General features: G+C 37.8%; 1 protein-coding gene across 2 annotated transcripts; it reads right to left on the bottom strand.

Moving 5' to 3' along the window:
* Window positions 1-7,606: 7,606 nt before the first annotated feature.
* LOC125855284 (uncharacterized) lies at window positions 7,607-54,666 on the bottom strand. 2 transcript variants are annotated; one of them, XM_049534996.1, is made up of 11 exons: window positions 54,281-54,666; window positions 47,620-47,693; window positions 44,494-44,602; window positions 38,142-38,209; window positions 37,080-37,157; window positions 31,998-32,062; window positions 20,126-20,192; window positions 19,811-19,993; window positions 17,793-17,849; window positions 17,232-17,327; window positions 7,607-8,039 (listed from the first exon to the last, which is right to left on the bottom strand). In XM_049534996.1, exons 1-11 carry the CDS (start codon window positions 54,435-54,437, stop codon window positions 7,905-7,907), a joined length of 1,089 nt encoding a protein of 362 aa, XP_049390953.1. In that variant the 5' UTR covers window positions 54,438-54,666; the 3' UTR covers window positions 7,607-7,904. The 2 variants fall into 2 exon arrangements, with proteins under 2 accessions (XP_049390953.1, XP_049390952.1); XM_049534995.1 differs by having other exon boundaries at window positions 47,617-47,693; window positions 54,281-54,665.
* Window positions 54,667-72,089: the final 17,423 nt, after the last annotated feature.

The following is a 72,089-nucleotide window of genomic DNA, read 5'->3' on the forward strand; positions in this document are numbered from 1 at the left end:
GGAGGGAAGTCAAGCAAGCTCCGCCTAGAGGTTCAAACTCCAACGCTCCTAAGCAAAACTGCTTCTATGCTCTCCAAACCCGAGTTGACTAAGAGAGCTCCCCAGATATAGTGACAGGTATGTTTAGAGTCTTTCCTTGTAGATCCCGGTGCTACTTTGTCCTCTGTGACACCTTATGTGTCCATGAAGTTTTATATGCTCCCCTAAGTGTTATTAGAACCTTTTTCGGTCTCTACCCCGGTTGGTGATTATGTGGTGTCTAAGATGTTTTGTTTTGTTGTTCCATAGAGTTACTCTTGTTGACTTGGTAGAGCTTGACATGTTAGACTTTGATGTGATTCTTCGTATGGATTGGTTGCATGCATATTATGCCTATATCAATTATAGACTCGGGTGGTTAGATTCTAATTTCCAAATGAGCCTATCCTAGATTGGAAAGGGGGAAATTAAATGGCTAGAGGTCAATTTGTCTCTTGTCTTAAATCTAGGAAGATGATCTCCAAAGGGTGTATTTACCATCTTGTTAGGGTAAGAGATATGGATTCCCAAACCCGTTCTCTGGAGTCGATTTCGGTAGTTAATGAATTCCCAAAAGTTTTTCCCGATGATTTACCCGATATTTCTCCCGAGCGGGAAATAGATTTTTGTATTGACCTTTTACCAGATACGCAACCTATCTCAATTCATCCTTATAGAATGGCTCCAGCAGAGTTAAAAGAGTTTAAAGAGCAACTAAAGGATTTGTTAGATAAGGGTTTCATCCGAACGAGTATTTCTCCATGGGGTGCTCCCGTGTTGTTTGTTAGAAAGAAGGATGGATCCCTTAGAATGTGCATTGATTATTGTCAATTGAATAAAGTGACCATTAAGAACAAGTATCCTCTTCCAAGAATTGATGACTTGTTTGATCAACTTCGAGGGACTAGTTATTTCTCCAAGATTGATCTTCGTTCGGGTTATCACCAATTGAGGGTGAGAGGGGTTAATATTCCCAAGACGGCTTTTCGAGCTCGGTATGGTCATTATGAATTCCTAGTGATGTTGTTTGGTTTGACTAATGCTCCGGTGGCATTTATGGACTTGATGAATAGGGTGTTTGGACAATACCTTGATATGTTTGTGATTGTATTTATCGATGATATTTTGATCTATTCAAGGAGTGAGAATGAACATGTGGACCATTTGAGAATTGTGTTGCAAGTTCAGAAGGACCAAAAAATTTTTGCAAAGTTTAGTTAATGTGAATTTTGGTTAAGGTCCATAGCTTTCCTTAGTCATATTGTGTTAAGCAAGGGGATTGAGGTAGATCCTAAGAAGACGGATGCGGTCAAGAGTTGGCCTAGACCTCTAACTCCTTCCGACATTAGAATCTTTTTGGGTTTGGCCGGTTACTATAGAAGGTTTGTGGAGGGATTTTCTTCCATTCCTTCTCCTTTGACAACTTTGACTCAAAAGAAGGCTAAGTTTGTGTGGTCGAAAGATCGTGAAAAAAGTTTCCAGAGTTGAAAGACAGACTTACCTCCGCTATGGTGTTGACCTTACCGAAAGGTACGGATGGTTTTGTTGTGTATTGTGATGCCTCTAGATTTGGGTTGGGATGTGTGCTTATGCAAAATGGTAAGGTAACTTAAGATCCATGAGAAGAATTATCCTACCCATGACCTTGAGTTAGCGGCGGTTGTGTTTGCCTTAAAACAATATGGAGGCATTATTTGTCATGGTCATGTGGATGTTTTCACCGATCATAAGAGTCTCCAATATGAGTTTAGTCAAAAGGACTTGAATCTTCACCAAAGAAAGTGGCTAGAACTCTTGAAGGATTATGATATGAGTGTATTTTATCACCCTCGGTAAAGCTAATGTGGTAGTGGATGCTCTTAGTAGATTGTCCATGGGTATTGTGGCTCATGTAGAGGATGAAAAGAAATAATTGGTTTGTGATGTGCATAGGTTGGCCCGACTGGGTGTTCAACTAGTGGATTCCACCACGGGTGGTGTCACGGTCCATAATGGTTCCAAATCGTCCTTTGTGATGGATGTGAAGTCTACACAAGGTCTCAATCCTATATTAGTTGAGTTGAAAGAGGTGGTACGTAAGAAGTCCATTGAGGTTTTCTCCCAAGGGGGAGATGGGGTACTTAGGTACTAAGGTCCGTTATGTGTTTCGAATGTTGATGGTTTGAGGGAACAAATTTTAGAGGAAGCTGATAGTTCTCGGTATTCTATTCACCCGGGAGCCAACCTAACGGTTGTCCAGTAAGAAAGGCTACTTCACTAATCTTCTTCACCATAGGAGGTGATACGAGAAAGGTGTTAAGACACCAAGATGTATCATGATCTACGGGAAGTCTATTGGTGGAATGGGATGAAGAAAGATATTGCGGGATTTATGGCCAAATGTCCTAATTGTCAACGAGTTAAGGTTGAGCATCAAAGGCCGGGAGGCTTATCCCAAGACATAGGTATTCCCACTTGGAAGTGGGAAGATGTAAACATGGACTTTATTTCTGGTTTACCCCGCACCCGGAGATAACATGATTCTATTTCGGTCATTGTAGATTGGATGACAAAATCAGCTCACTTTATTCCCGTCAAGGTTTCTTTTTCGGTACAAGACTATGCCAAGATATACATAAGAGAGATAGTGAAGTTTCATGGGGTTCCTTTATCTATTATTTCCGATCGTGGTACCCAATTCACTTCACACTTTTGGAAGTCATTCCAAAAAGGTCTTGGCACTAAGGTTAAGCTTAGCGCGGCTTTTCATCCCCAAACTGATGGGCAAGCGGAGCGTACCATCCAAACATTAGAAGATACTAAGGGCATGTGTTATAAACTTCAAGGGTAATTGGGATGATCACTTGCCATTAATAGAGTTTGCCTACTATAATAGTTATCACTCAAGTATCGGTATGGCTCCTTTTGAAGCCTTTTATGGTAGGAGATGTAGGTCTCCAGTTGGTTGGTTTGAGGTGGGTGAAGTTTCTTTGATGGGTTGTTAGATATAGTTCCTTCTTCATTGTGATGCATTCATTATGTTTGAGATGGAGTTGATGTTTCCTCCTTTGAATGGTGCATTGTTTTGATGTTTCATACATGATGGGCTGCTAGTCTTTACTTCTGTAAGGTGTCTAGATCATCATGCGAGGACGAATGTTCCCAAGGGGGAGATATTGTAACACCCCGGAAACTAGTAGGCTAAACTAGAGCTAAAACGTGAGGGTTAGAGTCAAAGATGTTAACAAGGGCCAAGGGAGAGGACTAAGGCAGTCCACTCTCCCCTAGACACTCCCCTAGTGACCACGACTCGTGGTAGGGACTACGGCACACGGTGTGGTTCGTGGTGGACTAGGTAGTAAGCTCCCCAAAATCTGCCCAAAAGTAAGCTCCTCTTCACGAGCCACTTCACGGCTCGTTGTGAAGACCACAGCTCATGGGAAGGCTCGTGGAGGAGATTTGTCTGTGTGAGGATGGAAAATAAGTGTCAAGCCACTACCTCATGGCCCACGAGAGGGACCACGGCTCGTGGCAAGCACCACAGCTCGTGGAGCCCCTCGTGAAGTTGCCTTGGGCTTGTGGGCTAAAGGCACAAGTTGCCTAGCCACTGCCTCAAATCCACGAAGGGGAACACGGCTCGTGGAGCCCTTCGTGGCACCTGGGCAGCTCACTTAAAGTGAGGGGTGTTTTGGGAAATTCTGGTTTGAGACAATTAAAGTGAGGTCGTTTTGGGTGAGTTTAGGGTCACTATATAAGTCATTTTTAAGTCAAATTCACCTAAATTAAGTCATATTTTCCAAACACCCAAATAATTCCCAAAGTCCATCTCTTCTCCAAATATTCTCTCTCTAGAACTTCAAGGAAGAAGAAGAAGAAGAAGGAGGAATTGGAGCTAGGGTTCAAGGAGCAAGGTCTTCTACTCAAATTCATTGGGTTTCATTGCTAAGGTGTGGTACTCTTCATCCATGGATAGAATTCATCCATGGAGCCCCTTCAAAACCCCAATTTCAAAGATAGAAATCCCTAAACGCTAGGGTTTGATTCCAAAGTCATGGGTTCCTTTAAAAATATGATTCTAATGCTTGAATTACTTTATATTATGATTGAATTGATGATTTATTATGGTTTTTATGTTGAAATCCCTAAGAACCCATGAAATCCCCATATTTCCAAATTATGATCTTGTGATGTGGGTGTGTTGATGAAAGAAGGATATTATGAGATTATGCTTGTAGTAGTTGAGTTACTTGAATTATGTTAATATCCATGTCTAATGTAGTGAATTCTAGATGTGTTGATTTGATATGATCTTTGATCCTTAAAAGGGAAAATTATGATATTATGCATGTTTATGAAGTCTTTGTGTATGCTTTAAGAACACTTTGAGAGTGAAGTGTCTATGATTATGATCTAGTCGTTGTGTTGTTGAAAGGTAATTCTCAAATACACACTTATACATGAATATGATATGATGTGAAAGGTTTTCTCACAATATGATGATTCTAAGGTTGAAAGGCTTTCTCACCTATTGAATCTATAGGTAGACTTGGACAATGAAAGGTTATTCTCACGCACAATCTAAGCGCTATCCTATGAATTATGTTCGATTGAGTGGTAAGACATTCTTCCATAAATATGAAATCAAGTCAAGACTTAATAAGTACTCCGTGGGAATTAATGCTTAGCACCGAGTGGATATCGATATGTGATGGAATCCCTCATGTTAGTTGAGGTCGTGTTTCTAAGAGCAATCTTTTGGGATGGAAGCCCTCACGATAGTAGAGGCCGGATTTCTAGTAGCAATCCCCTTTATCCCATAAACTATGTCCCCCCATAGGTTATTTAGCTATTGGATCCACCTAAGCTAAAAGTATGGTTCTACCTTAGGCAAGTAGGACAACCCCTTTCGGTGTGGGTAACACCAAATTTCATGTTAAGTTCACATGGTCTATGTCAGTTAAGGTTTATTCCCACAACAACAATATGAACAAGAATATGAATTATGAACTATGGTTACTCAAGAAGCTTTACTTAGCATGGGTGAGATTTATGAGGTCTTATTCATGCATTCCACAAGTATGCTTTGAGGGTATTTATGAAGTGTTTCTCCTATGATATGATGATCAATGTATTGACTATGCTTATGACTTATGCTTTTTCACTATCTCCATAATGATGTTTTAACTTAGTAAATTGCATGCTTTAAAATGAAATGTCCCTTTTAGCATGTTTTCAATGTTTTTATCCATGGCTATCATACTACGTGCATTTTTGTACTAAGCCCTACTTTTCCTACATTTTCCCAAGTGTAGGGTCCGGTTCTCAAGGTGATCATCGTTGTGGCTAAAGCTTGGACTTGCTTATTCTCTTAGCTTGTTGGTGAGACCCCATGATTCGAGGCCAGATACTATCTCATTGTAGTTCATTCCTTGTATTCCCTTTTTGGACTATATTGTATGGGCTATGTCCCTTTATCATTTCGAATATTGTAATAGATGGCTATGTTGAGACTTAGAGTCTAGACTTCCGCTTTTGCTTTTATGAAAATTTTAGACTTGAAATGCCTTTTTACTCTTATTGTTCTATATTGCTTATGTTATGATATCATAAGTGGCTTGTAGAGTCCTTTGGGGTTCTATACGCCATGTTACATCTAGGGGGTACCCCTGGGTCGTGACAGTTTCACATTTCAATGTTAAAAAAGTGTATGGGCGATCCTTCACTTATTATACCTACAGAAGATATTGGTATTAATGATAGCTTATCTTACAAGGAGATTCTCGTTCAGATTCTAGACAATCAAGTTCGCAAATTGAGAACCAAGGAGGTAGCATCATTCAAGGTCTTATGGAGAAATCAGTTTGTTGAGAAAGCTACTTGAGAGGCTGAGGAGGATATGAAGAAGAGATACCCACATCTCTTTGAGTCTGGAGAAATTCCAAATTAAGGTACTAATCATTTTTCTTGGCACGTATTTTAGTTGAAATGTTGTGTTACTTTGCATATCGAGTGTTTGAGTTGGGTGTTGATTTTACCACCCATAGTCTACTTAGAGTAATCTCATTCGAGGACGATTGTTCCCAAGGGGGAAATATTGTAACACCTCGGTATTTGAAAGAGCTAGAATTAGAATGAACTATTTTTTGAAAGAGTAAATTTGGAAATTTTGGCAAGTCATGCTAACTACAAGTTTTGGGTCGACTTCAAACGATAATAACTTTCAGTACAAGATGAGTTAGGTGGCCCATAAGATATTACATGAAAGGATATACATTGTTGATGTTTGAAAATGGACAAGGCAAGGATTGATGTTTCAAAGAATGGCCAAAAATACAAAAAGAAGTGTAGACTATATTGTTGATCGTCAAACGAGAAAGGTGGATCACCTAATGAGCATGACCGTGTAAAGATTGTAGAAATAAATACTTCAAATAAAAATTGTAGAAATAGATACTTAAAATAAAAAAAGTCACATCAAGTGATTTCTTATACATACATACTACTTCTAACAAAATTGATATTTGAACATTACCGTCCAGCATAAAACAACATTACCAATTTAAATATACAATTTTTTAAAGATGGTTAATAGGATCCTGCTTCACGAATAACATTCTTTTCATTGATTAATCATAATTATTTAATAAAACAAAATGAGATTTTTTGTTTGAATTATAGGTCCACCAAATATCCCTCTAGTAAATTCCAGCGCCATAGGTTTAATTAATCTCATCAACTTATAGGAAGACATATTCTCATCCAGATGCCTTCTCCAAAGAGTATTTTAGCCTCTATTTTTACTAGAATAACATTCATATCATGTTCATTCAATCAAGAAGTATAGAATCGCTTTTGAATCTTCACATAATACATATCATTTACATTCGACTCTCAATATTTTGTCGATGATTTGTTTGAATAGACTTAAAAGTTGGTCAAACCAAATTTTAAGCCAATTTTTGACAAACATTAAAATAACTTCAAATAAGTCCAAAATTACTTAAAATAGGTTAGAAAGTATCTGACAAAGTTTAAAATACGTTAAAAAGCAAAAGTAGACCTCTCCCTACTTTGACTTAAAAGTCATTTTAACTTTTTAATTATAACTATTTTTTAAAACCAATCGAAACAGGCAGTAATTATTTTTTGCATTTTACTCAACACCACCTAAAACACAATAATGACTTGTTTTTATGTGGTTACACTACATCCTATTCAAATGAGTCGACGCTTAATGTGTGAGCAAGTTGGTAAGGGCCTATGATCTTGAGAATGGATCGAGGAAATCCCAATGCTCCATCATCCATTTTTCATGTTGAACTGTCTAGCTTTGCCATTGAGGATGCCGAGACGACAAGATTAGGCTCTTGAAAGGACATTCAATTTTTCTTTCTTTCTCCGGAAATTAGGAAAGTTAAAAGGGATATCTAGGAAAGGACAATAAAGAAACTCGAGTTGAACATCACATCCCCGGAAAAGCTTATTTTTGTAGGAACTTTCCAACAAACAGATTGTTGCTAATTTTTCACAGCTAAGAATGCTTTATTGAAAGCTTTAAAAGAGCAGAAGAAAGGGGCGCATGAGCATTGAACAATGGAAAGAAGGTAGGAATAATAGGATCGCTCAAACTTGAAAATTAAAAGAAATGAGCAAAGAGATTAAACGGATTCATTCAACATACGCTTGGTAAATCAAGGAAAACAACATTCTCCCCTACAAGATGGTTCTGGGTAATCTATTGTCACTTGGTACCAAGTTAGTGGTAACAAATTGAAAATGCTTCCTTCCCTGCAACAAAAATAGAAATAGTGGCAAGAATAGAACAAAAGAGTGAATCAGACGGATCGTTTCTTGATTCAATATGTGCAGCCAAAACCTTCATGCTGTGATTTAATATACAGAAATCTTCAAGTTTTAACTGAATCTGAGTTGCTGGAAGCTATTGAATGTGCTTTCCTTTCTGCTTGAAGCGATCTACACAATGCTTCAAGCTTCTCTTTCTGGTTCCTTGTTTTCTCCAACTGTTTCTTCAAGAATTCACGCTGCAGAGAAAACAACATATTTTAAGGTTCCTATTGAGAAAAACAAGTCCTATTACGCAAACATAACTTGAGCATCAAGCGATAAAACAACATAGACAGTCTTTATTTATAAGAAGAAGCTTTGGAGAAACTAAAGTATCATTCAAGTTATCCAATGCACAAAGTGCTACAACAAATATCGACCTGGGCAACAACGACAAGTTTCATGGTTTCGATGCCACACAACCCACATAAGATAGACAGAAGATAGATGTCAGAAGCATATTACAAAAGAGAAAAAGGTCATGATATTTGTTATTATTTTATGATGATATGCAAATGGGTTGGCTGGTGGTGGCAGAGCTGACTGGGCTTTGCTCGCGTCAGTGGTCCAAGTCTCACGGTGGTGTTGGTTTGATCAACACCTCTGAAAATAGAGATTTTTCCGGACAGCCAAGAAAAATATTTGGGGCCTTAAAGAGACTTTGATACCATGTGTACCAGAACAGAAACATAGACATGTCCAGAAAAAGTTAAGGATATCAATACAAATCAATACCTAATTGAAATAGGAGTAAATCAATCTACCTACTATATTTACATATGCTATAGAATATTCACAGGATTCTAACAAAGATATTCACAAGAGACCTTATCCTATTTGAGTGATATTATCATAGCAAAATATGGGGAAGACAACAGTTGGATGACTAATGAAGTGCACTCTCCTTATGGAGTTGGTCTGCGTGGTCTATAAGAGCATTGTGGCCTTCTATGAGGAATCACACCTCCATAAAGGTGAACAATGGGTACAGAACATCATTTTGGGAAGATAACTGTTAAGTAGGGGGTGTCTGGAAGATATATATATCCTGGTATTTATGTACTGTCTATGCAACATCAGATGATAGTAGCATATGCATGGTCCTCACAGGGGTGGAACATACAACTCAGAAGGAATTTCAATGACTGGAAAGTGGATACATTGACTGAGCTTTTAAAACTGCTAGAAGATTTCAAAGGTTAACAGGAGGGTGCAGATTGTCTATGCTGGAAAGAAGACAGTAGGGAACTCACTGAAGTTAGCGTAGCTTACATTAACAGATAGCTCTTTCGAAAGCGAAGATACCCTTCAAGGTTTCTTGTATTAGCACATGAAGCTGTTTTGACCCAAGATAATCTAGCAGGAGAAGGATCCCCCTTTGTTCAAGATGGTTTTCTTTGTGGGAAAGAAATTAAGACAGTCAGCCACCTATTCTTACATTGCAAGGTTACAGATCAGCTATGGAGGATGTCTACCAAGCTCAGAGTCATAGCATAGACAATGCCCCGGAAGATAACTGAGGTTCTTTTTTGCTGGGTTGTGGCAGGAACGGGAATTGCAGACAAGAATAGATGGAGGAGGGAAGGTCCAAAATATTGCTTGAATTTGATGCTCCCAGGCACAGTAACCAAGGACCTTCTCTCTCCTACTTCCTAGGATAGCAGAAGGCTCACGCTGGTGTAGACCACCATCAACAGACCTTTCTTTCTCAGCCAATCAATACTCACCCACTGTGAGAATTGCTTCAACCTTTTTTCTTTTTTCGTTCGCTCCACAGATCAGGTATTTACTATGGCAGACAACAGAATCTATTTTAACGCAGGCTTCAAGTCCTTCGACATCACAAGATGGAGTTCTGGCAAGACAACCTGGTTTGACTGGGTAGAGAGAAGTAGAAAAAGAATGCGAAGGATAACACTGAGCAGAAAGATAATGGAATGGATTTGTTATATCCTCAAGGAAGCCTCCAACGACAATAAGAATCTGGTTAGAAGATGGAGGACAAAAGAACAAATTTCAGAATTTTACGGCACCAGAAAGTACAACATACATGGAAGGTACATGAGTCTTTTGGCCCTCATAGGAGAAACCAGAGAAGTTATTATTGTTCCTGAACTTGGCATTAATGCGGGATGGAGAGACATAGCATTCAAGATTGAAGGCTTCATTAACACCACTCCACAATGTATAGTCAAACAGCATTCAAAGCCAACCATTTCGTATGCTAGGGTAGTTGAGAGAAGTAAATGGCAACAACAAAGTCACAAAGAAGCCAGTGCTAGCATAGAAGGCCCACTGGGGAGAAGTATTACGGGATTATTAGGAGGATCTGAGAGACCCACTCTGATTGATGTAAGAAAATGGGCCTCCTCGACCTGGAAGAAAGTATTTGGAGTTTACATCTATGAGATGGCAGGGCACATCTTCCTTTTTGAATTCCCAAACAAGCACATGGCAGAGCAAATTCTGCAAGGAGAATGGAATTGGAAGAACATGAAGGTGAAACTGGAATGGTGGAACCCACTAGTTGGCTCGTAGCATCACAGCAAAGACAGGAAAAGATCTGGATCAGAGCAATAGGAGTACCCCTGCACTTGTGGTCCAAAGAAGTCTTTAAAGAAATAGGCGATAAATGTGGAGGATGGTACAGAACGGAGGAAACAGAATTGAGAAACCATCTCAGATGGGCCCGTATTGAGGTTAAGAATGAAGGGCAGAAAATACCCAGAGAGGTCGCCATAACCAAACAAGGATACACCTTCAGGATTCCGATCTGGATCGAGGAAGTTATGACCTTTGAGAAGGCATCGGAAAAAAACATGGAAAATCAAATTTCCATGGCGGAGACTGTGAAAACTGGGGAAACCCTAGATGAGGGCTTTGCACGGAGGTCTGCTGCATGTCCAATGAAGAGGACGGGTAGTACCCAGAGATTAAAAGCATCTTTTGAAGTCATCAAGCAAGTAGCCAGATTGACAGTTGTTGATTGGATGGCACACGTGAGGAGTAGAAATAATTCAAATTTAATTCCATGTGAGGAACACGTGAGGTCTCCAAGGAAGGAGATGAATAATTTGAGTCATGGGCCGGCCCAAAACCAAAAACCACTCCAACAAAAATTAAATACCTCACAAGCCCAACCCAATCTAGAACAACAAATTGAGGAATTCTGGGATCAGTAAGGCTGCATCAGTAATCTGCCTGTTTTTTAAGAAAGCATTTTGTTCTCCTGATACTAGCTTCCCCATGACTGTCTTCAGCCTCTCCGCTAGGACTTTAGCAATAATCTTGTAGACACTACCTATGGGACTTATGGGTCTGAAGTCTTTGAGTTCTATTGCACCTTTCTTCTTTGGGATAAGGGCAATAAAAGAGGCATTGCAAGACTTTACCATGTGACATTGTTGATGGAAATGAGAGATAGCCCCCATTAAGTCAGGTTCGATTATCTCCCATGCTTTTTGGTAGAATGCCATAGTAAATCCATCAGGGGGGCTTTTGCCCGGTGCACAAGACATCAAAGCAGCTCACACCTCTTCCTCTTCAAATGGTCTTTCTAACCAAGCTTTCTCTATCAGTGATATGCTGGCTAAACCATCAAAAGATACTCCGGGCCTCCAATTCTCATTTTCAGTGTACATGTCTTGGTAGAAACTGAGAATTTCAGTTTTGATCTCCTCACTCTCTTCACTAATTTCTGGTTTAATGGAGGGCCCTTGGGTTACTTGTGGGGACTTCAATGTATGCAGGTTCCCCACAGAGAAGAGAAACTGTCAAAGGAGATCTACAACCATTGTAGAATTCTCAGACTTCATAGAAGACCTGGAGCTTATTGACTTGCCACTTGAAGGAGGAACACACACTTGGTTCAGGGGAGATACAAACAATGTTGCATCAAGGATAGGTAGAATCCTATTCACAACCAAGTGGAGTGAACATTTTAGTAAAATGAAGCAGGTTGCTCTACAAAGACTAACATCAGACCATGTGCCTATAGCTTTACACTGTGGACCATGGGATCTGAACAAATCTTATTTCAAGTTTGAAAATTGGTGGCTGAACACAGAGGGATTTATAGATGTCTTGGTGGAATTCTTTTGCATATACCCACCAGACTACATTTTAGCATGCAAATTGAAAGCACTGAAGGGTAAGCTCAAGGAGTGGAGTAAGGAAGAAAAAGGAAATTTGCTTTTGCAAAGATCCATCCTGTTAAACAAGATGGCAACTCTGGACTCCATTATTGATAATAGAGCACTAACAGAGGAAGAGGCTGCATTAAAGGTAACTACTTTCCTGGAGTATGAAGAACTACTCAGGAACGAAGAGACTGCATGGATGCAAAGATTCAGAGTTTTGTGGCTAAAAGAAGGTGACAATAACACTAAGTTCTTTCACAATTCAGCCAATGCACATAAAAGGAGTAACTGTATTGACCAACTGGAAGTACAAGGTGAGACAGTGAAGGAGCCAGACAAAGTGAAAAAGGAGATCATACAGTTCTATAAGAAGTTGTACACAGAAACAGAGAGATGGAGACCAGCAGGAAACATGATAAATTGTCCTACAATCTCAGAAGCAGAAAAAGTACAATTACAAGCCAAATTTGAGGAGGAGGAGGTGCTCAGCTGCCTGAAAAAGTGTGCTATAGATAAGGCCCCTGGACCTGATGGATACACAATGGGCTTTTTCATCATATACTGGGAAGTTCTAAAACATGACATTATGAATGCCTTCCACAACTTCTATGAACTTGAGATATTTGAAAAGAGCTTCAATGCAACATATATTGCACTGATTCCCAAAAAGAAAGGGGCAAAGGAGTTAAATGATTTTAGACCAAATAGCTTGGTAGGCAGTTTCTACAAGCTTTTGTCTAAAGTGTTGACTGAAAGGATCAAAAAGGTGATGGATAAATTGGTAGACTCACAGCAAATGGCTTTCATTCAGGGCAGACAAATTATGGATGCAGTATTGATAGCTAATGAAGCAGTAGACTCAAGAATATCACAAAAGATGCCTGGAATCCTATGCAAATTGGATATAGAAAAAGTTTATGATCATGTGAATTGGGGGTTTCTAATCAACACACTCAAGAGAATGGGATTTGGGGAGAAGTGGATCAAGTGGATCAGATTCTGCATCTCAACTGTAAAATTCTCAGTAGTGATAAATGGATCACCGGAAGGTTTTTTTGCAGCCCAAAGGGGAATAAGACAAGGGGACCCTCTGTCCCCTTTTCTGTTCATCCTAGCCATGGAGGGTCTCAATAATATGATTAAGACAGCAAAGGTCAATGGCTGGTTTTCTGGTTTTGAAGTGGCTAAAAACAGTGGAGAAAGTCTAGAGGTGACACATCTACAATACGCAGATGATACATTGATTTTCTGTGGTGCAAAAGAGGAACAATTAAGATACTTGAGAGTGATCCTAGTACTCTTTGAAGGCATGTCAGTTGCACATTAATTGGGAGAAGAGTCACATTTATCCCATATACAATGTACCAAACATTAACCTCTAGGCCTCAATTCTGGGAGGAGAAGTCGGAACCCTACCCTCTATATATCTAGGGATGCCATTGGGGGCCCAATTAAGGTCCAAGGGAATTTGGGACAATGTCCTGGAAAGATGTGAGAGGAAATTATCAAGATGGAAATCCCAATACTTGTCTGGGGTAGACTCACTTTGATTAATGTTGTGTTAGATGCTCTCCCAACCTACATGCTTACCCTTTTCCCCATCCAACCAGGGGTAGTACAGAGGCTAGACCAGATCAGGAGAAGCTTCTTTTGGCAAGGAAATAATACCAAGAAAGGTTATCACTTAGTCAAGTGGAATGAACTAATCTCAAGCAAGAAACAGGGGGGCCTTGGTATCAAAAATCTGAAGAACCAAAGTAAAGCTTTGAAAATGAAGTGGTTATGGAGATATACCCATGAGACACACTCTCTATGGAAAAGGGTGATTACATCAAAGTATGGAGAATTGGATGGGTGGATGACTGAAGAAGCAAACAATCCTTATGGGTCACTGTTTGGAGATCTATCAGAAACTAGTGGACTATTTTACGTAACCAAACTACCATTAGTGTAGGTGATGGTAATAAAACCACCTTCTGGAAAGATAGGTGGTTAGGTAATTGGAGTCTTGCAGAGAAGTTCCCTGATCTGTTTGATTTAGCTATCCATCAGGACAGAACAATAGCTGACATGTGGGCACTCCAAGGCTGGGACTTAAATTTTAGAAGAAACTTGAATGATTGGGAAATTCCTAGACTGATTGAGTTCTTCAAAATCCTTGAAGCTTTTCAAGGTCTGAAGAATGGGGTGGACAGACTATGGTGGAATGGGCACAACAAAGGGGCATACAAAGTAAGTTCAGGGTACAAACTTCTGAACTCGACAGTGGCACAGAACTCCATATGGCCATGGAAACAAATCTGGAGAACCAAAGCACCTTTGAAGGTGGCATGTTTCTCATGGCTGCTAGCAAAAGAAGTTGTCTTGACACATGAAAACCTAAGAAAGAGGAACATTATCTTAGTCATGCACTGTTGTTTATGTGGTGAGGCAGCTGAGATAGTGGGACATTTGTTTTTGCATTGTAGAATCACTGACCAACTATGGAAGATTTTCATTAATCTCACAGGCATACAATGGACAATGCCTAGCAAGATTGTTGACACTCTATCTAGTTGGGAAGAAACTGGGAAGGGAGCAAAAAACAGGAGCTACTAGAGAACCATACCATTTTGTATATGGTGGACCATCTGGAAGGAGAGAAATGCTAGGTGTTTCGAAGATAGGAGTACACAGTACAAAAAATCAAAACAGATTGTATTTTGCTTGTGTTTTTGGTGTACAAGGAACTCCCCTATAGATGCAGAGAATATCCTAGATGTGTTAGAATCATGCTAGGAATGGGAGTCCTTTGATATATTGCTATACTTTGACTTGTTGTAAAGGGGTTTAGCTCTACCTAAGTGCTGAGTTATAATACAAATGTTACTTATTCAAAAAAAAAGAATAGATGGAGGATTGTCTCGGCTTGTATATGGTGGGCAATCTGGAAAGAAAGAAATTCCAGATCTTTTGAAGACACTAGCAGTTCAGTACAGAGAATCAAATTGATTTGCATTAGACTTCTCTATTTTTGGTGTAGACAAACCTTCATAGAAGATACTGAGTCGTTTCTGAGAAGTTTTGATCAGTTTTTCTTCCTTATGCCTTGTAAAAATGGTTTCAGCACATAGGTTGTGCTGTTTTGGTCAATATACAAATGTTACTTTATAAAATAAGAAAAGGAAAAGGGCCTAAAATACCCTCGAAGTATTGAAAATAGTACACAACTACCCCTCATCCACCTATTGGCTCCAAAATACCCTCCTCATCTACCTATTGGCTCACAAATACCCTTCCCATCCACCTTTGGGTCCAATTTTAGCCACTTCATTAATGGAGCACCATTTAAAATAATTAAATAATCTTTTTAATTACGTGGCGCTCAACCATTGGTTGCAATTTAATTATTTAATATAATTTTAAACCCACACATTACCCACCCATTTTTAACTAAACTCGCCCCAATACTTATTAATCCCGCCATAAAATATAATTTTAAACCCACCCATTACCCGCTCGATCGAACCCATGGGTTCTTTTTGTATTGGGTCGGGCGGGTTTAATAAGTATTAAAATGTACCATAGTGTGACCATTATATTAATCTAAAATAATCAGATCACAAAGAAAATCCAAGATTCTTTTAGAGGGACAAATTGTATAGATACTGAGTTAGAAATTTATATTAAAAATTTGAAATGTAAATCTAAAGCTATTGAGTTTAGTTGAATTCACCTCTGACTTCGTTCACCACAAAAAAAAGAAGAAGATATTTACTGACAATAGATTTTTTTTAGTGGAAATTGAGTTAATGTTATTGCATTCAAAGTTGCTAAAGTCTTTAGCGTTATTTATATAAAATGTTGGCTATGAATATACATATATATTATTGCCGTAAAAAATATAATATAACGAAAATTTTATTATTATCGTTAAATTCTTCATATGTCGTAGTGATTGCCTGTTTGATTTATATGACTACAATTGTATCACCATTACAAAAAAATTATTCCAGATAATCAACAAATGTGAACTGTACATACATTATGTTAGCAACTCGTATTTGACTCCACAGGAACCAAAAAATATATTTTGTCATGTATATAATGTATGTTTTTATAATTTATATTAATTAATAAAGCTTAAGCTTATTTATTGAATTTGCTCTTCTAGGAGATTTCTTGACGCTCATTCATGACATTAGAAAGATGTTTCTAATGTCATGACATCAAAAATACATTTTGATGTTCATTCATGACTTGAAGCTCAATATTTTAGGGTGGGTTTAATAAGTATTGGGGCGGGTTTAGTTAAAATGGGTGGGTAATGGGTAGGTTTAAAATTATATTAAATAATCAAATTGCAACCAATGGTTGAGCGCCACGTAATTAAAAGGATTATTTAATTATTTTAAATGGTGCTCTGTTAATGAAGTGGCTAAAATTGGACCCAAAGGTGGATGGGGAGGGTATTTGTGAGCCAATGGATGGATGGGAAGGGTATTTTGGAGCCAATAGGTGGATGAGGGGTAGTTGTGTACCATTTTCAATATTTCGAGGGTATTTTAGGCCCTTTTCCGAGTAAGAAATTAAAGAAGGCAATACAATATAACTGATTAGAGTCATTAAGTACCTTCTTTTTTTTTGGGGGGTAGGGGGGGGGGGGGGGGNGGGGGGGGGGGGGGGGGGGGGGGCAGCACTCAAAGGTAGAAGTACTATCCATGGATACAATTAAATTAGATATCTTCAGAACATCAATTCAGAACTTAATTTCAAAGCATATGGAGTAAAATCAGATATATGCAGAACAACAACTCAGACCTCAACTCAACAACTCAGACCTTAATGACTCCCTGTCGTCTTTACTTTTGGTTCGATATCCTGATCATGACTTTCCTATAAAACTTTTCCATGTTTCAGAATGTTACTTTAGTTATTAAAGTATTTTGATTAAAACATGTGTATTTTAGGAAACTTATCATAGATTGCTTTATTTGGAGCATTAAAGTTAAGGAATATTGAGTTTGATAACCAGAATTGTGACATAGAAAGACAACAACAGCTTATTTTCTTAAGTTGGTATAAAACTTAATATTCATAGGAAATCTGGTCTATCCTGCATGTCTTATGTTCTTTGCAGTTCAGTGTATCTGTCTGCGGCACCTGTTTTGCGGCATCACGAGTAAACAATTAAAAAGAGAATATGCAACTAAAGAGAAATTGAATAATTTCCTTCCATCAAAGAGCTAAATTGATTAGAGACAGGATTACCTCCTCAGCAAGTTCTATAAGAGAAACATCAGACTTGTCACATTTGGCCTTCAAGAAAGCATTCTCCTTCTTGAGTTCTTTTATTGATTTTGCCATCTAAAATCAGAACCATGTAACATCAAAAAGGATAACATTGTGAGTGTAGGTCTAAAAGAAATAGTACTTGACTTGTTAGAATAACCACAGCATGAAGGCGAACTACTCCTTCTGCCACAATAAACCTAACCCCCTTTCCCCTTTGGTCCATCTCAAAATATTTGATCTCTTTTCCAAAATGGAAAATTTCCCTTCCTTCAACATTTCAGACTAATATAAACTAATACAAACTAATACTACTTTACATAATCTCAACTTTGATTTAACATGTTACCTGATGATTCCACTTCTTCATTTTTTATTTTTAACCAATATTTTGATCACTTCACTACGGAACTTGAACACTACTAATCGATTGAAACAATAGTCTAATTGTGCACGCTAACCTACATCTAGTTTACCAGGACAGAGTACAGAACACTGGGAAATTGGAAAAAGAAGTTTAACAGATAAATGGAAGTAAACCTTCTCAATATCTTGCTTAAACGTTTCAAAAACCTCATTGCTCTTCAGCAAAGCTTCCTGCAAGAATAGCACAGAAGAATTATTTTTTAAGTTTTATGTTCCAACTTTTCATGACACTAAAACCACAAGCAGCTAGTTTAGAAACATAACATGAGATAAAACAAAAGATCCTTCCCATCCTGATTTTGAATTATTGCTTTGTCCCATTATTGCAGTAATTTGATACCTCTAAGAAGAACCATGTAAATAAGCATTACAACAAAGCTCCTGCTTTATCTTGCACTAGGCAAGTGCATATTACCTTGCTCTGACCTTGTGTTTGAAATGGTGAAAAGAGGAAGCCTAAGGGGACTGGAACTAAACAAGTGTTTTTTCCTTTGGGTGGGTAGCGGGGAGGGGAGGTGTGATAATGGTATTTCACCATAATTTGGTTAATAAGTAAAATAGCAGGTCACTGAAACTCGTGGAATGAAAGACTCGACGAATGCACACAACAGGATTCAGGTTTGACAAATGAACATTAAAGGGAAAACTTTAAAATGCAATTTTCACACAAGTTTTCTCCTAAAATAAACAAGAGCAAATAGTTTTTAATCCCCAAAGATGATTGTCATTCGTAGATTCAACTTGCTTTTGCTTTGATACGTCATCTGTTCATAGGACAGACAGCAGAACTCTACAGTCATACACTGTGACAGACTGGAATCATACCACTACTTTTAGTCCATGCTAAGCCATAGTAAGCCCCCAACATCCATTCATTAGAACCAAAGTTTTGTGAGGGAAGAGTAAAAACCCATTAGCAAATCCAACAGAAAAAAGGAATTCAGCAAAGAGGCATAGGGATGGGAAAGGGACAGCATGGAGATCCTTGAGGTTTGTGGCAAAGGCACAGCCTATTGTGCTACCATCTAGCCTCACTTAAGTGGCTTCAAGATGAATGTGGAAATAGTAAAAAAAAAATCTTCTTCAGGTTTATTACCTATGATCAATTGGCTATCAGAAGTCAAGAAGGCATTTCATTCAAAATTTTCTATTATTTTCTTGTCTATAATAATATTACCAAATCGGGTTAGTTTTTTCATGCATTTCAACTCCTCTAAACAAGTCTAAAATGCTTGATAGAAAAGGACAACCATTTCCCAATAAGTTGCTCCCTTTGTCCCAATTTATTTGGCATAGTTTGATAGGATGCAGTGTTGTAAGAAAGTAAGAAAGACTTCTGACATATAAACTACATATTTTATTAAATGGCAGAACTACCATTATACTGAACAATTTGTTTTGTATCCTGTGGGGACAACAAGAAGCCATGTCAATTGCAATGGGAATGTAAAAATTATCTAGTCTCAAAGTAGAGAAAGAACTGATCTTTCTCCAACAGATAAAAGAGGAAAAGTTCCCAGTAGTACAGGGAGAGTACTAAACAAAACAGAAAGGAAAAAGTCCCGAAGTGAAAGCTACCTAAAATCCTTAACTTTCAACTCCACCAAAACAAAGGAAGCAATGATCCTGGGCATACCATCCAATCACATTAGACAAAATAAAGGACCACTTCTCTGATCCAAATATCAGTAGTGCTATTCACTAACGTGTGCAGTTCTCTGGTATCATATCTACTCTTATACTAAAAGGTTGTGAATTCCACTTGAGAGGTAAGATAACTAGGAATGAAAACTTGTGGTGATGACATAAAGAAGATATTAGATTGCTTCAAGTTTCTTGAACTTCTTTATATTTTGTCACCTATACAATTCACCAAGATCAATATCTAAAGCTAATGATCTAAGCAATTCAACCAGAGATATGTGATCATTCGCCTTATCAAAAACCTCTTTATAGAGAGGCAAAATCTTTGAGGCAGTACAAATTATCTTGAAGAATTCCTATACCAATAGAAACTGCAAACCAATATCACAAGCACAAACTTCGTGAAAGTTATCTCACAACTGTATGTTTGGTGTAGTGACTTTCAGTTTGACACATCATAGTATTGTAAGTAAGACTAACAGGCTAACCTGGAACTGCTGGAACTTTTCTCCATCAGCTGTCAATTGCAACCGCAAGTTCTTCTCCGTTGCCAGTAATTGTGACACTTGGTCAGCATAAATTTTCATTTGGGACTGTTCCTGCTGTGATTTCTCCTCGTGTTGCTTAATTTTCAAATCAGCAAGCTGAAGTTCAAGACTCTTTTGCTTCATCTGCAAAGAGAAAGATATTCATCAGGCCCTTGATCAAAAAGGAAAAGCCTTGGAGAAAAATATTAAAATCCACAAAGATGTTTTATGATCTCAATAATACTAGGAAATTGAATAAGAGCAAATGTGAATCACCTTGTTTGCAAATTGCTGTTCAGAGAGAGTATACTGATCTGCAAGTTGATTCAACTTGCTCTTTAACCTGCAGTTATTAAAGGAAAACAAAAGTATTCAAAAGCTAATCTTAAAATGAACTTGCACTAAAATGACCCCAATTTCATGTTCAAGCAATTCATAAAAAATGGTTAATTTCCACAACTAATCCCAACTAACAGCAAAATTCTTGCCAGAAAGTATCACAGGCCAGTCCAAAGGAGGGTGGCGATGGAATATATATGAATAAAGCAGGATAAAAGCACCTTGTTTTGACAGGGAAATCTCATTAGACTTGAGAAGCCAATTCATGACAGAACATCCACTCTTTAAGAAAAAAAGAAACCCTTGCTGTGAATTTTTAACAAGATATGATTTACTACAAATAATGCCCAATCGAATGCACTAATTGACACTCTTGAGCATCAATAATTTACCCAATAAAAAGATCTCAAGGAAGCAAAATCATTTTTCACTCCTACAAATGCTCTTCCCTAACTTCCCCTCCCAAATTCTCACATAGAGGCAAAAGGGGTTACATCCCATGCTTACATCTGCCTACCTGCATCACGTTTTTAACTATAGCCAACATCGACCATGGGAACAAACAGACCCATATCACTCTCGAAGTCCAACTAAAAGTTGTCTGAAACTTGTATCCTCTATTTAAAGTAACCTGCATTGTAAGATACCACCGAGAACAATTTTCTCCCACTAGCTTTCCATTACCAAGTGTAATATTCTGACAGTGTGATGTTTTGCTTACAGAGTAATTTCAAAAAAAATTGAACTGCATCTATCACCACTTCTTGAGCCTTAATTCAAATAAGCAGTGATATCGTGTTCTACAGACATGAAATATCATCATATTGTTCTTAAACATGTCACATATAGTTGGAAAAGAAACTCTGAAGATATCATTACCACACCACACGTGCTTTTGAAAACTGTTAGAATCCTAGGAACAGTCTATAGCATATGTGTAAATATAGGTAGCTTGATTTACTCCTAGATTTACTCTAGCTTGATTTGATATTAATTTGTATTGATTTCCTTCCCTTTTTAGGACATGTATACTTAGCTATTTAAACTCAATAGCTTGTGGGAATAATCAAACCGAGTTCTCTCTCAAACTCCTGTCTTCTCACATGGTATCAGAGCTTTCTTTAGTGAGAAAACAAGAATTATAAGAGAACAAAATTGCTGAGAATTCTTTTTCCAGCAAAACCTCCACTGTTTCGCGACTCCAACACTCTCTAGGGGTATTGTGCATATACAAGTGTACCATACGATCGGAATCCTCGCGGCTTATGCTGTTTTTTCAGCCACTTTTCTGGAATTTTTTTTCCAGTAACTTTTTCTGACAAGACAGCAAGCAGTTTTCCAGTTTCCCAAATCTGTTCTTCAGGTTTTTTCCCCAGAATTTACTTTACTTTTTAACACTAACAGATCTATTTTTCATGTCTCTCAGATACGATATGTTTAGCAGTAAATCTGTGAGTTCCAGCAACCCAAATCATGGCATCACTACAAACCTTTGACAGGTAGTGCAAACTATTTATCTTGGTCCTCCTCTGTTCAGTTATAGTCTGTGTTGTGAAAGTGACAAAAAGCGCACTTAAAGCGAAAAGCGAGTTGAGGCGCAAGCACTGCACTTTTATGCTCTGAAGCAAAGCGCTGCTGAAAAAGCGAGCGCTTCAGTAGGCAAAGCGAGAAGCGCGCTTAAAGCAAAGGCGACAAAAAGCTCGCTTAAATGAGATAAGAACATTATCAAATACCAAGACAAAAAAACTTTTGAAAAGCTCTCAGGCACTTATCCCAAGACAATTTCCTAGGGACCCTTCCGGTCCTTAGGAAGCCATAATCCGGTGAACTTCCTTTGCCGGAAAACCTAATTCTTTTTTTTTCTTCCTTAATTCTTTCTTTCCCATGGATAACAGAATATATTTCACACTTAGGGTCAAATCATACGATATAACTGAGTCTAGAAACACGAAAGGAAACTGGTTTGAGTGGGTGGAGAGTGCAAAACTACACATGAGGAGAATGAAGCTGAGCAGGGATGCTTTATTATGGATATGCAAAAGGCTAGGGGAGGCTTCTGGCATTAAAGGCAAATCATTTAATACTTGGAGATGCAAGGACATTTCTACCTACATTTATTGTTCATTGAAGTTCAATAAATACGGTAGGTTCATCTCAATCATTGTGGTTAATGGCCATGAACGTTCGGTGATTATTTTGCCAAAAAGCATCTTTAATGAGGGTTGGGGTGGCCTATCAAAAAAATTTGAAAGCTTCATCATTAAGGAGGTAGGACATGTCACTGAGAAACAGCGGAATACTGCGTTTATGAGGCTCAGGATAGAGGAAAGTTATAAGGAGGTCATTCAAAAGAGCATATGGGAGGCCATATCTGATAGGAGAGCAGAAAATCAGAAGGAGACACTCCGTGAAGAAGAAGGGGTCCTTAGCAGATGTTTGGTGGGAAGCTTCCCAGAGGATGACGAAATTCCCTCACGGAACGAAGTCAGAAGGTGGGCTATTCAAACGTGGAAAGGCATCCATAAAGTCAACATTTACGACATGAATGGTATTCAGTTTCTTTTTGAGTTCCAGTCAAGAAAGGAATCAGAGCATATTGTTATGGGGAAGTAGAGAAGAAAGAATCACCATTTACAGATGGAATGGTGGTCTCCCAAAGCAGGAACGACGCAAGCTGACTTCAAGTTTGATTGGTTTTGGGTTCGGATTTTAGGTCTTCCTCTACATCTCTGGACAGATAAGGTGATAAAACAAATTGGTGACCAATGTGGGGGGTGGCTGGAGACGCAAGAAACCACCCTAAAAAAACATCTCCTATGGGCACGAATTATGGTTAAGGGTCCTAGGGAGAAAATTCCGAGGGAAATTGAAATTGAAGATAGAGATGGCATTTTCTGCAGTATGGTGTGAAGCTCCGGCAAGATTAAAAAAAAAGGGGGAGAAGCACTCTGATCGATATGTCAGAGGTTTGACTTATGGGGAAAGTTCTCTGCAGAGGGGGACTCTTACGACAGAGATGGAAGAGAGATTAAGGAAAGGCAAAGAGAGCTTTTGTCCAGAAGTCAATCATGATAGGAGTCTTGTACCGCTGGATAAAAGTGGGCACGTGACTTGTGAAAATTCATCTGGAAAAAGGCATGTGGGGGCCCTGGTAGAGAGTCCGAGTCGATTTTTATCTTGTTCAAAGTGTAGTGGGGTTGGGCCCATTAACTTAGGCCCAAAAGCTACAATGACCTATTTTACAGAGGCTTTTATCGGGGATATTTTCAACAGCAGAACCTATACGGAGAATTTCATGACATTCTACAGAGCTTGAAGAACTCATGAGAGCAACTCAGAATCCTTATCCACCGAACAACATCACAATTGAAATCATCGACATGCAGCGTGCAATTGATCCTTCAGAGTATGCGGAGGATACAATACTTCCCTTAGATTGCAGTGAACACAAGGGATGATTAAGAAGTTTACACAGGAGAACCCTACAAGGACCAATTGGAATTTCTGGACGTGCCTCTTCCTATTGCCAGTGATGACTCTCTGTCAGAGGAAGCCATTGATGACAGAGCTTCTTTATGGGTGCAAGCGAATGTCCTTAAACTTAGCAGATTATTTCGCGCTGCCTTTGAAGGATGCAATACGATTGCTTTTGAATTATTTCTGAAAATTGATCAAAGGAGGGAATTCTTCAAGCAAAATATGGAGAAACACATAAATGGCAATAACTCCAATAACATCCCAAGGGAAGTGAGGAATTTGGCTTTTAATGTGAATTTTAAAGATGGTGAACCGAGAAGTGGGGAGAAAAACAACTTCAAGAGATCAATGTTTAAAGTTGTAACATGGAATGTTAGGGGGAAAACAATGAGAATAAAAGAAGATTAATTCGGAGTCTACTTCAACAGTGGGGTGCAGATATATACGTGCTAGTGGAAACAAAATTGACAGGAGCAGATACACAATTGATCAAACAATTGTGGTTCAACCGATGGTTGGGAGAATTACACTTAGAGGCTGTGGGGAGAAGTGGGGGTATAGCAGTGTTATGGGACACGAGAATGTGGAAAGGTGAATTGGTGGAGGCTTCTGGGCAAGTAATCACATGTAGATTTGAAGGCATTAATACGAACTTAAGTTGGCTCCTTAGTTCAATTTATGCTGACTGTAACGAAGTCATCAAAAGGGAGTTGTGGAGGGATCTAATCAATCTAAAGAACACATGCACAGGTCCTTGGTTGTTTAGTGGGGATTTCAATGTGACAAGATCCCACGGAAAGATCAACTGGACAGAGGTCAACAGGGGCTATGTCTGACTTCACAGATTGGATAAATGAAATGGAGCTACTTGACCCTCCTTTATATGGAGGATTGTACACCTAGAGAAGGGGTGAAAACCATTCGACTGCTTCTAGATTGGATAGATTTCTTTACTCTTATCATTGGGACGACTTTTTCTCACAAATTAGACAAAGTCTTCTACCGAGACTAGAGTCTGATCACAATCCAGTGATGCTAACTTGTGGGGAGCTAAACTAGAAGAAATCTTATTTCAAGTTTGAACAATGGTGGATGCAAATAGAAGGTTTCAGGGAGAAGGTAAAGGATTGGTGGTTCTCCTTCTCAGTAAATGGGACCCCCTCTTTTATCTTAGCTTCCAAACTGAAGTTACTGAAAGGGAAGTTGAAACAATGGGGCTATGAGAACAGAGTCCACTGGAAACAAAAGAAGGAAGAGATAATCAAATTGTTGGTCTGGAAAATATACAAGAGCAGAGAATATTGACTGATGATGAACTCCTTCAAAAAGTTCATCTATCTAGGGAGTTTGATGAAGCTTCCAGGAATGAGGAGATAGCTTGGAGACAAAGGTCAAGAATTCAATGGCTCAAACATGGAGACAAGAACACCAAGTACTTCCATAGGATGGCCACAGCACACAAAAGAATAAACTCAATTGAAAAATTGGGTAAATGGCAGAGAGTTGACAGATACTGATGAGATCAAAGCAGATATTACTAATTTCTATCAGAAACTATACAGAGAAACTGAGAATTGGAGGCCTGCTCCAAACTTACAAGGCATTGAAAGCATCAGTTTGGAGAAGGATTGGTTACAAAGACAGTTCAAGGAAGAAGAAGTGGTAGAAGGAATCAAATTGTGTGCAAGTGACAAAGCCCCTGGCCCTGACGGGTTTCCTATGAGCTTTTATCCGAACTTTTGGGAGATGCTCAAGGTAGATATCATGAATACCATCAGACAATTTCATGATCAGCAGGTCTTTGAGAAGAGCTTGAATGCCACATTTGTGGCTCTTATCCCGAAGAAGACAGAGGCAGTTGAACTTAGGGACTTCAGACCCATAGTTTGATAAGTGGGGTATACAAAATTATAGCTAAGCTGCTAGCTGAGAGGTTGAAGAAAGTAATCAGCAAACTAGTAAACAAACATCAGATGGCATTCACAAAAGGCAGACAGATCATGGATGCTAACCTTATTGCTAGCGAATGTTAGACTTAGAGAGGGGCTGACTCTAGAGTTATGTGCAAGCTAGACATTCAAAAGGCATATGATCATGTCAATTGGAATTTTTGCTCAATATGTTAAAACAAATGGGGTTTGGGGAGAGATGGTTGAGATGGATTGAGGTATGTATAAAAACTATTAGGTTCTCCATTCTGATAAATGGAGAACCTACTGGTTTTTTTCCCTCAGGGAGACCCTTTGTCCCCTTTCCTTTTCATCATAGCATGGAAGGATTTGATAGTATGATGAGGGTGACTACGCAAAACTCATTGTTGCAAGGATTAAAAGTAGGCAGTTTCTCAGGGGTCGATATGCAGATTTGTCACTTGCTTTATGCTGACAACACTGTCATATTTTGTGAAGCTAAGGAGGAACAAATTAGAATTGTCAGAATGATATTGGTAGTCTTTGAGGCGGTCTCAGGCTTGGCAGTCAATTGGAGGAAGAATTGTATATATCTCATCAAAGAGGTTACACAGATCCAGGCCTTAACAAACATTTTGGGGTGCAGAATTGAAAAACTCCCAACTGTTTACCTAGGTATGCCACTTGGAAACAACCATAAAGAGCTAGTGATATGGGATGGTATAATTGAAAAAACTGAGAAGAAGCTTGCAAATTGGAAATCTCAATATCTATCCTTCGTTGGGAGAACCATTCTGATAAACTTTGTACTAGACTCCTTACCTACCAATGTGATGTCCCTATTCCCTATGCTGGCCAAAGTGGAAGAAAGACTTGATAAATTAAGGAGGGACTTTCTTTGGTTGGGAATCAAGGAAGGTAAAAGAATACATCTTGTCAAATGGCAAACTGTTTCGCTGAGTAGAAGCTCAGGGGGGTTAGGGATCAAAAACTTGGGGGTACAAAACAAGTGCTTGTTGGCAAAATGGTTGTGGAGGTTCGGAAGAGAGGATCAAGCACTTTGGAAGGAAGTTATTAGTAACAAGTACGGCCAGAATAGCCCATGGGTTTTCGATATGGTGAATATCCCGTATGGTGTCTCGATGTGGAGAACTATCAGAAATTTATGGAGTCAACTACAACACAATATTAGATACAAAGTGGGGAATGGGACCAAGGTTCTTTTCTGGAAATATCACTGGATTTGTCAGGACTCCTTGATGTCTTCCTATCTAGATATATATATCCTCAGCACTTCTCCAGATGCAATGGTAAATGAGGTATGGTCTGAACAAGGGTGGAGTTTCAGCTTCAGAAGGTTACTAAATGACTCGGAGATAGGGAGAGTAGTCGAGATGCTACAAACACTAGATGATTTCAAGGGCACAAATCTGGAAGTTGATGTAATGATTTGGAAACACAATCATGATGGTATGTTGTCAGTCAGCAGATTGTACAATAGGAAAGTGAAGGAACTTCCCGGGGAAATCTCTGGACCATGTAGTAAGGTATGGAAAAATAAAGTGCCAACTAAAGTGAGGTGTTTCTCATGGCTAGTGGCTAAAAGGGCATGCCTAACTCATGTGAAGCTACAAAGAAGAGGCTTTGAAATAGCTTCCTGGTGTTTACTGTAATGAGACAAATGAGACTAATAGCCATCTATTCCTCCATTGCAAAGTCACTGCTCAATTATGGGCCAGTTTTCTAAGCAAGACACACAAACTGGACAATGCCAGAACATATTGTAGATCTTCATAGTTGTTGGGTGAGAAGAGGGGGGAGTAAGAGCCAGAAGAAATGGTGGAGCATGATACCCTCTTGTATATGGTGGACTATTTGGAGAGAAAGAAACAAGAGGTGTATGGAAAATACTGCAGAATCAGTGCAAAAGATCAAATGGCGTTGTATGAAAACTTTCTGTTTTTGGTGTAAAGAGGAGAGTATAGAGGATGCTGGACAGATTTTAAATTTTCTCTTCTTTATAAGTTTAGTAGCAATTTCTTGAGTTGGTCTTTTTTGGGTCACTAATGTAAATCTTTTTGATGGTTGCCAGCATACCCTCATTGCTGAGGAATACAATTTTACCTTTATCAAAAAAAAAAAAAAAAATGAGATAAGCGCTAGTTAGGGTTTTTTCAAAAATTTCTGTTAGTTTTTTTCTTTAATTTTTTTAGTATACTTGGGCAACATCTTTCCAATTATTTTCCCTCTTTGAGGGACTGCTGCTCCACTCTATAGGTTAATTCTCTTCTTCTCTTTGGTCGACTGCTGCTCTGTTTTTTTCTCTTCTCTTTGGTCACTGCTGCTCTCTTTTTTTCTTTTTTTTGTTTTGCTGGTTGCTGCTATGTTTTGTCTCTATATTTTTTTTCCTTTGTTTTATTGTTGTTCTGTGACCGAGTTACTGTTGCTCTGTTTGTAATAGTATCCTCTGGTCTTCTTTCTTTTTTTGTTTTGCTGGTTGCTGCTCTGTTCTGTCTCTATATTTCTTTTCCTTAGTTTTTTTGCTACTCTGTTACTGAGTTTTTTTTTTTGAACATTGGTAAAGTTGTATTCTTCAGCATTAAGGAAATGCTGGCCACCTTCAAAAATTACAGCCCTAACCAAAATTACAAGCTCCCTATTAATTCTATAATTTGATCTACATCTTCTATACAGAGCTGTTTACACCAAAAAAGTAAAGATACCAAACAATTCCATTTTACTTTGTGAATAGAATTAGATTTATCTTCAAAACATCTCCCATTTCTTTCCTTCCAGACTGACCACCATATGCATGATGGTATTAGCTTCCACCACTTCTTTTGAGTCTTGCTATCCCCCCTTCTGATCCAACATTTAAAAAGATCAGAGGTGTGTTCTGGCATAGCATGTGATGTTGAGGAACATCTCCCAGATCTGTGTAGTGAATTTGCAATGTAAAAATAGGTGTTTGTTTGTTTCCCCAGTCAAATTGCATAGGAAACACCTAGGGACTAGTTGATTTCCTTTCTTCTGCAGCACTTCTTGAGTTAAGCAGGCTCTTTTGATGACTAACCAAGTGAAGCATTTCACTTTAGTGGGGATCAGTCCTCTCCAAACTCTTCCAGTGATGATGGTAGCCTCTAACCCCAACTTGTATGCCTTTCTTGTAAGCACTGTTTACTGTGAATTTGACATCCTTGTTGTGCTTCCAAATAACTCTATCTGGTGCATTTGTTACTAGATTGGTTCCCCCCAATTTTCCCAGGAAATAAGCCACTCTATCTACTTCCCAATCATTCAATAGCCTTCTGAAAGATCGGTCCCAGCATTGAGTTGTCCAGCATTCACATACTCTGGCTTTAGGATTGTTGCAGATTGAGAAAAGATCTGGGAATGACTCACTTAGAGGAATTTGATCAGATTGAGAAAAGATCTGGGAATGACTCACTTAGAGGAATTTGATCAATCCATCCATCTCTCCAAAACTTGATCTTGTTGCCATTTCCAACTTTGAGAAACACATTTTCTTCCATAGAGTTCCATAAAGCTCTGATTGTCCTCCATACTCCCCATCCATAGGGTTCTGACACTATCTCTGTACATCATGGGTTCAATTCCCCATACTTTGCCACTATCACCTCCTTCCATAGGGTTCCTTCCTCACTAGTATATCTCCACAACCACTTCATCAAAAGGCTCTTGTTTTGGATTCTCAAATTTCTAATACCCAATCCCCTTCTTTCTTTGCTTAGCATCACAGTGTTCCATTTCACTAAATAGTAACCCTTGCCTTCTCACTCTTTGCCTTTTTTCCAGAGGAAGTTTCTTCTCAGTCTGTCCAGCTTTTTGATAACTATTGGAGGAATTGGAAATAACGACATAACATAAGTAGGCAGTGAATCAAAAACAGAGTTTATCAAGATCACTCTACCCCCCAAGGATAGATATTGAGCCTTCCTTGATAATTTTTTTTCTGCTTTTTCCAGAATTCCATCCCATATCCCCAAAGCTTTCTGTTTGTTCCCTAGTGGCATTCCCAAGTATGTTGTCGGTAATTTCTCTACTTTACACCCTAGAATGCTTGCCAATCCTTGAATCTGAGGCACCTCCTTGACTGCAATCAAGCTGCTTTTCCCCCAATTAACCCTTAGCCCTGATACTGCTTCAAATAAGATCAGAATCAATCTGATGTAGTTCAGCTGTTCGGCTTCTGGCTCGCAAAGAATGGTAGTATCATCTGCGTATAGCAAATGGCTAATCTCCTTTCCATTCCCTATCCTGTCTCCTATTTGGAAACTCTTGATCCACCTGTTCTGTGTAGCTATTCTCATCATACTGTCAAAACCTTCCATTGCTAGAATAAAAAGAAAAGGTAGCAGTGGATCACCTTGGCGCAGCCCCCTTTCTGATGCAAAGAAGTCAACAGGTTCACCATTTACTGGTATTGAGAACCTGACTGTTTTAATGCACACTTCTATCCATTTTAGCCGCTTACTGCCAAAGCCCATTTGTCTCAAAACATTCAATAAAAATGCCCAATTTACATTACCAAAGCAAATTAAACTTCTTTCCCCCGAGCAGCAACTGAAAGAGAAAATACCGGTTTATTCATCTGCACCGGAAAAGAGCGGTCATATGCTTTCTGGATGTCTAACTTGCATAATAAACCCGCAACACCACCTTTCATCCTTGAATCTATGCACTCACTAGCTATCAATGCAGCATCCATGATTTGTCTCCCTTTTATGAAAGCCATCTGATTTTTATTGACCAATTTGCTCACCACCCTCTTAAGTCTTTCTGCCAGTAATTTAGCAATGATTTTGTAGACCCCTCCTATTAGACTGATTGGCCTATAATCTTTTAATTCTGAAGATCCAGCCTTTTTAGGAAGTAGAGCAATGAATGTTGCATTGAAACTTTTCTCAAAATTCTGATTGGAGTGGTAATGTGATAGAGTGTTAATTATGTCCTTCAAAACCTCCCAAAAAGTCTCGAAGAAAATCATTGGTAAGCCATCCGGTCCAGGAGCCTTCTCCTTAGCACACATCCTAATACTTTCTAGGATTTCTTCTTCCTCAAAAGGTCTTTGCAACCATACTTGTTCCTCTCCAGTTATCATATTAACATCTTGAATGTTCAGATCAGGCCTCCAGTGTTCAGTTTCCTTGTATAAATTTATGTAGAAATTTTGGACAGCCTCCTTGATCATAGCTGGATCTTTCACAATGTTACCTTCTATATCAAGTTGTTCCATAGTATTGAACCTCTTATGAGAGGTGGCGATTCTGTGGAAAAAATTTGTATTCTTGTCTCCATGTTTCAACCATTGTACCCTGGATATTTGTTTCCATGTTTCAACCATTGTACTCTGTTACTGAGTTACTCTTCTATTTTGCTTGTAGTAAGTTGTATTTTCTTATTCAATGTCACAATGAAGAATAGGAGTTTGATCCTTTGTGATTTGGCCATGTATTTGCTTTATATGTTATAACTTATGAGGAGTATTGACTACCAATTTACTTTTTAATCTAGAAATATGTTACCTCTATTTAGTTATTTAATATTTTTTATTTTTATACTAAATACCGCTTTATTTGAAAAAAGTTTGTGCTTCGCTTCACACTTCTCGCTTCTGTGAAGCAAGCCCGTGTCACTTTTTTCCGCTTCTCGCTTCCCAAAACATTGGTTATGTTGCTAGGGACAAGGTGTTCAGGATCACTTGGTTACACAGGCTAAAGATAATACTAAAAAAGATAGGGTCGAATGGGAGAAGATTGATGATGCTCAATTGTGTAGTCTGTTATGGAAATCTATTGATTCAAATTTGATGCCATTGTTTCGACCATTCCAAACTTGCTTCTTAGTTTGGGAAAAGGCTTGTGAGCTATACAGTATACACAAATGACATATCCCGCTTTCATAATGTGATTTCTCGGTTGACTTAGACTTAAAAAGCAGGACTTGGATATGTCGACGTTTGGCTGTGGAAGACGAACCAGGTTAATCCAAAGATCCTCACTCCCACGACTGTCCTATCCCTCCAAATATGTGCGTCAATCCATCCAATCTTTAAATGATTGCCTTACATGGCTATCCCACAAACTTCCAACGGTTTCTTTTAAATTTTAAGTTTTGAATTACAAGTCATCCCCCAAATCCACTAAATATGGCATCTAAATTGATTAAATGCTCTCAAAATGCCTTAGTTACAACCCGTCCTAATCCCTTTATGATCAAATCATCCATAATTTCTATCAGACAATCTAATACGATTCTAATTCCCCATTCATGTCGAGCCATATGCTTTATTCTGCACCATTCTTTTTATGGTGTGCCTCATATTTATCATTGCAGGATATAACCAAAAACATGACATTAAAGGGTTACTACAACATGATAAATAAATACTGAAATCTTACATCTCATTCTCCTTCAACTGCAATAGACATTCATCTTTTTGCTCTTCCAGCTTGTTGCTTACGTCCTAAGTAGGAAGAAAATGAGGAAAGAACTGTTATGCTACAATTCAAGCTGATCCACCCTTAAGAGGCAAAAAACAAACATATTACGAATTTCAGTTTCAATAAGTGTATATTTTCCAAAGCCATGCTAATCATACAAAGGTCAATCCTTGTTTATGAAATGAGCTAACAGCCTTTATCTTTGTGTTCCCTAATTTCTTTTTCTTCCTTGTTTTAGGATTCAGTGTACGGGTAGGAAGCATGGCGTTGGTAAGAAACAAATGTTTTTTTATTCAAGGAGGGATAAACAATACAAGACATTGTCAGTATGCAGCACAACATTACTCCAAGAAAGATCAGAACAGAATAACGAAGAGAATGAGGCTCTGTGCACAAAGATAACCAAAACTCAGATGTTTGCACAATGCTCATGATGTCACCTTCTTCTTTTTTTGTGAAGTAATTGGTTTCACTGCTAGCATCAAGGAGACGCCTAATAGTTACAAAAGTAGTAGCTTAGCAAAAAGGACTCATGATGTCACTTCTTAACTAGTCAGCGTAATAACAATGAAGAGAGAAATACTATGACAAACATCAAATGTAAATTGGCAAAAACATCTAAAAGAAAAACGAAGTGTTTACACAAAGCTAAGCAATAAATCCATCAGCAAGCAGTGGTGGCGCATTTGCATGTTCTTGTCAAGATGATTATTAGTTTACAATATAAGATTTTTGCAAACTAGTACTCCCTTTGTTTCGATTTGTTTATTTGGTTTTGACTTGGCTCAACCACGGAGTTTAAAAAAGTAAAAAAAACTTTTGAATCTTGTGATCTTAAGCTAAAGATATGTAGAATGTACTAAAATGTCCTCTAATCTTGTGGTCTTAAACATGTCACATGGAAAGTTAGAATTAAAGAGTTGTCAAAAAAGAAACATTCCTTTGAATGACTACAAAGTAAGAGGGTGTTTCGATTTGCTTAAAAGTTGGTCAAACCTACTTTTAAGTCAGTTTTTGACTTCTGGAAGAGTTTGACACACAAAAAATAACTTAAAATAAGTCAAAAATGACTTAAAATAAGTTAGGAAGTGTTTGACAAGGTAAAAAATGACTTAAAATAAGTTTAAAATGACTTAAAATAAGTCAAAAATAAAAAGTAGGTCGCAAAAATCAAAAGTAGGTCTCCCCCTACTTTTTATTTTTGACTTGAAATTCATTTAAGTTTGACTTTTTATGACTTAAAAGCAACTTTTTTTAATCCAATCCAAACGGTCTCTAAGACAAACAAATTGAAACGGGATTCAAAGAATACTTTTGACTAAATTTAGATAATGGTTAAAAAGTCAAATACAACTTTATTCTTAAAAAAAATTGTGGGATCATGAAGGCAGTTCGGGGAAAAGCATTTAAGAGAGGCCAAGGTAGTAAGTTAACCTAGAGTAGCTAGGTGGAGAAGTAAAATCAATCCTTGTTCATACATAGGAGCTGAGCTTTATTAATAGGCTAGGTACTATATCAATCAAAAACGGAAATCTGGCCTATAAAACCACTGCTCACTGCTCCCCCCCCCCCCCCCAACCAACCCACAAAAAAACAATGATATAGAACACCAAAGTGAAGGGCTTGTGACCTCAAAGTCACAAACTGTTCATCAAGACTTGGTAGAAAAGAAGATGACACCCAAGCCATTCTATACAGTGTCATCAAGGAGAAAACACGTTAAACTGCAAGAACAACTAATTTAATTTTTAAGTAAAAATCATGTTGATCAAGTTTAAACAAACATTTAGGATTTCTGATTCGTAAATTAAAACATAATTTCAAATTTCCGTTTCAGATTTAGTGACTAGGTTTTATATACCATCTAATCAATTCCTACACTAACAGATTCATCCATGACATCATCTTAATGATTAATAATTTAATATAGTGTTTCCCATCTATATATCATATGTGATGCCACCAAATTCAGATAAGAGTGCTGGCCTCATGCACTTGTGGGAAACTCCTTGCCGAGGGCCTGTGCACCCCCGGGATTAGTCGGGGCTCAAAGAGACTCGGACACCCGGTGCAAATCAAAAAAAAAAAAAAAGAGTGCTGGCCTCATAATTTAATATAGTTTTGTTTTTAAACAGTAGTTAGGTGCATGCATTCTTCTTGTGCCTGCACTTAAGTGCTGCATAAGCAAAGTAAGGCTACCAACCTATGCTGCACTCAACTTCACTTTTTAAGTGAGTCACAAAAATGCCTTTAAGGCATTAAAGAATACAATTCTACAATTAGATTAGCACTTTTCGGTCATCAAAAAAAAAAAAAGATTACCACTTCAACTGAAAACTCAGCAGGAATTCACAACTAGGTTAGTGATGCTACTATCTAAGAAGTTTAACCTTCTTAATCATGATAGTTCATCACTATTTGCGAGAAAACACATGTCAAGTAGTCAAAATCCAGGTGCAAGAAGGTAGAACTGCTTATCACTTCCCCAGGGAGGTATGCAAGCTACATCAACACACCTTTTTTCCCACCTGGTCCCAAAAGATTGTTCAATCAGATCAAGTATAGGATGTCAAAGCCCGCATGCACAACAAAATCAAGGCAACCTATTGGACTGGGCATGTCACCATTCTAAACCCTAAATAAGGTGGACCTGGCAAAAGAGAAAGCCAAGCACCAGCCTCAAACTATTTGCTCGGCAAGGTCAGAAAACTATTCAGAGTGATGACCTTACGCTAAATGAAACTTTGTTGTTGAGAAAAGGTAACTTGTATTATAAACAAAGGAATACGCAGGACGTATTCCAGTAATACTTACAATCAGAAATATAGAAGTGTTGCTCTTTTCCTATGAATTCCTTAAAAAGTCTAAGATACTAGGGGTATCCTCATGTTCATGAGGATATTCATGTTTAAACCAAAAATAGAAAAGAGCTAAACAATTCAGCTTCATCTTCTCCATAGAGCAGCTCTTGTTCTCAAAACAACTCTGATTCCTTTCCAGCCAAACAGTCCACCAAATGCAGGCTGGGACAATCTTCCATCTCTCCCTGTGTACCGACTGATTTCCACTAAATGAAACTTTTAACACCCTAAATACCTGGACAAATGGTTTCCTTGATGCACCTGCATTCAGGCAGTCAGGCAGCATACCCAATTCCACATGGAGAATATCAGCACTCAGAGAGAGCATCTGGTACATTCTGTAATGGAGTTGGAAATTATGGGCGTATGGACACTCGTCAAACTAGTGTGTCCAGTATGAGTAGAGCCGGATTGACGACACAACCCTACTAAAAAGGAGAAATTATACAGGTAGGGTCGGAATGATGGCACGGCCCTACGCAAATCAGATTTGAGGAGTCATTAAAAAGACGAATGGAACTACGCAAATCAAATTTGAGGAGTCACCGGAAAGGCACACGATGCTATGCAACACAGTTATGAGAAAGTAGTTCGAAAAAATCAACGGTACCGCACATTAAATATGAGAAGTAGCTCATGGAGATGTACGGTGCTATGCAAATCAAATATGAGAAAGTAGTCATTGAAAAGATGCACGGTGCTACGCAATTTGAGAGTACTATGCAAATCGAATATAAGAAAGTAGTCACCGAGAAAAAATGGCACGAGATACTACCCAAATTAGATATGAGAAAATAGTCACCGAAAAGATACACGGTGACCGAACTTTTGCTAACATAATTATTGGTCAGACGGGCGGCATATATACGTAATAGCCACACTGGAAGTTCTTTTATTCTTTACACAAGATCATAGAGGCTCTGATACCATATGAGAAATATGAGAGAAGAATATTATTGAATTGTGTATCTACATATTTACATAGAGACCTTATTTACAGTCACTACAATACATTCCTTGACAAGTAGGAAACTATATATTATATTCCTATTTCTATTCCTACTACTATTCTTAGTCCTATTCTAAGTAGGATTGTATATACATATTTCTATTCTAACAAGAGGGAAAGAAAGTCAAATGGAATGGGATGTTTCTTCATTAGTTATCATGTGAGTAAGATGAAAAGAAAGAAATGGGGGAGCATTGGAAGAAGTTGTCTAGGATTTTGTACTTTTGCAAAGTAGCCTCTTGTTTTTAGTTTCTTTTGGCGTACCCATGAGGTTCCCATTTATATGGAGAACCATATTTTGGTATAGGTTCTCCACTTTATGGCATACAGCTTGTAGGTTTCCCCTTCATTAATAAAATTATTTACCTTATCAAAAAAATATAGTTATAGATTTGCAGAAATTTTGGTGTTAGACATTATGTTGGCTTAGGCGGTGCTATGTTGACATTTGATATCTGACAGTATCTTGGATGTTTTATTAGTACTTATGGTTTGTGGAATGTGTGTTTTGGTTTAAAGTTATCTTTTGCAATTGTGTCCAATTCGTAATCTCCACCTAACTTTGAAAGTTTAATGTGTTCCCATATACATGTCTAATACAACTCCTGTATCTGTATCTGCATCGATTCAACTTAGAGATGCACTACGGGAGGTTAAATCCAAAATTTTGCATGAATATTTGATTTTATATCAAAGATCTAGTCGCATTTTCAGCTTATCCTATCATAATTGTCTTCTTTTCACATGAAAGAAAAGCTATGATGGTACCTAGTAGTTAAGCCAGCTGGAGGCAGACGAAGAACATTAGAAGAGGAACTATGTGACAAGCAGAACAATAGAACCTTCATCAAACAATACAGGAAGACTCTGTAAGAGAAACCTAACATCTCCTACCAAGCCAAAAACACAAAGTTAGAGGAAATTGCCTGATGATGATAGATAAAAGACAAGGCCTTTTCAACCTTTTACTCTGTGTGTTTCTAGGGAAATCCTTAAAACATACAAAATTTACTCAGATTTTCTTCATTGGTGTCCACAAATTACAGAAAATAATATAATGCATAGGATAAGGCTAAGAGCAAATGACCACTGTCGACTTGAAAGCGAAGGACACATCTACAAATACTTGCCAACCCTTCAGAAGATCTCAGAACAGTAAAATTTTCAGACCTTAATTGCATCTTGAAACTTGTTCGAAAGATCCAGCCTCAGATTTTGACCCTCGGATGACACCCGTTTGCATTCTTCCTGCAAATTACAGAAAACAGACAACTTAAAGTCATAGAAACTTATAATCAAGGGCAATACACAGAAACAACATAAACTGGAGAGTAACAAAATATTATTAATTGATCACCTATATCGAAGCAAAAAGTGTAAAAAGACAATATAGCAATAGCCTGGTATGTAAAGTAGGTGGCATAGCAATGAAACATATAAACAACCAATAAGCACACCTCACGAAAAGCCATGACTTTATCCCAGAATAAATGGCACGATAATACAACTGCCACTCTACTTGACACAGATTTTATCCATCAAAGTATGAAAATTGAGAAAAAGGCCATCCTTATGGAAAAAGGGAGTTATAATGAGCATTTAAGAATTTCAAAATGTAAATGATAACAACCTTGAGAACTGGAAATCAAACAAGTTACAAACTTTGAAAAAAAAAGTATGAAAAAAGGACTGGCCATCTCTAATGTCATCTAATAATTAAATGATAATAATCTAGATAACAGTCAATTAGAGCACTTACTGTTAAATGAAAATTGGGGACACTAACTATGACAAGAAGAGAGACGACCAATTAATGACAATAACCCTGTTGAACTATATTTATCATCTCAACCTAATTCAGGAAAGCAGTCTGACATTGGGCTGTATAGTTACTAGTATTCACTGTTACAAATAACAACTCGGAAAATCTCTTTGGACTTGGGCTTCTAGACAGCAAGTTGTTAAGGAGAAAAAAGGTAACAGAGACTTTAAGATGACGAACTAATGTCAGAGTATGTGCCAAAGGAATTGTATATGCTAAGTAAAAGAGCAAGTCATTGATGCTCTTGGCAATTACTAAATTACTAGAACTAAGATCCACCAAGTAAATGGTGTATAGACATCTAAGAAGAGATTCCTCTTGTACTACTAAGGCTGGACGTGAGGTTTTGGTGCAGCAATTCCTCGCCTAAGAATATACAGAAACTTTATTAAATATGCAATAGACCTTACCATTAATACTTTGTTTTGGCGCTGCAACTCACGGCACAATGACTCCAATTTATCCCGAACAGCAATAGCTGAATTAAACGAAAGAAAGATGTGAGTAGTTCTTATGCCAGTTCATAAGCAGGCGCCTTGGTGGGATGGTTTTGCCTCCAACAAGGTACATGTTCTTCAAAACATATTCACTTTAGAGCACCAAACAAGCCTCCCAAATGTGAAATAAACCATAAATTGTGAAACCAAGAAAAAAAGGATTTCTATTGAATTGCAAAATAGAAAAAACTTTTAGTCTACAGACTATGTATCTGCATGATAGCTAAATTAAACGAAAGAAAGAATCAATTATGCTCCCGGTGTTACCTCTGTGGTGAACAGGCAGAGACAATTAGCCATTTTTAATTACATTGTAAATGGGCAGATCAACTGTAGAAAATCTTTATCAACCTAAGGTAAAATAGATTAATAATGCCAAGAAGCATTAAAGATGTCTTAAAATGCTGGAATAGAGATGGAAATTCAGCCAAGAAGGAGGAGAGATGGAAAATTGTCACGGATTGAATTTGGTGGTCTATTTGGGCAGAAAGGAACCAGATATTTTTCGAGAATTAGCAATCCATTCCATCACCTTTCTGGGCATAGTCGATCTTCTCATCATCCCACGATTCCTTCTTCCCATTAATACCATTCAGAATTCCCAGATGCCATCAAGTGATATTGAATGACTTCAAGCCAGAATTAAAATATATTATATTCTCCTTCATTCTTGGTCTGATATGGTACTTCACAAAAACTGGTTAAGAAAAGGAAAGGTGGCTATCACAGAAGGTGACAGCTAGGTGAAGAAGAAAGATGGGTACAAGGATGATTCCCCTACTAGGAAGTAGGAGAGAGAAATGTCGCGGGGGATGTGCTTGGGAGCTTTTTTTATGCTTTGATATATTGTAATGCTGCTTCTTATTAAGAGTACTGCAACATTAATAACTACTCCTAGTGATGTGCTTAATTACATTCACAATTTCACATATATAATTCTGGTCGTTCATACCTTTGTTGCTATCAAATTTCTTTGTAAACAGAATGGGTCGGGGAGAGAGAGGCTTAAGATAAGGAGACCCTCTGTCCCCTTTCCTCTCTATCTTGGCTATGGAAGGTCTGGACAGTTTAATGAGAGTTGCTACTCAGAATAAATGGATAAGGGGCTTCTCCATCAAAACAGGGTGAATGATACAATGGAACTGATACATTTATTGTATGCAGATGACACAGTGGTATTCTGTGAAGCAGAGCAGGAACAAATTTGCTACTAAAGAGTGATCTTGGTGGTTTTTGAAGCTTGCTCGGGACTCAAAGTTAATTCAAGAAAGAGTAATATTTTTCCAATAAAGGAGGTGCAACAGATTGCGACTCTGGCAAATATTTGAAGTGCAAGACAGAAAAGTTGCCTACAGTCTACCTAGGCATGCCTTTGGGCTCCAAGCACAAAGCAGGAAAAATTTGGGATGGCAAAATTGAGAAATCTGAGAAGAAATTGGCTATATGGAAGTCTCAATATTTATCTCTAGGAGGAAAAGTTAAACTAATCAACTCAGTACTGGATTATCCCTTTTTGGAGGTAGCCAGCATACCCTTAATGCTGAAGAATTCAACCTTACCAGTTTCAAAAAAAAAAAATCAACTCAGTACTGGACTCTCTACCCACATATGTGATGTCCCTTTTCCCTATTCCTAGTAAGGTTGTCAAGTCTATAGATGCTCTAAGAAGAAATTTCCTTTGGGAACGAAATAAGATAGAAAAGGGCTTCAACTTGGTTAAATGGCCTAAAGCACAACAAAGTAGGAAAAGTGGGGGACTGGGAGTTAGGAACTTAAAGCTTCATAACAAGAAACTACTTTCAAAATGGTTGTGGAGGTATGTTCAGGAAGAGTGGGCTTTGTGGAAAGAAATTTTTTTTTGGGTTTCCCACCCGGTGTCCGGTACCCACATTGGAGCCCAACTAAATCAGAACTCGCGCTGGGAAGTCCCACATTGAGCGGTAAAGCACTCCTAACAAAGGCAACTCCGCACCCAGGTCTGTGGAAAGAGTAAACACATCACAAATAGGGCAGCAGCATCACTGGTGTACTAGTGAAGTTATTGACACTTATGGTGTTAGGATGTGGAGGACCATCAGGAACTTATGGATGACTCTCAAAAGCAGCTTAAATATTATTGTGGGCAGAGGACATAAAACTAAGTTCTGGACAGATGATTGGTGTGGCAATGGGATTCAGGAAGAGTGGGCTTTGTGGAAAGAAATATTTTTTTGGGTTTCCCACCCGGTGTCCGGTACCCACATTGGAGCCCAACTAAATCAGAACTCGCGCTGGGAAGTCCCACATTGAGCGGTAAAGCACTCCTAACAAAGGCGACTCCGCACCCAGGTCTGTGGAAAGAGTAAACACATCACAAACAGTGGCGGAGCCAGAATTTTTAATTAGGGGGTTCAAAATTTGAAGAAATAGACACACGAAGTAGCCTAAGGGGATTCGACATCTATTATATATACATAAAAAATTATTTTAACCATGTAAAAATAATATAATTTTCCGCCAAAGGGGGGTCGGATGACCCCCCTAAAGATAGGGTGGCTCCGCCACTGATCACAAATAGGGCAGCAGCATCACTGGTGTACTAGTGAAGTTATTGACACTTATGGTGTTAGGATGTGGAGGACCATCAGGAACTTATGGATGACTCTCAAAAGCAGCTTAAATATTATTGTGGGCAGAGGACATAAAACTAAGTTCTGGACAGATGATTGGTGTGGCAATGGGATTCTAAAGGACTTATTCCCTGGTCTTCTCTCAATATGCACAAACCCTAATAGCAGGATAGAGGAGATGTGCTCTCCACAAGGTTGGAACCTAGTATTCAAAAGGATGTTTAATGATTGGGAGATTGATAGAGTGGTGGAGCTTGTGAGCTTTTGATTGGTGGATTACATGGAACTACTCTAGAGCCAGACAAATTAACATGGAGACATCACAATGATGGGATGTTTTCTGTGAACAGATTATAAAATTGGGGACTTAGAGGAAGTGCAGGAAGATCCACAAGACCTTGGCGTACAATATGGAAACATGTGGCCCCTACCAAGGTGAAGTGCTTCACTTGGCTGGTTGCTAGGAAGAGTTGCCTGACTCGTGATGCAATGCAGAAGAGAGGCATCAACATAGCATCTAGACGCCTCCTTTGAAAAGAGGCTCTGGAGACTTAACAAGCACATATTCATGCACTGTAAGGTTACTGCTCAGGTGTGGGATCTGTTTACTAGCATAGTCAATGAATACTGGACTATGCCAGAACACACTTCTGACCTCTGAAGTTGTTGGATCAAAAGAGGAGGTCATAAGAGTCAGAAAAGAAGGTGGAAAACATTTCCAGCGTTCATCAGATGGCTTTCATCAAAGGGAGACAAATAATGGATGATGCTCTTATTGCTAGTGAATGCATTGACACCAGGATTAGAGGAGATGTGCCTGGAGTTATGTGCAAATTAGTTATTGAAAAGGCCTTTGACCACTTGAACTGGAGTTTCTTGTTGAACACTCTCAGGCAAATGGGATTCGGGAGAAGGTGGATTAAGTGGATAGAATTCTGTATCAAAACTACCAGGTTCTCCATTCTGATAATGGAGAACCTGCAGGTTCTTTTCCAGCTGAAAGAAGTCTCAGACAAGGGGATCCCTTGTCCCCTTTCCTGTTTATTATAGCTATGGAAGGGCTAGGCAGTCTGATGAGAAGGGCTGCAACAAACAACTGGATAAAAGGCTTCAGCATTATGAACAGGAACAATGAAATCCTGGAGGTGACTCACTTATTATATGCTGATGACACTCTGGTTTTCTGCGAAGCTGAACAAGAACAAATTTGCTACCTAAGGGTGATACTGGTGATCTTTGAAGCTTGCTCTGGGTTGAAGATTAACTGGAGGAAAGCAATATTTTTCCGGTGAAAGAGGTGCAGCAAATTCAGTCTCTGGCAGATATTTTGAGGTGCAGGATAGAGGAGTTGCCCACAATTTATTTGGGAATGTCATTGGGTGCTAATCACAAAGTTGTGAATATATGGGATGGAATAATAGAGAAAACAGAAAAAAGACTAGCACTTTGGAAATCACAATACCTTTCCCTGGGAGGTAGAGTTGTTTTGATCAATGCAGTCCTAGATTCTCTGCCAACATATGTAATGTCTTTATTTCCCATCCCCGGTGAGGTGGTGAAAATCTTAGACAAGTTGAGGAGGGATTTCTTATGGCAAGGAAGCAAGATTGAGAAAAGTTTCAACCTGGTAAAATGGAGCGCAGTTCAGTAAAGCAAGAGTTTTGGAGGTCTAGGAGTAAGGAACCTAAAGCTTCATAATAAGAGTTTACTTATCAAATGGCTATGGAGATTTACTCAAGAAAATCAGTCCTTGTGAAGGGATATTATCCTTCATAAGTATGGTCCGGAGGGGTAGTGGTGCACTAATAAAGTGACTAATACATATGGGGTCGGGGTTTGGAAATCTATCAGGAATCTATAGATAACTCTCAAACTAAACACTAAAGTTAGAGTTGGTAGGGGAGACAAGATACTTTTTTGGGAAGAGGACTGGAGTGGTCATGGCACACTTCACTCCCTTTTTCCTGGATTGTTCTCAATAAGCTTGAATACTGGATGCAGTATACAAGAAATGTGGTCCCCTCAAGGGTGGAACCTGACTTTCAGAAGACCCCTAAATGATTGGGAAATACCATGGGTAGTAGATTTTCTAAAACTAATAGGAAACTTCCCGAGCACTAATACAGATTCAGACAAACTCATTTGGAGGCACCACAATGATGGAATTTTCACTGTTAACAGAGTATACAAAAGGGGACTGAGTGTTGCTGCAGGCAGGTCAACTGGACCTTGGAATACTATATGGAAGAGTGTGGCTCCTAATAAAGTGAAATGCTTCACTTGGCTAGTAGCTAGGAAAGCATGCTTGACACATGAGGCATTGCAAAAAAGGGGGTCCATCATAGCATCTAGATGCCTCCTCTGCAAGGAGGCACTAGAAACCAACAAACACCTTTTCATGCATTGCAAAGTAACGACACAAGTTTGGGGCTATGTTCACTTCCATTGCTGGAATCAACTGGATCATGCCTGAACATACTGCAGACTTGCTTAGCTGTTGGATCAGAAGAGGAGGAAGCAAAAGCCAAAAAAGATGGTGGAGGACAGTCCCAGCCTGCATCTGGTGGACCATTTGGAAGGAGAGGAACCAGAGGATCTTTGAAGGAAAAGAATCCTTTATTTTGAAGATTAAGTGGAAAGTTATTACTTCACTAGGTTTTTGGTGTAAAGACCAGAGTATAGAAGAGGAAATCCAACTAGTGGCTTTTATAGGCTCTTTGTAAGTATCTCTCTTTTCTTTTGAAATAGAAGTATCTCTCTTTTCTTTTTTGTAAACTTTTTAGAGGTGGCCAGCATAGCCTTAATGCTGAATGAATACAAAATCCAGCGTGTATTTGGTGGACTATATGGAAGGAAAGGAATCAAAGAATTTTTGAAGGAAAGGAGTGTACAATACAGAAGATCAAATGGAAAGTAATTACAATTCTAGGCTTTTGGTGTAAAGAATAGGATATAGAAGATATAGAAAAGGAGATCCAATTAGTGGACTTGATAGGATCTTTGCAAGTATTTTTGTATTTTTCCTTTCTTGTAATCCGCATAACCATTAATGCTTAGGAATACAAAAGGTTACCAGTTTCCAAAAAATAGAAAAGAATGGGTCGGGGATGAGTTAAAGGGTGGTTTTGTAAAGTCAATCGAGTATTTAAAATTGGGGATGGGTCATTTGTTTCTAAACTCGTCACATGTCTCTATCAAAAATAAGGGAAATTAGTATAAAAGTATAACTCGAGGGTATATTTGAACTAAAGTATTACAGGAGGGTATATTTAGCTCAAAAGTATAACGAGAGGTATATTTAAACTATTCTAATAGTACAGGGGCATATTTGATGCTTTCCCATTTCTAGTTTCCTAGTCTTTTTAGTTAATCAACATCACTTCCGGGAAGTCACTTGAATAAAATAATTAGCATTAGTTTAATTTAAACAATAGTTGATAACAAGTTTTTGTGGGACAATAATTTCATCATTGTTGACCATGTATACTTGTGAGTGCATTTAGCCTCAACATGTGACATTAAAACCTGACAAATTATCATCGCTTGTGAAAAAAATATAAAATTATCCATATCCAGAGGAAATGGGGAAAACGAATTATGAAAGACAGGAAGCCTGAAACAGAAAAAATAGCAAAATTAGGATTATAACAGGACACCTGAATCTCTTTCTGCAAGAACCTGCTGATACTTCAAAGTGAATTCCAAAAACTCTTTTTCAGACTTAAAGGTACGTTTTACCGTCTTCCGTTTGGTTTCAGAGGCTTCCTAACACATGAATATAACCAAAAGAATGAAGTTACAAAACATTCAGAAAAGAAGGGAACCTGCATATAGCTTGATATAAGAAACAACATCCTAAAATTTGATAGCAACAAAAGAAACAGAAAACACAAACCTCATTTTTTTTGTTAGTAATGGGGAAATAAAAAAGAAAAAGCAACAAAGAAGCACCCTAGGGCAAGGTAGACTGTTCTTCATACTAATTTCCAGCCAAATGACTAGAAGTGTGAACCCTAGTAATACAGTACTAATCCTCAAAAAGAAGTGTGAACCCTAGTAATAAAGGAGGAATAATGCAGTTCATTTTAAGACTAGCTCAGGGAGTTGGTGGAACTGAAGCACATAAACCACATGATGGTAACTACTAAGATGGAAAGTTACTAACAGGCAATAAAATGAGTAACTGATACTTGCAACATATTGAAATAGTAAGTATGTAATATAAGAGTAGCGAACATGATTACTATCTATAGTGACACTAATTATGCATGTTTAAGTAGTGAACTCTGGATTTTGGAAGGATTATTTGGATACTAAGATCTCATTTATAGCATCTCTTACTGCAGCATTTCTACATTCTCCAAGAACCATCTCTTGATTTCCTTCACTTGAGAATCGTTGCATATTCTTTGATCAGTACTACGATAGATGATATTTGAGTTTGCTTTGTCAACGAATTTCTTAATTTTATTTGCAATATCAACCCATCCCACATCCTCCGTGATTACAGGAATGATCATGACGTCCTTCTTACCTTTGATAGAAACAATCCTAGCATACCTCAGAATGTTGAAGTTTTGAAAAATATAATAGGACAATGTAAGTTCTACAGTCCTCCATCTTCCGCATATTTTCCCTTTCGGATGCAAGTCTGAGGCACTTGCAAGACACTTAAGAATATTGAATCTTAAAAGTGATTCTACAAAGTTCTTACTCCTTTGAAGATATTCTTCTACCTGAATATAAGCAAGGATGCAGTAGGATCTTGATTCAAACATGCTTTAGATATCTCTTCTGTTTTTCATGCTGGAATGTGTTGATAGCAGCACCAGAGTGAGAGTTTGTACTACTTTTTTGTTTGACGATGGTATCCAAGTAAGTTTGTGCACTACTCGATTATTTCACCGGATACTTTCTACTTGCCACCAACACAGATACCGAATAACTCTATTCACCAACTTATGCCAATGTGAAGAAATTACCTCCAAAGTTTGTCTCCACACCTCTAACTTAGCGTTTACTCCATTGCGTGTCTCATCAATCAGGACTATGTCATTCGCAAATAACAAACACCATGGCACCTCATCTTGAATGTCTCACGTTAATACATCCATCACCAAGGCAAAACAAAATGGGCCAAGAGTTGACCCCTGGTGTAACCCCATCTCCACAGGAAAGTGCTCCAAGTCTCCTCCCACCATTCTTACCTTAGCTCTTTCATACATGTCCTTTATCTCCCTAATGTAGGCCACCGATACACCTCTTGTCGTCTAGCATCGCCACAAGACTTTATCAAATGCCTTCTCAAGGTTAATGGACACCATATATAAGTCCCTCTTTCTTTCCCGATATTTTTTCATCCGTCTCCTCACAAGATGGATAGATTTTGTGGTCGATCTCCAGGGCATGAATCCAAATTGATTCTCAAAAATAGACACACCCCTTCTCACTCTTATCTTCACCACTTTCTCCCAAACTTTTATAGTGTGACTTAACAACTTAATACCCCTGTAGTTGTTGCAATTTTGTATATCAGCCTGATTCTTGTACAACGGAACCATTGTACTCCACCTTCATTTCTAGCATATCTTAGCCACTCCAAACCTGCTCTATCCGTGCTCTTTGAGAACTCCATTGGGGTCTCATTTGGTCCTGCCGCTTTTCTGTTACTCATTCTACTAATAGCACGCTTCACTTCCTCAACCTTAATACGACTACAATACCTGAAATCCCAACAACTATCTATTTTTACATTGTACAGTCACTACTGACTTATGGAGTATGTTTTGTCTAAATTTGGTATGAATTGGGTAATGCCACATAGCACCAAAGAGGCCTTTGAATGCTGGTCCAATTGGAGAGTTGATAAGGTCATCAAGCCAATCTGGAAGATGATATCTACTAGTATCATTTGGTGTGTATGGTCAGAAGAGAACAACGGGTATTTTGAAGGTTTATCAACTCCATATCACTCCCTTAGGGATATCATTTGTATCTATATAGTTGGCATAATCTTTCACCCATATATTCTCCTGAGTACTTTTTGAACTTTGTTAGCTCCCTGGTAGTAGTTTAGTCTTTTTTGTAATTAAGCTAATGAAATTGTCATCTTCCTAACTTTTGTACTATTCTGCATCTTCTTGATGCCAGCAATGAAATTTCTTATTACTTCATCAAAAAATTTTAACACATACCTCCCTAAAACATTACTACCTATCCCTTGATTCATATGATTTAGTTTTTGCCAAGAGAAAGTTTTCCTTTCATTTCCATTTTGTGTTGATCACATAAACATGGTTAACTGATCAAAACAAATTACTGACACGGATTTCCTCTCATTGACATAACCTAAGCTAAAGTTACTTTGTAAATCAAATTGTGGTTCACAGAGTCCGTTGGCGCAGATTAGGACAGAAATGAAAGAAAGAACAACAGACCTGTAGAGAGTGGAAAGAAAGAACTGATGGAACTGGTCTACCATAAAAACTAAGAGGCATACAAAAGATTAAGCTGTAACATGGGGAAGACAATTAATATAGCAGGAGAATCAATTTGTCAAAAAGGTGATCACAAAAGAGGATAGAACTGGCAGTGCACATATCCCAAAACGAGAGAAATAGCCATTTTATTCCATGTTGTAAAAACCAAAGGATCCAATTTGAGAAATGAAGAGTCTACTATGTTTATGCAGAAACATGACTAGATTAGATCAAAAAGCAGGAAATTGATAGCTAACGAACATATGTAACATAAGGAAATTGATATTGATGTTTACTGACTACTTTTTTGTTTTCAACACTCCCTTGTAATGATGTCTCCTTGAGAGCTGAATTAGTTTGGCTCGGGTCTCCTCCAGCTGCGGGAAAAGAAGTATTACTTAGAGCAGGCTGATTGAAGGTTTAAATAACCTAAGATGAAACAATGCTGCAAGTAGAAACATCATGAAGAAGTAAAGAGCTACATGCAAACCTATAGCCATTCAGATATACAACCACAAAAGAAACTGCATCAGACATTTCTTTGAAGCAATGAACATCATGATTTAAAATGTTATCAGCCATTTTTCATTTCTAATGGATATCTCTTTGGAAGATAGAATTTACCACTTAACCTAACACTAATATGATCATATGAAGTTCAGGTCAGTTTACTTGACATATGAAAGGATAATTTCTGAAAAACATAACATGCTTTTGAAGCTCCAGCGTTTTATTATTCAAGCAAACGGAACAGCAAATGGTTTATTATCTTCCAATGTTTTTGAACTGCTTCTAAATGTTCCCTTCCAATTCTCCATTTCTGTCTTATCTCAACAAATTCCCATCCCATTAACTATATATATTTTTTTTGAGAAAGTTAACTGGTATTATAAACAAAAGGAGTACACCAATAGTGTGCTCCTACATAGTTACATCAAAAGTATGAAAGGACAGCCCAAAACAAAATCTATCTCCTATATTCCTTTAAACTGTCTAGAAATAGGTTAATTTCCCCTATATCCTTAGGTACAGAATGTATACACCAAAAGTAAAAAGTTGCTAAACAGTTCATCTTTATACTTTGGAAGGGAATGTTCTTGTTCTCAAAACATCTCTGGTTTCTCTCCTTCCAGATTGTCCACCAGATGCAAGAAGGGACAATCTTCCATCTCTCCTTGTGTTCTGACTGATTTCCATCTCTATTCCAACATGCTAGTACTTCTGAAGTATGCCTTGGCATGGCCCATCCAATACCCCTCAGATTGATGAACCATTGCCATAATTTTCCAGTCACTTTACACTGCAGAAAAAGATGATTTACTGTCTCTGTTTCAGCTTCACAAAAAAAACATCTAGAGCATAATTGCCTGCCCCTTTTCATAAGGTTGTCCTGGGTCAGAACTGCTTGACTTGCAACTAGCCAAGTAAAACAGGCCACTTTATGAGGTATCTTCCCTTTCCAGATCATCTTCCATGGCCACCATTCCTTGGTTTCTGTTGAGATATTCAGCATCTTGTAGGCTGCTTTCACTGTGAACTTGCCACCTTTGTCCAAACTCCATGATAGTTTGTCTTCCTCAAAATTGAGACTCTTAGCTTGTTCCAAGGTATTGTAGAACTGGATCATTCTCTCCACTTCCCAGTCATTGAGGAGTCTTCTGAAGGATAGATTCCAACCTTGTGCATTTGTGATCTCTGAAATAGTAGCTAGCTTCTGTTGATTGAGATTGTAAATGTCTGGAAACTGTTGCCTCAGAGGTGTTTGCCCCACCCATATATCATTCCAGAACATGGTCTTTCTGCCATTACCCACTTTGATCACAGAATTACCCCACATTTTTGGCCACTGATTTCTGATAGTCCTCCATAGTCCCCTTTCATAAGGAGTTTTAACTGCCTGAGTAGTCCATGGTCCTTCCCTACCATGTCTTGCAATGATGATTTTCTTCCATAGGCCCTGCTCATCTACTGCCAGTCTCCATAGCCATTTTAACAGAAGGCTCTTGTTTTGTGCTTTCAGATTCTTAATTCCTAAACCTCCCTCTTTTTTGGATGTTATGACAACCTCCCACTTAACCAAATGGTGCTTCTTCTCCCCTTCACCATTTCCTTGCCAAAGAAAGTTTCTCCTGATAGCATCCAACTTTTTGATTATCTTCCCATGAATGGGGAAAAGGGACATCATGTAAGTTGGCATGGCATCAAGAACACTATTGATCAGTGTGACTCTGCCACCCAAAGATAAATATTGACTTCTCCAGTTAACTAGCTTCTTTTCACACCTTTCCACCACAGAGTTCCATATGTTCATGGACTTACTCTTAGCTCCCAATGGCATTCCAAGATAGGTGGTGGGAAGCTCTCCTATCTTACCACCTAAAATGTTTGCCAAAGTACTGATTTCTGGAACTTCATTCACAGGATAGATAAAACTCTTTTCCCAATTTATATGAAGTCCAGAAACTGCTTCAAATAGGATGAAGATAACCCTTAGGTGTTTTAGTTGTTCCTTCTCTGCTTCACAAAAAACCAAGGTGTCATCAGCATATTGTAAATGGGAAATAGACACTCCCAGTGAGTTTCCTTCATTCACAATGAAACCCCTGATTCTGTTATTCGCCTGAGCACTCTTCAGCATGTCACTTAAACCTTCCATGGCCAAAATGAAAAGAAAAGGAGACAGGGGGTCTCCTTGTCTCAACCCTCTCTCAGAAGAGAAAAAACCAGTTGGAGAGCCATTTATCAAAACTGAAAACTTCACTGTAGTTATGCAGAACCTCATCCATTTTATCCATGTGTTGCCAAACCCCATCCTCCTTAATGTTCTCCACATATGTTCCCAATTCAAATGATCATAAGCTTTTTCTATGTCTAGCTTGCATAGAATTCCTGGAGCTTTGGATCTGTATCTCATGTCCACACATTCATTAGCCACCAATATTGCATCCATAATTTGCCTGCCCTTTATGAATGCCATTTGTTGTTCATCCACTAGTTTTGACATAACTTTCTTGAGTCTCTCTGTTAAAATCTTTGATATGATTTTGTAGATACTCCCAATCAAGCTAATTGGCCTAAAATCTTTCAATTCAGATGCTCCAAACTTCTTGGGGATCAGGGCTATGAAAGTGGCATTGAAACTTTTTTCAAAGTAGCCCTGGTCATGAAAATTCTGGATGGCAGCTACCACTTCTTGTTTTATCTCTTCCCAACACTGTTTGAAAAAGGCCATTGTGAAACCATCAGGGCCTGGTGCCTTATCCCCTGCACATGAGAACACACAGTTTTTAATTTCCTGCTCTTCAAATTGGGCTTGCAGAGCTGCATTATCTTCTTCATCTATCCTGGCTTGAACTCTGGGGTTGAACTGAGGTCTCCAGAATTCTGTCTCATTGTAAAGTTTTTGGTAGAAGGTTGTAACTTCATCTCTGATCTCAGCTGGTTCAGTCACACTGGACCCATTTATGATCAGTTTATCAATGTTGTTATACCTCTTGTGACAATTAGCAGTTCTATGGAAGAACTTGGTATTCATGTCCCCTTCTTTGAGCCACAATGCCCTAGATCTTTGCCTCCAAGCCACTTCCTCTCTCTTGGCATTTTCTTCAAACTCCACTGTCAATACTGCTCTTAAATAGGACTCATCATCTGATAGGATTCTCTGATCTTGTATCTGGTCCAGTTCAGCCAGCTGGTTAAGGATGCTTTGTTTTTGCATACCTAGGTTGCCCTGTACTGTTTTACTCCATTCTTTCAACTTGACTTTCAGTAACTTTAGCTTGCAAGCTAAAATATAATCTGGTTTTCCCACATAAATTTCAGAGTTCCACCATTCTTTAACTCTTTCTTTAAAGTCTTTAGTTTGCAGCCACCAGTTCTCAAACTTAAAATTTGAGGTTGATCTCTCCCAATTACCACATTCCAACAACAATGGATTGTGGTCGGAAGTTACTCTAGGTAAGATTGATTGTTTGATCTTTCTAAAAGCTACTTCCCATTCCTCAGATATCAGGAATCTATCTAATCTTGCTGCGATATCATATCCATCCCCTTTCCTCCATGTGAATCTGCCACCTACAAGAGGTAAGTCTTGCAGTTCCATGTCCTCTATAAATTCAGAAAATTCTTCCATCTCCTTGTTGAGTCTGTTGCAATTTTTCTTCTCAGAAGGGAATCTCACTACATTAAAATCCCCAGCCACCACCCAAGGTCCATTAAATAGACCCCTCACTGCCCCCAGCTCTCCCCATACTTCTTCTCTTTCTTGTCTACTATTTGGGGCATAGACACCTGACAAATGCCATCCCAAATCTTGTGCTTTCCCTGTGAACTTACAAGTGATGTTGTAAGCCCCTACTTCACATACTTCCCCCTCCCAGATACTACTATCCCACAGGATAATGATACCACCTCTTGTCCCCCGTGCCTCTAGTTGTGCATATTTCACCTTCCTATTTGCCCACAAATCTTTTACAATCCCACTTATATCTCCACTGATTTTTGACTCCTGGAAACAATACACATCTGCCCTCCATGTATTTATCAAGTTTTTGATTTGCAGCCTCTTACTTGGATCATTGAGGCCCCTTACATTCCATGAGACTATCTTAACCTTCATTAAGATCATCTATAAAGCATCCCCCCCTACTCCTTGTACCATAACTCACAAAATTACTCTTTGGTTCCAAATTCTTGAGTTCCTTTGGGACCTTTCCCACTGGAGTAATAGGAACTATTGCTCCCCCCGCCTTTTTAATAGTTTGTCTTTTACTGTCGATTGCCATAAAGAGGTTCAAAGCCACCTCTTCGCATCCAATGAAGTGTACCCCAAATTCTTTACTGAGTCTGATTATGTTTTCCTGGACCCATGAAGAAATTTCATTCTCTGCTGATGTATCAGTTCCATGCTCATTAGAGTTCAGTGGTAAGATATCTTCAATTGTGCCTTCCCCGTTTGCCTTCTGCTCCAATTGCATGTCGCTCACTGTTTGTATCTCCTGATCTGTTCTTTCCTCTGTTTGGATAATGGACATATCGTCATCATCACTCGGGTCTGCGACAAACTCGAGATTGTTTCCCTCGTCTCCCAATTCAAAAGGAATTAGGACACCTTCTCTACCCTGTTCCATTAGAATTCTGCAATTTGCTTCTATTTCATCACGCAAAGGCTCAGAAAGCCTTTCACTGTCTCTAGGCTTCTTTTTTATTTGAGCTGCATCTTTATCCGTTGCTTTTCTTCCCTCCTGATCTCCGCTGGACTTGTTTGAAGCTCCCATGTCTTGATTTCCCAATTCCTCAAATTTGTTATTTGTTGTTATACGAGATAGGTTTGCTTGTATCTCAATGTTAACTATGTCAAGACTTTGGGCTGCATTATTCTTCTGCTGTTGCCTTTTTGGGCCTAAAAAATTTGGGCCCAAATTTTCTTTTCTCTCAAGCTGGCCTGCTACCGCTGATAAAGGCCCTTTGCCTTTACTGTTTGCCTCACGTGTAGAGTCACGTGCTCTCCAATTCAAATTTTTGCCAGCTGTTGATGTACCCACGTGGTGATCTGACTCTTCCACAGATTTTAACATTAAAGGGGGAAAGAAACCCTTGTTGCCCATCGGTCCATAATGTTGTTCCTCTCTCCTCGTCGCCTCCTTTCGGAAAGTCACCGGTGCTTCACACCAAATCGGCACTGTATACACAAAACCCTCACTGGTGATTTCAATCTCCTTCGGGACCATCTTCCCATCACCCTTCACCTTGATGCGTGCCCAGTGCAAGTGATTTTTGAGGGTCGTTTCTTCCTCTGCTTCGATGAAACCCCCACACTGGTCTCCGATAAGCTTGAGACTTTATGGGACCATAGGTTTAGGGGTAAACCTAGCACTCTTATCCACACCCAGTCTCTTGCTATAGCTTCTGGCCAGCAACCTGTGATTGGGCTCCACCACTCTAGGTTCAGAGGCATCTTCTTCCAGACCCATGTTCCTGCCATGACATGCTCTGCAGCAACTTTTGTGGGTAGCTCGAAAAGGAAGTGCCCGTCGTTTATAGCGAAGACGCTGACTCCTATGGCTGACTTCCAAGTGTTGCAAGCCCACCTTCTTACATCATTAAGGGTTGGTAAATCTCGAGTTGTGGTCTGGAATTTACCGACAATGCATCTCTTGAGGAGCTCTGTCTCCGATGTCGATGTTACGTTCACCACCTTTAGATGGTCACCTTCCACCAGTATGTGCGCCTTCTTCGTGGATTCTGTCGTCCACCTATTGTTCCTTAATGCGTCCTTGAAGGATACTCCCAGTGCCTTCCCTTTGTTAAATTGTGTTTTCTGCTCTGTTGTAGGCTCGTAGGTGAATTTTGCTATTTTATGAGCGATGTTTCCCCAACCCGTGTTGTAAGATGATTCCGGTGTAATGATGACTGCTTTGTTTTGTCCTTGAATAGCAATAAAACTGATATATCTGCCCTTTTCGTTGTATTTAAGGGTGCAAAAGAAATCCGAGTACAAGTCCTTTACTTTCCATCTTTTGACCGAGTCCCCTTTGACCTTCGACGCCTCAATAAATACTGAAATCAGCCATCTCAGGACTTTAATGCTAATCTTCGCTCTTCTCACTAAATTCCTGCTACGTTCAGTCCACTCGTACCATGTTTCTGCTCCTTCTTTACATCTGGTGATTTCATAAGACTTGAAACCTGCGTTATAAAAGATGGTGTTTTCCCCCATTGATAAGATTCCGGCCAAAGTTGCCGGAAAAGCCCCCAAATGTGTGATAAAAGTACAACTTTATGTTGAAAGTTGGCTAACCTCGAAAATCGTGTCTGAGAGCATTACAAATATCACCTACGATGCCTTAAGTTTGACAAACATGATCCATTTTAAAGTGAAGAATGGATTTAATGTTTCCATGTAACACTCTAATAACAGATAATGTAACTGTAAACGCAGAAAATAAGAGAGAAAGATACTTACAGTCCTCCATGTTGGGATGTAATTTTTTAGAGTTGGTATGGTGAGATGCATTTAAGTGGTGAGGTGGGGGTGGCAGTGGGTCAGTGGTTGAGCTGAAACCATCTGGCAACGATTCTGCCTCTGGAAGCTGATCTGCGGCAGGGTTCTCAGTTTCCATCTTGTTGAACACAAATACAGATTTTCAGAAAGGGGGTTTAATGGGGAAAACACACACAAATATGTTATGTTAAGAGTAAATGCCCTAGTAAGTGTCAGAGAGGAAGAGGAGAGGTCTGGCTACAACAGGGTTCAAGCTGACACTTATATTACTGATGATGATGATGACGACAAATACAAATGGCGGCTCCTTCCATTTATCTACCGGGTTTCGTCTTCAACATTTCACACTATTTTGATCGTGTTTTAAAAGGGGGGGCGTCAGGCGGGGTTTACTCAGTGCCTCGAGACGTAAGGGTAAGCCTATAGATCTTTCAATTTTTTATTTTAATTTATAATACAATACAATAACACAAAATTATAAAAAAAAAAAATACATCAATACTTTAAAATAATTATAAACATGATTAAGAAAACTCATATGAAATAAAATTTCTAACATGATTATATAAATATAAATAATCTAATATCTTAACTTTCTATTAACAAGAAAATCATTATTTCTAAAAATCTTTTTTTATCATACGATACAATTTACCCCCTAAAAGAAAATAATTAATAAAACTTACTAGTATTATAAAAAATAAATACTCCATCGTGAATAAAAATAAAATTACTTTCAAATAGCTAAATAAAATATGATAATTTTGAGAAATAAGACAAAATCATGAAGACCAATGATGATAAGTGAAAAGTAAAATTTCACATGTATTTTTACAAGAAATGTTACGTAATCTATAATTACATTCACATTCTTACCAAATAGTAAAGATGTGAAACTACAACTTGTTATTTGAGTTACTCTCAATCTTCGTATCTCTATACATTAAAAAAACTATTAAGTATCATTCACTTATTTAAGAATTATGAGGGTCAACAATGCTAACTAAAGATTTTAACACATAGGGTGTGTTTGGTATGAAGGAAAACATTTTCCAAAAAATATTTTTCAATTTTCTCATGTTTGGTTGGATTAAATGTTTCCAACTCAACTCATTTACCTTAAATTTAAGGAAAATGACTTTCCTTCAAAACTTATGTTCTGTTTGGAAGGATACCCTGGTAATTGGATTTGGTGTAATTAGGTGTAATTACACTGTCTGTCATGTTTGGTTGGACAGGTAATTACTTGGTCAGCATGTAATTGGTGTAATTAACCGGGGGTAATTACACTCTCCAATTCACAGGCAGAGGTTGTGAATTGCTGGTAATTACATCAGTAATTACATGATGTAATTACCAGTTGATTACTTTTTAATTTCTTTTTTATTATTTCTATTTTTATTTTTATGTTTTAATTTTTTTTTACTTCTATTAGTTTAAGTTTTTATTATTATTCTAAAAATATCTATTTTTTAATTGTTATTATTATATTTCATTTTCTTTTCATTCTCAATCTTACTTCATGTGATTCTATGCAATTTTTCGTATTATCTATTTCTTTATACCATGCTTATTTTCTCATTAGCATAATTTTATTAGTATTCTAATTTTTAAATTAATATAGAATTTATTGTTAAATAAGGTTATAGACTTGTGTTTTCTTTTTTTAAAAAAAATAAAAATAAATCATATTTATGTATGCTATGTTGAAATTTGTGATATGAGTATTATGTTTAAACTTCTTTTTGAAACTGATAACTTATTTATATTTTCCGTTTCATTTGTTTAAGTAATATTGAATTTACATTGCAAGTCATCTTTTAATTAGACTTGATAGATTATCTTTTTTCAAACGTTTTAATAACTTATGACATTTTATTTATATATTAATATTTTTATCAAATATGCATTTCACGATGTTCGTAGAAATTTTATATTTTTAGTTTTTTATGATCAATTCAATTGAAATATATAAATTTTAAAAAATATAAATCAATTAGTTTTTCATAATATTAGTTAAGAACGTATGTTTATTAATTAATATATTTTCAAAAAATAATATATATCTTAAATATTTAATTTAAATCATTTATAAAGTTTATTATTTGTCTAGTATAAATTTTAAATGATTAATTTTTATTTTTAAAATATTTAATATAATTTTATGATTGCAATTGTGCATCCAAACATAACATGTGTAATTACATTGTGACATCCAAACAAAACATGTGTAATTACAATGTAATTACACCGTGGCAACCAAACAGATCAGTGTAATTACTAGATTGTGTAATTACTAGGCCAGTAATTACTACCCTAGTAATTACACCAATTTCAATTACCAGGTGGCTTTCCAAACAAACCTTAAGGAAAACATTTTCCAAAAATGTCTTCCAACTTCAAATTACAATTTTTTCTTTGTTAAAAAAATCAATTTATTTTGTCCTTACCCTCAAATTAGCCCCCCAAACCACCCCCTCCCCCCTGAAAAAAAAGAATTTAAAGCTTGTTTTTAAAAAATGTTTTTAACTTCAATTTTTTTACCCCACCCTCACCCCTACCCCCAGCCCCCTACCACCACCCCTTCCAAAAAAGTATTAAAAGTTGTTTTTAAAAGATATTTCTAATTTCAATTTTTTTATTTGTTTATCCACCCACCCCCACCTCACCCCTCATCAGCCCCCCACCCCCTTCAAAGAAATATTTAAGTTTGTTTGTAAAAAATATTTTCTACTTCAAATTTTTATTTTTTCACCCCTACCCTCGACATCCCCCGCCAACCGCCTACCAGCCCCCCACCCTCCCAAAAAAAAAGTTAAGTTTATTTTTAAAAAATAGTTTCAACTTCAAAATTTTATTTTTTCACCCTGATCCTCGACTCCCCCCAGCCCCCGGCCAGCCCCCACCCACCAAAAAAATTTGAGTTTGTTTTTGAAAAATACTTTCAACTTCAAAATTTCCTTTTTTTCACCGTTACCCTCGATCNTTATTTTCTACTCTAGTAAAAATAAAAGATATTTCTCAAAAATATTTTTCATTTATAAATCAAACAGTAAAAAAAAATTTCGGAAAGTATTTTCTACTCACCAACCAAACATGAGAAAATAAGTAAAAAAATCTACTTGTTTTCAAGGAAAACATTTTCCTTCATACCAAACACACCCATAATTTATATAAGATCTGTTAAACAAGACCCGAGCGTTGGGCATGCTTAGGACATACAGTTGGACGCTTAGGGCATAAGTCTTATAGAACTAAGCCACACACTTGAGTCTCGGGGCGTTTTGCTAGAGCCCTGCCCTAGGGCGATCCCCGAGGCGAGTCCCAACAGAGTTTTGTAAAACACTAATTTTGATTTACTTACATTTCTTTCCAATATATATGCTTTTAATATTATTTAATTTGTTAAACTCTATATTTTCTCTTTCCCCCTTACGCCATTCTATTTTAGTTTATATGCTCTATATTTCGAGACTAAAATAGTTAATGGCATCTTCATTTCACTCTTTATTTTCCACATTTGAATAAATCTTTTCCAAATTTAAAGAACTACTATTAATACTTTATGTTTCACTTTTTTTATCATTTCTATTATATAATATTTGTAATTATCATATTATAAATCATATAAGACCATTAATTAAATCTCTAACATTCATAGTTCTTTTTAATATAATATAAAAAATTTTAAAATATATTATTTAATATATACTACTTTTATTCCGAATTAATAATATTTCCATTTTTAAAAATATTTCATCACTTTAAATTGTATAATTTAAAATTATTATTATTATTATTTCACTATGAAGAATGCACAAAATTTAAATGATAAGATGAAATTTTTAATTTTAAAAATGCAATACATAACATAATAATTTAAATACAAGAGAGCAAAAAAAATTCCATTTGAACTTCATAACGCATTAATAGAGCATTTATAAAAGCAATGTAATAATCTTGAAAGTTGAGTTTTTATGTAATGTTTATATGATTGTATTTTATTAATAATTTCACTTTTATTTGAGTTGTCCATTAATATGTTTATATAATATTTTATTGCAATATCTGTCATTTGGAAAAATAAAGAATTTTGAAAAATAAAATAAAATTTATATCACATGAAAATTATATAAATTGATTAAAATACAAAATTGCAAGCAGATATTATATAATATACAAATTAATGGACAATTTAAATACAGTAAAACCTCACTAAATTAATATAGGTGGAATCATGAAATATTATTATTTTATAAAGGTATTATTTGATCAATAAATTAATATTTATTAATTTTAAGAGTGTTTCGACACCACAAAATTTATTCGGGGATGAAATCTCAAAGAATTTGAATGAACCCACTTGTAAAAATATCATTGAACTTGAGGTCATGATTAATGATCTCGATTACCGCAATGAAATGGACATTAATAACGTATTGGATGGTGAAAATGATACATGTTTAGAGGTCCACAACTTAGAACAAATTGTGGATATCACTGGAAAAAACAATGTTGATGATAAAGTTGAAGATGATACAATACATTTGGAACCAGTTACGCGTAAAGAAGCACTTATCACATCTAGAACTCTTCACAATTTTATGGTACAGTTCGAAAAGACAACACTGAAACTTTTCGATGCAATAAGAAAAGTTAGAGATGAGCTTCAACTAGATTTAAATTTTGACAAAAAAACAAAACATAATAGAATCATATTTCACTAAATTATCTTAGATATATTTGTACTCTTAAAGAATAATTAATTTATCATATTAATGGGGCCATATATTTATATAAGGGTCTTTCGAAAATATATTATCTTATTATCTTATCGAAATGAGTGATTTTTCCATTGGCCCAAGTTGGACTGTAACATCCCAGAAATCTAATGACCTAAGCTAGAGCCTAACATGTAGTCTAGAGTCTTAAAAAGGGTAAACGTCAAGATAAGAGTCATAAAGTGACTTCCCTAGGATAGCAATAGTGTTTTTGTCCCTAAACGTCAAGGTATGCCCCCCCCCTAAGGACCCCTCAAAGGTCCTTGATAAGGGCTAAGGGGCTACTCAAAAACTGTCCAAAAACAGTTTCATCCCTGAAAGGGGAACCACGAGGCGTGGATTGACTCACACCCCGTAGATGGGAGTCGTGAGTCAAGACTTAGCTCCCCCAAACCTCCCCAAAATCTCCTAGTCTTAGTCCCAAACCACGTTTGCACAGTACGATTTGTGGACCATACCACGCCCCGAAGATGGGGCCTCGTGGATCAGTCCTAGACCAAGGCCAAGAGACCAGCCTCATACCAATCCACGAGTGACCAGTACGGTCCGTGGATCATTCCACGCCCCATAGATGGGGGCTCGTGGTTGAGGTCCGCAATGTTGTCAATGAATCTCGGCCAAGGGTCAACTCTTTTAATAAATCCTAATTAATCAAGTAAGGGTGGGGGACGACTATTATAAGTTATTTTTGACCCATATAAATAGTTTTAAGTCATTTATTTTCACTTAACTCCTCATAACTCACAATACCCAAACTCAAACCCACTTCCCTCTCAAAATATTCTCTCTAGACTCCATTGAAGAACAAAGAAGAAGATCAAGATAGGGGTTCAAGATCCATGCTTTTCACTCAATATTCATGAGGAAATCATCAATCAAGGTATGGGAGACTTGATTCATGGAACACTTTTCTCCATGAATCCCTTAAACTCTTTGATTTCAAACTCATCAAACTAAGGTTTTCATTCTAGCTGTGGGTTCTTCCTAAAAATGATTTCATTATGTTAATTGTCTTATATTATGGATGATATGATGTTTAATGGTGATTTTTATTGTAAAATTCCCCATGAACCCATGTACTCCCCCATGACCCCAATTTCATGAATTGTGATGGGTGTATTGATGCAAGATGATTACTATGAATTGTATCTATGTTAATCTAGTTATTGAATCTTGTTTTATTCATGCCTATTGTAGTATATTTAGGTGTAATTGTGAGATATGATTCATGACCCTTAAGTGGGGGTAAATTGCTAGGGTTTGTGTAAGGTGATGAAGATTGTATATGAACTTATGGTTCACCTATGTAGGAATGATCTTATGGTTATAGTGTATTAGTGGTATTGATGCAAGACCCTCTTCCCTACACCCTTATACTTATATATGCATGAAAGGACTATGATTATGATATTAATGTTGAGTTGATTGAAAAGGGCACTCTTATGAACATGATGTAAAAGACTTACTCACATACTAAGGGTTCTAAGGGTGAAAAGTTATTCTCACCTAAAGAATCTATGAGCTACCATGATACCATGATGGTTGAGTGTTAGGCATTCTTCCATGAATATTATTATAAAGTAAAGATTTAGCATAATTATTCAAGGGGAATTAGGCTTAGCACCGAGTGGATAGGAACAAGAGATGGAAACCTTTTACCTCAGTTAGTCCGGGTTTCTAGTAGCAATCTCCCTATCCCATAACTATGTGCCCACATTGGTCTCTTAGCTAGTGGATCCACATATAAGCTAAACATGTTAGTTCTACCTTAGGCAAGTAGAATACATCTTTTCAGTGTGGGTTCATGACACCGAATTCCATGTAGCTCACATGGTCTATGTCGGTTAAGGCTATACTTCCCTACATGATAAGACCAAGATCCATGACATGACATGAACAAGAACATGAACTAAAAACACAAACATAAGTCATGTGCGATGATTGGTTGAGGGGTCTTACTTAGTATGAGTGGGGGTATGAGACTTCACTTATACATTGCACAAGTGAGCTTGGAGAGTGATTGTGGTATGTGCTTGATAACATGATGCTTTATGAAGTTAATGTATGCTATGTATGGACATGAACCATGAATATGAACATGAACCATGAATATGAACATGAACATGAGCTATATCTATGACTTCTTAGTAGGCTTTGCTTAGTATGAGTGGGGGTGTGGGACTTCACTTGTACATTATACAAGTAGACCTATGAAGGGGTTATGGTGTGGTTTACTTATGACATGAATATGTATGAATCCATGTATGCATGATATGAGCTGGTGTTAAGAATGACTTTCTTATTATGATCTATGAACATGATGTTTTCCTTGTCATGATTGTTGGCTTGGATGAGGTTAAGGTAAGTTATGCATGACTATGGTAGCCTAAGGTGGCTTATGGTATTATTTGACTTGGTGATTACTCTAAATGTGCATAATGGCTTTTAACTTGATAAAGGCATGATTTCAACTAAATGTCCCTTTTTGCATGATTTAAGGATTTTATGCATGCTTCCATACTTACTACAATTAATTGTGCTAACCCATTTTCTCTACATTTTCTTATAAGTGTAGGTTCCGGTCGTTGAGGCACTATCTCATTTCAAGTGAAGCTTGGGTTGACTATTCCCTAAGCTTGGTGAGTCCTCAAGTTTGAGGACGGATTATCCATTTCTTAGTTTCTATTGTATTTCGTATATTGAGACTTTATTGATGTAAAGGGATAAGTCCCAAACTTTGTATTCTAAATGTTTTAGATGGGGAATGACACAAGGTCTAGACTCTTATGATTTTCCTTTATGAAAATGAAGCTTGACTTCTATTGTAAAAGTTTTAACTTTTCCGCATCATTACCATGTCTTTATGTTATGATTATGCTAAGGGCTTGTATGAGACTCCTTCAGAGTCAAGTACGCCATGTTACGTCTAGGGGGTACCCCTGGGTCGTGACATACTTGGTATCAGAGCATAAGGTTATGAGATGATATTTAGGGTGATGTCTCATGAACCATACTTATGAATGAGGGGCTATATAATGTTTAAGAACTCTCACTTCTTTGATTACTCTTTAGTCGTGCATTATTGTTTTATCTCTACGAAGTCCTTTCCTAACCCTTTTCTTGTGCATATAGGAATATGATTACAAGAAGAGCGGCCGCAAGATGAGTGGAAATTGAGATTGCTAATAAGGGAGTTCCTCCCCAAGATCCTCAAGATAAAGGGACTATGACTAATGTGGAGATTAGATCGGCTCTCCAAACATTGACCCATTGTTACTCCCCGTATTTTACGTGTACAAGTTCTACACATATGGAACTTGATTTAGCTTGGTGGTATAAGTAATGAACTTGATTTCCTAGATGAATGGTGACAATACAGAAGCTATAAGGGTAACTCCCGTACATTGCAATATTGCATGATCGAGTGAACGTTAAATTTTAGAAGTATTTAAATTCTGGATCGAAGGGATATATGTAAGTCTAAAAGTTAAGGTGATCAAGTGTATATAAGTTTTGAGTTAAACTAAGGAGATTACACTCGGAAGACGAATAAAAGAATTGAGGTGCTTGTTGGACTTTATAAAGCTAGCAGGTGTCACCTACTTGCTTAGCTCAAATGGGCTAGGTAGATGGGGAAGATTAGTTCATGCATTAGTGGGCTCACTTGAGGCCCAAATTAAATAAAAAGGAAAAGGGAATGGAGATGAGGCCTCACACCAATTTGTTCAAGTCCAACTACTTGGGCCCACTAAAGATTTAGGCCCAAATTAAGGGTATAATTCTTGCCCATGGCTTAATATTAGAAAGGGGAAAGATTGCAGCCCAAGATGAGTACATAAAGGGCCCATTTTATGTCTATATAATTCCATGCATATGCATCACCGACTTAGACCACTTTGAAAAATTAGTGGCGGATATTAAAACTTAAGAGATAGGGAAAAATAAGACCTTTATAATCCCGAAGTTGCTGGCCATTTCCTCACTTTTAAGAATAGATAAAAAAAATCAGATTTCTCTCTAAGCTTCTCCTCTCTCATTCAGAGCATAGCAGCAGCCATAAGTTTCCTAGGGTTCTTGGATGAACCCAAGCCCTTGCAAGGGAAGCTCAAGTTATTGAAGAGTTAAAGTTAAAAGAAAACGAGTTATAAGAATTAAGGTAAAGTGACTACCCTATCTTTGTCTTCCTTAAACACGAGTCTAAGTATGATATTTTAAGTATATTGTTGATAAGAACTCGTGGAATGATGATGGGAAACACGTCCTCTATTGTATGTTGGATTTTTAGGACTGTTTTGGGACAGGTTGATGTGTAAACATATTGGGGACAACTTGGTTGTTGTCTCGAAAGGGTGTAAATTGTTGATATTGAAATATAGATGTGTAGTGTACAAATGCAATAAAAGAAGGCAGGGATTGAAAGAACACCCTTATTTTGGTAATTACGGGTTTGCTGCCCGAGCATTATTATTGAGTGAGATTGGACTGCCTAAGCATGTTTAGTAGCTACTAATACTAGTTTATCACCTACTCTATTGTAGATAAGTATTTGAAAAGAAAAGAAGGTACTTCAAGGTAACTACAAGGTGGTATAGCAAGGTATGTAAGGCTTTTCGATTTCCGACTAATTGACATGAAATCTAGACTCGTCCTCGACACATAGAGGCAACCTACCAGCTCCAACACGACTTATGACCTTGTTCTCACTCTTTAACATGTCTGCACGTTCCAATACATGTTCATTGTCAAATCTGTACATATACGTTGAATACCCTGTATGAGTTCTCCTTTTAACTAAATAAGGTCCATATATTATTTCAGCTCCTATGCATTTCATTAATTGTGTAACTACTCTCTACGTTGTTGTTCCTGCATTATATGATTATTACACGTCACTTGTTGACTACATAGTCCCACAACTCAAAATGCTATGACCACCAAAAGAATCATCTCAAATGTTAATGGAAAGTTATTAAATGAATCTGTTTATTGATGGGTGGTATCCCAAGGGTTAAAGGAAAGCCTAGAATGAGTCGATCCCGATTTATTTGTCTACCACTGATCAGCTGGTCATTTGTATTATATGTTGTGCACAGAGTGTAAAGTAAAAAATGATAAAGTAAAGAAAAGAATGTAAAGTACCTGATTCTATAATATGAGAAAAGGTGGTCTTTTGTCCTTACCAATGTATATGATTTCATTTGAGTTCTTATTTCACATACAATACTTTATGCCTTACATACTCAGTACATTCTCCCGTACTGGCCTCTCTCTCGGGGGACCTACAATTCATGCTGCAGGTACAGGAGCTAATAGATATCTCTAGTCAGAGAACAAGACATCCAACGGTATTGGTGAGCTCCAGATTGATTCGGGGCTTTCCGAGTCTATAACATGTATTTTGGTATTGTATAGTAGCTGAGTGTAAGGTGGGGCCTATCCGGACCTTAACCCCATAATGTTTTATCACTTAGAGGCTTTGTAGACTATATATAGTGAAGTGTGGTTGTGCCTCGTGTCTTAGACGTCATAGTCCCAATGACCAAGTCATGTGCACTCTCTTTTGGCTTGTTAATACTGTCTACTTTCATGAAAACATGTTATCCACTATGGCAACACCTTTAAATGTTCATAGATAGAGCATGATTATAGGTTGGTTCTCCCGAGCCTTCTTGGCAATGGGTGCCGGTTCGCCTTAATGGAATTTTGGGCGTGACAAAAGTGGTATCAAAGCAGGTCATCCTAGGGAGTCTATAAAGCCGTGTCTGTGTAGAGTCTTTCTTATGGATGTGTTGTGCACCACATTTATAAACAGGAAGCTATGAGACATGTAGGAATTGTTTCTTTTCTTTAATTTCTTAGATCGTGCGATAGAACCAAAGTTGTAGGAGAATCTTATCTAACTTCTGAATTGCTTTATTATAGCAAAGATGCCGGTTATGAGGAGTAAAAGTACAGGTAAGCGAGTAGATGTGGCTACCCAAGAAGGGACCAGCCAACCACCACTTAATCAAGCTGTTCAAAGTGAGGCTCAAGATGAGTCTCTATCACAGACTTCCCGACCCCTCTATCTCCAGAAGATCTAAGGAGGGAGGCTGTACCTCAAGAACCCATTATTAATGCTACCGAGCAAGATTTGAGGAATGCGGTTCAATTATTGACTCGTATAGTTGCTGGCCAAGGTCAAAGGCAAGAAGGCCTAGTTGCGGGTATTGGTGGTGTAGATAGGGTAGCTAGCACGCGGATACGTGATTTCCTTAATTTGGACCCTCCATCATTCACCGGATCAAATCCTAATGAAGATCCGCAAGACTTTATTGGTCAAACCCAACGAACTTTGGATGTTATGCACGTGAGTGGTAAAGAAGCTGTTGAGCTACCAACATATAGATTAAAGGGTGTGGCTATATTATGGTATGAAACTTGGAAGCAATCTAAGAGTACAGATGCACCTCTAACTACTTGGAAAGAATTTAAAAGGCGTTTCTTGATCATTATTTGCCATTGGAGATTCCAGAGGCCCGTGCAGATCAGTTCTTAAATTTTCACCAAAAGGGTATGAGCGTGAGAGAGTATAGTCTTCAATTTAATTCCTTGTCCAAGTATGCTCCCAATGTAGTTGCTACTATAGAGGATAGAGTTCATCGATATGTGGATAGATTGGATTCGTATCTGGTTAGAGATTGTACTATTGCTTCTTTAAATAAAGACATGGATATAGCAAGGATGCAAGCTTTTGCACAGAAATTGGAGGATCAAAAGCAGAGAAGAAGGGCACAAGAGACAGAAAGGGGTTAGTCCAAGAGGGCTAGGTCTACCGGGCAGTTTGCACCACCCTAAGGTGAGTATAAGCCTCGGTTTTCTAATAGACTAGCTAGGTCATCATTTTCCTACTCTACAGCTAGCACTCCACCCCAATTTCAATGGCCGAGAGGCAAACAATTTAGGCAAAAGAGTGAGAGCCAAGGTTCACGGACATTGGGATATCCAGAGCAGGGCAGTACAAGCCAATCAATGCCTCATAGACAACCTTGTAAACAATGTGGGAGGAGTCATTTAGGTATATGTCATATTGGAATAGATGCCTGTTATTGGTGTGGTATGCCAGGGCACCTAATGAGAGATTGCCCTAAAAGGCGCATGAGTGATATAGCACAACCTACTGGATCAGTTGTTGCATCGTCATCATCGGTGCTTCATTTAGGTAGAGGTCAACAGGTTCCTACAGGTCGTGGTAGAGGTGTTAGAGGAGTAGCTAGTTCTAGTGGAGTCCAAAATCGCACATATGCTCTAGGGAGTCGACAGAACTTGGAGGCTTCGCCTGACGTAGTAACAGGTACTTTGTTCATCTTTTCACATAATGTATATGCGTTAATTGATCCTGGTTTCACACTATCGTATATCACTCCACTAGTTGTTGGGAAGCTTAAAAGAACACCAAAATTATTGAATAAACCATTTGAAGTGTCTACACCAACCAGTGAGTCTATTATAGCAAGAAGGGTCTATCGTAACTACATAGTAACTGTTTGTTATCGTGATACATTAGCTGACCTAATTGAACTAGAAATGGTTGAATTTGATGTTATAATGGGTATGGATTGGTTTGCTTCTTGTTATGCCATGGTGGATTGCTGAACTAAGATAGTGCACTTTCACTTTCCAAACGAGGCAGTCCTTGAATGGGAAGGCAATGTTGCAGCGCCAAGGGGTAAGTTTATTTCTTATTTGAAGGCAAGGAAGATGATGTCAAAAGGGTATATATGTCATCTAGTTAGAGTGAGAGATGTGGAGGCAGAACCACCGACTCTTCGATCTGTTCTGGTAGTAAATGAATTTATTGATGTGTTTCCGGAAGAGCTTCCAGGTTTACCCCCAGAACGAGAAGTAGAGTTTGGTATCAATTTAATTCCAGGCACTCAACCTATCTTTATTCCTCCGTATAGAATGGCCCCGTCAAAATTACGTGAATTAAAGGAACAATTAAATGACTTGTTAGAAAAGGGGTTTATAAGGCTGGGGTGCACAAGTGTTATTTGTACGTAAGAAGGACGACACGTTGAGAATGTGTATCGACTACCGACAATTGAATAGAGTGACAATTAAGAATAAATACCCCCTCCCCAGAATTGATGATTTGTTTGATTAGTTACAAGGTGCCAAGTGTTTTTCAAAAATTGACTTGAGATCAGGTTATCACCAAGTGAGGGTGAAGAAGAAGGATATACCTAAGACAGCTTTTCAAACACGGTATGGTCATTTCAAATTTCTTGTTATGTCATTTGGGCTAACAAATGCACCGACAATTTTTACGGATTTGATGAATAGGGTGTTGAAGCCATTCTTGGATGTATGTGTGATAGTATTTATAGATGATATCTTGGTGTATTCAAGATCAGAAGAGGACCATGCAAATCACTTACGACATGTATTACAAGTTCTTGGTGATCGACGGTTGTATGCCAAGTTCTCCAAGTGTGAATTTTGGTTAAAATCAGTGGTGTTCTTGGGTCATATTGTATCTGAGGAAGGAATAAGGGTTGATTCACAAAAGATAGAGGCCGTGAAAGATTGGCCAAGACCAATAACACCCACAGAGGTTCGTAGCTTCCTAGGGTTGGCAGGTTATTATTAAAGGTTCGTTGAAGGATTTTCTTCTATTTCTACACCTTTAACTAAGCTAACACACAAGGCAGCTAAGTTTCAGTGGAATGATGCATGTGAAAGAAGCTTACAAGAGTTGAAAAGTAGGCCAACTTTCGCACCTGTATTAGTACTTCCGGAAGGCACAGAGGGGTATACAATATATTTTGATGCTTCAGGGGTTGGTTTAGGATGTGTACTCATGCAGCATGGTAAAGTAATAGCTTATGCCTCAAGACAACTGCAACCATATGAGAGAAATTACCCAACACATGATCTTGAACTAGCAGCGGCTGTATTTGCTTTAAAGATATGGCGTCACTATTTATATGGGGTTCACATTGACATATTTACATACCATAAAAGTTTGCAATACATCTTCAAGCAGAAGGATCTGAATTTGAGGAAGCGAAGATGGTTAGAGTTAATAAAAGATTATGACGTTGATATACTATACCATCAAGGGAAAGAAAACGTAGTAGCCGATGTTTTCAGTTGCAAGACAATATCAAGTTATGAGCAGACCGTGGAAAAAGAAGGGATGACGAAGGATCTACGTCAACTAACTAGTTTGGGAGTTCGTCTTCTTGAAACCCTAAAAGAAGGAATTGTAGTGCATAATGCGGTAGAATCTTCATTAGTAGTTGAGGTGAAAGAGAAGCAATTCAAAGACCTTAATCTACAACGACTCAAGGAGAAGGTAAATCAAGGTACAACAAAGGGATTTGAGCTTACCAAGATGGAGTACTTTGTTGTCAAACCAGATTGTGTGTACCTAGTGTTAATGGGCTAAGAAGGAGGATAATGACAGAAGCACATCATTCAAGATATTCCATCTATTCGGGATCAACTAAAATGTACCATGACTTGAAAGGAGTGTATTGGTGGAGGACATGAAGAAGGACATTGCAGAATTTGTGGCTCAATGTCCAAACTACCAGCGAGTCAAAGTAGAGCACCAAAAGCCGGGATGTTATATGCAGTGTATGGAGCTTCCAACTTGGAAGTAGGACATGATGAACATGGATTTTGTCACTGGTTTGCCTCGCTCGTTTCGTAAGTTTGACTCCATATGGGTAATAGTTGATAGACTCACCAAGTCAGCACATTTCTTGCTAATTAAGACTGATTATACAGTTGAAGAGTATGTAAGGTTATATGTTAAAGAGATAGTTCGGCTACACGGGGTTCCAATCTCTATTATATTTGATCGAGGAGCTCAATTCACTGCAAAGTTTTGGAAATCATTCCAAAAGAGTTTGGGAACACAAGTGAATTTAAGTACAACCTTCCACCCTCAAATGGATGGTCAAGCAGAACGCACAATCCAAACACTTGAGGATATGATTTGAGCTTGTGTCTTAGTCTTCAAAGGTAGCTGGGATGATCATTTGCCACTTATTGAGTTTGCCTACAATAATAGTTATCATTCTAGTATCAAAATGGCACCTTATGAAGCTTTATATGGAAGGAAGTGCAGATCACCAATTGGTTGGTTTGAAGTAGGTGAAACTACTTTATTTGGACCAGACCTGGTTCTTCAAGTTATGGAAAAAGTTAAGGTGATACAACAACGATTAGCAACAGCTCAAAGCCGACACAAATCATATGTAGATGTTAGAAGAATAGGATTAGAGTTTTCTATAGGAGATTGGGTGTTCTTGAAAGTATCGCCAATGAAAGGGGTAATGAGATTTGGTAAAAAGGGAAAGTTGAGTCCACGCTACATAGGGCCATATAAGATTCTTTGAAGAGTTGGCCAAGTTGCATATGAGTTAGAGCTACCTCAGGAGCTTTCAACAGTTCATTCGGTGTTTCATGTCTCAATGCTTCGAAAGTCCGTATGTGACCCATCCTATATCACTCCTATTGAAGATGTACAAGTTACATGGGATCTCACCTATGAAGAAGTACCTATTGCTATTCTAGATCGTCAGGTTAAAAGGCTAAGGAATAAAGAAATGGCTTCAGTAAAGGTGCTTTGGAGAAACCAATAGGTAGAAGAAGTAACGTGGGAAGCTCAGGAAGTGATGAAATCCAATTAACCTTATTTATTTGAACCTAAAGGGGAAGTCCAAGGTGCAGAATGGGGGCATTAATAGGTACGCATGAAAGGGTATTTAATATGTGGTTAACAATTGATTTAAACTAAGGTTTGAACTTATTTAAGCTATCTGATTATGCTAGCATTCGAGGACGAATATTCCCAAGGGGGGGAGGATGTAACACCCCGTATTTTACGTGTACAAGTTCTACACATATGGAACTTGATTTGGCTTGGTGGTATAAGTAATGAACTTGATTTCCTAGATGAATGGTGACAATAAAGAGGCTATAAGGGTAACTCCCATACATTGCAATATTGCACGATCGAGTGAACGTTAAATTTTAGAAGTATTTAAATTCTGGATCGAAGGGATATATGTAAGTCTAAAAGTTATGGTGATCAAGTGTATATAAGTTTTGAGTTAAACTAAGGAGATTACGCTGGGAAAACGAATAAAAGAATTGAGGTGCTTGTTGGACTTTATAAAGCTAGCAGGTGTCACCTACTTGCTTAGCCCAAATGGGATAGGTAGATGGGGAAGATTTGTTCATGCATTAGTGGGCTCACTTGAGGCCCAAATTAAATAAAAAGGAAAAGGGAATGGAGATGAGGCCTCACACCAATCTGTCCAAGTCCAACTACTTGAGCCCAACAAAGATTAAAGCCCAAATTAAGGATATAATTCTGGCCCGTGTCTTAATACTAGAAAGGGGAAAGATTGCAGCCTAAGATGAGTACATAAAGGGCCCATTTTGTGTATATATAATTCCAAGCAGATGCATCACCTACTTGGACCACTTTGACAAATTAGTGGCTGATATTAAAACTTAAAAGGTGGGGAAAAATAAAAAATAAGACCTTTATAATCCCCAAGTTCCTGGCCATTTCCTCACTTTTAAGAATAGATAAAAAAAATCAGATTTCTCTCTAAGCTTCTCCTCTCTCTTTCAAAGCATAGCAGTAGCCACAAGTTTCCTAAGGTTCTTGGATAAACCCAAGCCCTTGCAAGGGAAGCTCAAGTTATTGAAGAGTTAAAGTTAAAAGAAAATGAGTTATAATAATTAAGGTAAAGTGACTGCCCTAACTTTGTCTTCCTTAAACACGAGTCTAAGTATGATATTTTAAGTATATTGTTGATAAGAACTCGTGGGATAATGATGGGAAACTATGGTTTCACGTCCTCTATTGTATGTTGGATTGTTAGGACTGTTTTGGGACAGGTTGATGTGTAAACATATTGGGGACAACTTGGTTGATATATGGAAAGGGTGTAAATTGTTGATATTGAAATATAGATGTGTAGTGTACAAATGCAATAAAAGAAGGCGGGGATTGAAAAAACACCCTTAGTTTTGTAATTACGGGTTTTCTGCCCGAGCATTATTGTTGAGTGAGATTGGATTGCCTAAGCATGTTTAGTAACTACTAATACTAGTTTATCATCTACTCTATTGTAGATAAGTATTTGAAAAGAAAGGAAGGTACTTCAAGGTAACTACAAGGTGGTACAACAAGGTATGTAAGACTTTTTGATTTCCTACTAATTGACATGAAATCTAGCCTCGTCCTCGACACATAGAGGCAGCCTACCAGCTCCAACACGACTTATGACCTTGTTCTCACTCTTTAACATGTCTGCACGTTCCAATATATGTTCATTGTCAAATCTGTACATATACATTGAATACCCTGTATGAGTTCTCCTTTTAACTAAATAAGGTCCATATATTATTTCAGCTCCAATGCATTTCATTAATTGTGTAACTACCCTCTACGTTGTTGTTCCTGCATTATATGATTATTACACGTCCCTTGTTGACTACATAGTCCCACAACTCAAAATGCTATGACCACCAAAAGAATCATCTCAAATTTTAATGGAAAGATATTAAATAAATCTGTTTATTAATGGGTGGTATCCCAAGGGTAGAAGAATCACCTAGCATGGATCGATCCCAATATTACGAGTGGTATCCCAGGGATTAAAGAAAAGCCTAGCATGCGTCGATCCCAATTTATTTGTCTACCACTGATCAACTAGTCATTTGTATTATGTGTTGTGCATAGAGTGTAAAGTAAAGAATGATAAAGTAAAGAAAAGAATGTAAAGTACCTGATTCCATAATATGAGAAAATGTGGTCTTGTATCCTTACATTGGTATATGATTTCATTTGAGTTCTTATTCATGTACAATACTTTATGCCTTACATACTCAGTACATTCTCCCGTACTGACGTCTCTCTCGGGGGACCTACAATTCTTGCTGCAGATATAGGAGTGAGTAGATCTCTCCAGTAAGTG

Source organism: Solanum stenotomum, chromosome 2 (assembly GCF_019186545.1).
Source record: "Solanum stenotomum isolate F172 chromosome 2, ASM1918654v1, whole genome shotgun sequence".
Taxonomy (NCBI): Eukaryota; Viridiplantae; Streptophyta; class Magnoliopsida; order Solanales; family Solanaceae; genus Solanum; species Solanum stenotomum.

Coding starts and splice junctions, on each gene's coding strand:
- LOC125855284 (XM_049534995.1), bottom strand. CDS start 54,437: ATGGAAACTGAGAACCCTGCCGCAGATCAGCTTCCAGAGGCAGAATCG. Junction 32,063..37,079: donor AGTTTCAAGATGCAATTAAG/GTCTGAAAATTT, acceptor CTTCCTACTTAG/GACGTAAGCAACAAGCTGGA. Junction 17,850..19,810: donor AAAAGTTCCAGCAGTTCCAG/GTTAGCCTGTTA, acceptor CTATTCTTGCAG/GAAGCTTTGCTGAAGAGCAA.